At 43.3% G+C, this 72,089-nt stretch overlaps 1 protein-coding gene across 1 annotated transcript; it reads left to right on the top strand.

The window, feature by feature from the left end:
• Window positions 1-17,654: 17,654 nt before the first annotated feature.
• On the top strand, window positions 17,655-58,048 carry erf (Ets2 repressor factor). The gene is made up of 5 exons (XM_083926110.1): window positions 17,655-18,316; window positions 42,645-42,879; window positions 49,553-49,665; window positions 51,380-52,272; window positions 52,432-58,048. Exons 1-5 carry the CDS (start codon window positions 18,295-18,297, stop codon window positions 53,050-53,052), a joined length of 1,884 nt encoding a protein of 627 aa, XP_083782236.1. The 5' UTR covers window positions 17,655-18,294; the 3' UTR covers window positions 53,053-58,048.
• Window positions 58,049-72,089: the final 14,041 nt, after the last annotated feature.

Below are 72,089 nucleotides of genomic sequence, written 5' to 3'. Positions count from 1 at the left end.
GTAGACTCTGTTCATCTGCATGTACCGTATTGTGCTAATTAGTTAGTGTTTGATTGGGAGCAGAAAAAAGTTTTATAAAATCAGAATTATGAGGTTTTGGTGGAAGTCCGAAAAGATTTTGGGATCATAGCTGCAACAGGTTGTCAATATAGAAGAGGCATTAGCAAGAGATTACAACATGTCCTTCCCACTAGAGTCATGTTTGTGTCCAACAGATACATTTGAGTTGAATTAATTTTTTTACCTCTGGAGGAATTGATCGTGGCTATCTGTCCTTTGTTTTTATCAAACGAGCTGTTCCCTGGGGACTGTTGAATCTAATTCTGTGAGATGTAGGAGATCACATAATCTAAACTAGACTGTAGTTTAATACACACCTTTGACGTACATACAGACATACAGACATACAGCGTGTTTCTATATTGACAGTTGACGGAGCAGTCTGGGTATTTAGAGTGTGTATTATGGGAGGAAACGGCGCATGGTGCCAATAGGAATAGGAAGAGGGAGTTCCTCCAGAGATAGACAGAGGAGGCTGTTAACACATACACACTGAGCTCTATATAGACTGACACCGTTCCACACATACCTCCGTCTGACTGACCGACTGCTGGCTGCACCGCTCTCTAATTCCCCCCCCCCACCCCGCTCCCTTCCCCTTCTCCCTCTCTCTCCATCTTGCCAACTCACACTTCTCTCCTTCACTCGCCGATTCCTCTCGTCTGTGTACTCGGCCCCTCTGGTTTCCCTTACTCATGTTCTTCTCCTCTCTCCATTACAGACTTGGCGCGGGGCCACAAACAGGTCAAATATAACTCTCACATTCCTCTCCGCAGTCCCTTCTTCCTCTCCGAGGACTGAGCCTCTCTCCGCGTTAAAGCTTTGAATGCTCTGCAGAAGAGTTGACTTGCACCTAATTAAATGCTCACTTCTTTCAGGTCCCAACGCTCGGCCTCATGGTGAGTGTTCATCATTAATCTGCAGCGGTTCATTAGCGACAACACTATTGTTCGAGTGAGCACAAAACATATTCAAGTGGCTCTGCATAAGTAAGTTTGAAGCATCCTGACCCTCTTTTATATTTCCTAGACCACAACGCAATAACATTTTCGGGTTGTTTTGGCGAAGAACTCTAAGGGCGCACTCACACTGTCCTTCCGACGTGTCCAAAGACGTGCATGTGTTAGGTTAATTGATGACTCTAAATCACCCGTAGGTGTGAATGCTCGTCTGTCTCTGTTCGTCTCTATGTGTCCTGTGATAGACTGGCGTCCTGTCCAGGGTGGACCCCGCCTCACGCCCGATGACAGCTGGGATCGGCTCCAGCCCCCCGCGACCCAGACAGGGACGAGCGGTTGAAAATGAATAAATGAATTAATGTATACACAAAGCATCGCCATTACCTCAAATATATGAATTCACTTCACTGCTGATCCCTGCAACAGTTTATCACGACACCTGCACTGTGTGATTGGACACAACATCGACACTAATATGTGTTTTGTTTTATTACACATGAGTTTGCTGTATACGTCAACACCTGTTGTCCACTCGACTTACTTTACTTTAGCCCGTGGGTACAAGCTAGCATTACATAGTCGGTACCAATGGATTCCTTAGACCAGTGGCGTCAAACTCCAATTCACTGTTGGACAAATTTAAAAACTGGGACAAAGTTGCGGCCAAACTCAATATTAACTAAAAAAAGACTGCAGATGTGCGTGTTTCCCTTCTCTCCAGATGTGTAACGTTGAACCTTTCCAGTGCAGGTCCTTGTTCTTGTCGTGGTGTTTCTTCTGTTTGATTCTTTGGTTACAGCCACGGTGGCTCTGCAGACGAGACCAACAGCTCTTTACCTTCAGACACAGATCATCCGGTGCTGAAAGCTCCTGTTCTCCATCTTTCTTTGGGTCGTTTTTGGGGAGGGGCGGATTCAGTTTGTCTGAAGAGACTGGTAGCATGGATGCTCATGCTTGTCAACAGAAAAGTAGACGTGTATGTGCTTTATACCCGCGGGCCAGCTCTCACAGAACCTTGATATGATCTTGCGGGCCAAATATAATTACACCGCGGGCCAGATTTGGCCCACGGGCCTGAGTTTGACACCCCTGCCTTAGAGTGTTTAGTTTTATTTAGGTGTCCGTGAGCACCCATGAAAATAGTCTAAGTTTGCTTATGATGGATACCATTAGAGGTAAGTTAGAAAATGATTTAAACTGCCTATAAAGTCGATATCCGCTCCGTTCCTCAGTCAAATAGTCATTTACCCGTATCAAGTCTTCCCTTTGCACTCTCAAACTTTAATGAACACAAACTCTGATTCGCTCAGTAATGACTGGCACCATTGATCACCTCAGGACGGCTGATGCTTTGAGCATATGAGGCGGTTATTTGTTGATAACTGCGCTTCATTATTCAGACACTTGTTGGTCTGACTGTATGCAGATGGAGCTTCTCGGGGGGCCGTCCTCCCTGAAATTCAAATGAGCCTGAAATGTCCCCTGTGACCTCCTGTAGCCTAATAACAAGCTAATGGAAAGAGCTCTTTCTTGTTTTCCTTTTCAGGAACCCTGCACTCTCCTCCCCCTCAACCTTCCCCTCTTTAGCCCCCTCTCTCTCTCTCTCTCTCTCTCTTTCTTTCTCACTTCTTTCTCCGTCCTCCCCCATTTCTTCCATGGCCTCATCCTCCCCTCTTTCCTCCCATTTTTGTCCTCTCTCTCCTCCCCGGCCCGAGAGCGTGTTAATCCCATTACACATGTGTGAATACCAGCTGGAGGAGAGAGAGAGAGAGGGAGAGAGAGAGAGAGAAAACAGATAGAGAGAGAGAGAGAGAGAGAGGGAGAGAGAGAGAGAGAGAGAGAGAAAACAGATAGAGAGAGAGGGAGGCAAGCAGAGGGGGAGAAGGGAACAGAGAGTGTTTGTGTCCGAGTGGGACTGACTGCATACTCCACCAGTGTCTGCTTGATGCAAAACCCCCTAATGCAATGTACAGACGGTAATGTAATGTAATGCATTATGATGAAGTGTAATGCATGAGTGTTTCAGTTTCCAGATTTAGTAATGCAGAGGACTTCCTCATACATCAATCCTCCTTGAAACTTAAGTGTAATTTACTTAATATTAACCACAAAATGGTAGAACTAAAGATGGACAATAGGAGATAAATGGCTTTGCTGTAATCGGTACAAAACTACATTTTATCAAATAAAGAAGTACGAGCCATGACGTTGAAAATGATTCATATCGCTTAAAGTGGGAAAGTTTACAACTTTTCTAAACTACTGTTTTTCTTTTGGATGGTTTCTCTTTCCTTGCTTTCAGGGTTGTTTGTCCCCCTCTATTTCCCTGTTATTATTTTTTTTAATCACTAAACACCATCAAATTAACCGACATAAAATATGTACTCAGAGAAGGCAGATTCAGCGTTTCAAAGCACTTTTATTTGTTATTCCTATTGATAAAAAATTTGAAGAAAACAGCTGAAAGGTATCCACTGCTGTGCGGATGATGCTAGTTAATGGTGCTAGACATGTTGACGCCAACACTGCCGCTACCGCACAGGGGTCAATACTTTGGCTTCATCCACAGACAGACCATAGAGTGACTAGAACAGAGTACAGTGACATCAGAGATCTCATCTCATCTCATCTTCAGCCTCCTATCCGGGGTCAGGTTGCGGGTGCAGCAGCTTTAGCAGGGGACCCCAAACTTCCCTTTCCCGGGCCACATTAACCAGCTCTAACTGGGGGATCCTGAGGCGTTCCCAGGCCAGTGTGGAGATCTAATCTCTCCACCTGGTCCTGGGTCTTCCCCGAGGCCTCCTCCCAGCTGGACGTGCCTGGAACACCTCCCTAGGGAGGCGCCCAGGGTTCATCCTTACCAGATGATCCTGAACCACCTCAACTGGCTCCTTTCAACACAAAGGAGCAGCGGCTCTACTCCGAGTTCCTCATGGATGCTGAACTTCTCCCCCTCTCTCTAAGGGAGACTCCAGCCCCCCTCCTGAGAAAACCCATTTCGGCCGCTTGTACTCGCGACCTCGTTCTTTTGGTCATGAGACATCAGAGATGGCCAATAAAAGTTCATGTTTATGTAGCGACCCAGAGCCTTGGATCACAGTACGCACTTGGGCTCCACAGGCTCACATGTTTGCAAAGAACATAGGACCACGATTCTCATAGGATAGCATTGGGCGGCTACAAGAGGTGGAGCGGGTCGTCCTTCAGCCACACGATTGTAAGTTCGATCCCCGGTTCCTCCCGTCCACATGTGGAAGAGTCTGACACAAGACACTGAACTCTCTCCCGATCGCTGGACAGCACTTTGCAGAGTAGCTTGCCGCCATCGATGTGTGTGTGTGTGTGTGTGTGTGAAAATTGTAACCATCGCCACTACATAACAGCATTGGTAACACTTATGAAGGGTACAAGTAATGGAAAGAAATGCTGAACTAATGCATTAATTAACTGGCAATAAGCAAATGATCTTTATACTTGAACTCATGTGGATTCCTCTGACATAAAGGTTATTTAAATTTACAACATAGTGTGTGGAACATGAGTTCATCTTTATTTTGTTATGAGGTTTGTGTTGTTGAAAGCAGCGGAGCTCAAACATGTCTGATCATTCTCTTCTAATGTCTGCACTTGTACCTAATTCTGGTTTGAGCGCATCTTTTGCTGTGTGGTGCCGCACTCCACTCGTCCTGAAATACACTTTAATGTAATCTATCTCAGTTAAAGTATGAAGTCACTGCGACTTGAACATTCCTTAACTGACGATTGATTAAGTGCAAGATGATCACGTAAAGTCACCGCGACCTGATCATTTGTTAATGGTGAGAAACGGGAAATTAACGACGCATTCATGCGCTGAATCATCATGAGTCATGCGGTAGTTAAGCATTGCTTAATATGATTTACACCCTTATTATAAAGTGTCACTATATTACATTTATTTATCATTGTTTTTAATAGTACAGCTGCAGGGTGGAGCTGCTTCAAATGACTTTATTCACTGCTGACTGAATAAACGCTGTTTTCGATGAAATACGTGAATCAGTAAAGTGACAAATACTGTAAATTGACAATATCTCCCTCTGACATGGTGCAGTAGAAGTATTGAACTTGCATAAAATAGAAATACTCAAGTAAAGCACAAGTATCTTCACATTAAAGTTCAGGCCTTGGTTACTAGTTAATTCCCATAACTGGAATTTGATGAAGAAAACTCCATTTTGACCAAATTTCCTCTCCTTCTGACACTGTTCACGTGTCAGGATGTCATTTTTAAAGCACTTTTAAATGACATGTAGCGTGTTTTAGGTGCTTATCTTGGTTAGAGAATGACCCGGCTCCTCTTTGTGATTCAGAGCCTGTCGCTGCGACGACGAGAACGGGAGCTAGACGGTGCAGACAGGCCTAATGTGGCTCCTGATGAGTTCAAGCGCCAAGAAAATAAACAAGCCTTCTGATCACAAAGGGCCCATTCACTCTCTGCCTCACTTTCTTTCTTCCTCTCCCTCTCCCCCTCCCTCCCTCTCTTTACTGATCCTCGGCTCTCCTCTCCTGACCTCTACTTTTTCCGTCTTTTAAACCCTCTCCGTGTCTCTTTTCCTCCAATTTTTCCGTCTTATTGACACGTCCAAGTCTGTCGTCCTGCTTCGACTGAAAGACAAGAGCAGCATGACAGACAGACAGACATCATCTGACCAGCCAGCGGGCAGACAGACAGAAACACAGACAAGGGCCCCCTTATTCCACAAACATACGGTCATGGTGCCGAGCGGAGGACCACAACATGGAAAATGTCTCCATCTCTCCATCTTTAGCACAAAGCACGAACAGGCAGAGACTTTCCCCTCCGGCCACTCAAACGTTTTCTGCTGTCACGAACACGACACGCTGCCTCATTTTGACTCAACCAACTGTGTGTGTGTGTGTGTGTGTGTGAGAGAGAGAGTGTGTTTTCTTATGCATACAGATGGGCCGGTGTGAAAACGCCTCTCCCATTACAGTTTTGTTGTTGAGAGTGCTGCTGACTCTGGGTGTGGCTCAGTTACCATTTGCCCCCTCGGGCCTATTTTCCATTTTAAAAACATGCCAGATTTCCTCAGATAGGAAACACTTACCTGTAGTAAAAAAGCAAAGACACGAACGTAGCTCCACTTGTGGCTTTGCTAAAGGAAGCAACCGTAAAAAAACAACCCAAAAAAACACCTTAACTTCACATTGTCAGCCATTTACTTTACATATTATACAGCAGGATTTGAATCTCATGCTTTATTTACAACATTAATGTACATTTTAATTTTTTATCCCCACACAAATACCACATCAAGACACACAGACCTTGAGGAACGCCACAGAAACTTTTTAGTTTTGAAGATTTCTGCAAAAATTCTGCATTTTTCCAGGATTGAATAGCACTTCTGTTCTGAAAAACTGCTCAGAAACCGCCTTATTGTCACTATACCTAGGGAAACCATGCATCCTCTGACTGCTCTATATCCACGGTTTGTGGTTGTAAAGTTTCACGAGTCTGTGATTACCCTAGAGGTCACAACAGCATGTTTTTATAGTGACACAAGTCTCAAAAAATGCTCCTACTGCAATGAAATGGCTACTGTGGGGACTGACATCATCACACCTAAATACAATTGGGTCGCAGCTTTGCAGGCAAACCCGCTTTATGCAATTCAAGACTGTTAAGGGACCCCAGTATGCAGAGGTATTCAAACATACCGTAGGACAAAATAACATATACTTTGCGTATTTTTATCCCCCAAAACTGTCTGGATGATCATAAAGTGGGCGTGTCTGTAAAGGGGACACTCGTGGGTTCCCATAGAAACCATTTTTACTCAGATACCTTGATGTCAGAGGTTTAGGGACCCCTTTGAGTGTGGCCACGCCAGTTTTCCCCTCACCAAAACTACGAAATACGGCTTAACTTTACCCCGTACCCATGAAAAAACACTCAAGACAATGGGCTGGAGTTGGTTTTGTGTTATAATTTTTAGATATGACAACCGGTGCAGACAGATGTGCGTCCTCCACAGAGCTGGGTCTGTCTGACGTTCCTGCCTGTTATAGTGAAGGTTTTTGTTGCCACCGTACTCTACGGGGGAATTGTTGGGTCTATGTAAATCATAGATAAGTCATAGAGTGTGGTCTTTACCTACTCTGTAAAGTGTCCTGAGATAACTTTTGTGATGATTTGGCACTATAAATAAAATTGAATTGAATTGAATTATAATATTACTTTACATGTGTGGCACTGCTGAACACTGTTATGATCTTTTAGTTCTTTTAAACATGTCACTATTTGTTACTGATTGCAAATGATGTGTATTCTCAGCAGATTTAAATGCAGTGGATGTAACAAACAATGCACTTTGGACCGATTTAAGGTAAAACTTGAGCTGTTGTGTCTAAAAACCTTAGTTTGGGTAAAAAATCCAACAGGTATATAAAAAAACAAACATTGCTATTGGGTAAAGCTATCCTGTTGTTGTGTCAGTGCTCTATTGACAGCAGTGAAACAGCATAAGAGCATCATCACCAAATCCCCTCTGATCACACGTTTCCAAACATTAACGCTTCAACTCCTGTGTCCCGTCTTCATTTACCAATCAGCGGTGATTGATGGCTCCTGTGCACTGATGAGGGTCATTACCACCTCAGTAATGAACTGAATGTGACTCCGGTGATCAATTAGCCCCAATCACTTCACCAATTCACACGCATGTAGCCGTCAGATCTCCCGCTGAGTTTTTGTTTGCCGTCGCTTTTCACATGCGGCGAGTATCTGCATCCCCCGACCCGCAGACACGCCGCTCTGCCGCCGTCCCTCCTGTTTCATCCACACACCATTAGTGCCGGTGTGTGAGGACACAGCTCCACTTAAAGTTGTTGTGTAGTGATCAAACGAATCGGCTTAAAATTTCGACCTTCAGTGGAAGTTATTTGGCACGATGTTTCAAGTGGACCGATCGTGCTCCCGAGTGTTCCTGGGAAACATGAGTTTTTGTATTTAAGGCAGAAAAAATGTGTTTTGTTGTTGTATTGTGTAATTGTATGTCTTAGTTCTATTGAAAGTACTAGCTGAAAGGCTGCACGCATAGCAAAGGCATAGTGTGACTGACACGCACGCACGCGCACACAGACACACACACACACACACACACACACACACACACACACACACACATCAAAGAACTCACCATTGATTTCCTTAAAAACAACGTTTTTATAATGCAGGCTCGGTGGGAATGATGTATTTTGATTTATGTTATTCTTTCATCACAGTGGCATCTTCCCACCAACACACTTAGGGCGCACTCACACTGTCCTTCCGCACCGGGCCAAACCCGGTTTGTGATGCGGAGGAGGAGTGTTTACTGCATTTCCTACCAAATCTGCAGTAAACACTCCACCTCCACATCACACCAACGTGAATATTTCGCCGCCATTGTTGTTGTTGTTAAATGTCCGAGAATGGTCCGTCCTTCTATTTTCTATGTCCGAACAGGCCCACATAAATGAAGTCAGGACCGCCGTAGGCATCGTGCTCGTGCTCATACACGTGCGCGCGCTCGTGCTCATACAAGTGCAAACACGCTCTACAAAAACCCACCTCTCTCGCACGGAGCGGGTGCACTCACACTGGTCAAACGAACTAGGCTATAGCTGAAAAAACGGTTTTGGGCCGGTGCGGAAGGACAGTGTGAGTGCGCCCTTAGTCTACATGCATCTGCGGCAGAATCTCACTATCAAAATGAGAGAGTAAACTGGTTTCTTGACTTTAGTTTCGATCACGTTTTACTCAGTCAGGACTCATTCTGCGTGAGTATTTGCTCCTCGTCAGACATAAAAACTGCTTCAGAAAACCTGGTGGCTCTTGGTCCCGGCAGAGCGGAGTTGAGACAACGTGTTGCCGTCATGCTGAGCTGAGCGGACACAACAGGCTCGTTCACACTTCACCATCTCAGGGTGTTTGTCTTGACATGTCCGCAGGTGGAGCAAAAGGTCAGCGGCAGAGCAGAGAGAGGAGAAAGGCGACAACTCCCACAAATGCAGAGCTGAGATATTAGTTTTTCACAGCAGACATTTTGAATTAGGAGAAGCACGTTACAAATGGCATTAACGGTGGGTCCGTTCTATTCAAGTGTCCCAATCTGCACGATGTCTTAGGGTAAAGGAGTTTCCTATTAGTGTCTAGATAACTCCAGGTTTGCAGTGCATGTGTGAAAGGGGCTTTAGACGCTGACGCCGCGGGGTTAGAGGTCGGAGGTGGGGTAATGACGGTATTGTTTCATAAAGTATGCAGTTTCGTGTCCAGACTTAAACGCCATGGGGGGCATTTTCAAATCCCCCCACTCTGGGACCCGGTTTCAGAAGATCCCGTTTTCAGGCACCGATAACGCCGGCTTCCCGTGGATGGTCGACCAAAATGATACTAAAGTTGTGCGTTGTGGTCACAGGGAAACGTGTCTTTGTGTGGACGGGCCCTAAGAGCGACCAAGTCTGAGTAGAGAGGAGGTGGTGGATGGTTCAAACTAACATGATTTTCACCCAGGAGACTGCTGCCGATGTCCTGTGTGTCACATTAGCAACATTACAAAATCTTCTCCTTGCCCTAACAAAGTAGTTCCCCGTGTTTAAGACAGCATGTCGGGATGAGAGCGGGTTACAACATTCAATATAACGTGTTAATGAGTGAGCTGGTAGGCATGTTCAATTACCTGTGGACAGAGCCAGGCTAGCTGTTTCCCTCTGCTTCCAGTCTTTGTGCTAAGCTAAGCTAACTGGCTGTAGCCTTGAATCAGACAAAAAGACAAGAGAGAGTCGTCAATCTTCTCCTCTAACTCCTGGCATGAAAGCGAAAAGGCAATATGTCAAACTATTCCTTTAATATATAACCAACAGGTCAATCAATCACACACACACACAAACACACACACACACACACACACACACACACACACACACACACACACACATACACACACACACACACACACACACACACACCTGTAGAAGCGTCATATGGAGGCGAGCAGGAGGAGGAGAACTCAGGTGAAGAGAGGAGGTAGAGAGCAGGAGGGGAGAGGTGTAGGCGAAAAGAAAGTACGAGATGAAATGACAAAAGTGAGGAGGATGAAGGATCCACGCAGAGCAGAGGAAGAGGAAGAGGAAGAGGAGGAGGAGGAGGAGTGTAATGTATGGCTGCGAGGAGGAGAGGAGGCGAAGGAGCGGCGTGACAGCAGAAAGAAGAGATGTTTTCTGTTGTATTGTTATTGTGCCTCTCTCTCTCTCTCTCTATCTGTGTGTGTGTGTGTGTGTGTGTGTGTGTGTGTGTATGTGTGTGTGGTGTGTGTGTGTGTGTGTGTGTGTGTGTGTGTGTGTGCGTGCGACGATGTGACAATCGCATGAAATACTTCACCCACCGGCTGGCCTTCACCTCCCACACACTGCCACTCAAAGTAAATGAGCAGAGCAGAAGATGGAGGGAGGGAAGGGAGAGAAAAGCAGCTGATTGGGTAAGAAAGACTAAAAAAGGGGGCTACGTAGAGAGTCCACACACTCATTCTTCTCCACTTCATTTCTTTTCCATCCCCTCTTCAGCTCAGCCGGCTCCTCGCTCTCCGGCTCTCGCTCTTGAGTAATTATTGCTACTTTCTTTCAAGTCCCCCTTCCCTCTCTGTCTGCTGATGTAAGTGCTGAAGGGCCCTTCATTAGAGAGGGAGAAAGGTGTGTGTGTGTGTGCGAGTGCGTGTGTGTGTGTGTGTGCGTGTGTGTGCGTGTGTGTGTGTGTGCGTGCGTGTGTGTGTGTGTGTGTGTCCTCTTATCATCATATTGTATTTAAATGTTGCTCTCAATCACCCACCGTGCATCCTTCGGGCCCAAACACCTGTTGATCGCCCTCTCGCTTCCTTCCCCGTGTAAGAGGTGACGGGCGGCGGCTCCCTGGCTGCCTCGCCGCCGCAGTTGTGTCGGTAAACACGGCACTCGGCCGCCATCACCCGCGGCGGTAACGGGTCTCCACAGCAACGTCGTGACGCGCCAACCGGGAGCGACAAAACCGGAGGCACCGGGCTGCAGGCAGCGACCGGTCCTCGTCGAAGATCGTCTATTGAGAAGATGAGTCACTCTGGAAGTAGAATGACAATGCGGGTTAATGCCGGGTTAAGGGTTTCACACAGGCACAATGAGCTTTGTGCATAACAAAGAGAGGAAGGGGAATTAAACATGTTTTTTCATTTCAATTCAATTCAATTCAAAGGCGCTTTATGGGCATGAAGGTTTCAATAACAATGTTGCCAAATCATCAAAATACACTTAGTCTTAGTCTTTGAATATGTGAAAAAAACAAGACAAACAACAAAAAAACTGAGAGAAAAATAAATGTACAATAACAAAGTAAAACAAAGTAAACTAAAAAAAATATACAAATTCTGTTTACATAACCGAAAAGGAGTGGGAAGAAGTATAGACTTATTTTATTCCACCCCTTTGTAATAAATATTACTGAATAACACTTTTCTACTATCTATAGAGTGATAATACCAATAATAATAACTTCCATTTGTCCTTGTTCTGTATCTAACAAAGCATCATTCTATTACAAAGATATTTTTCTTAATGAAATATTATATTATTCTTTATGTTATTATAATATATAACACACACTCACAGACTGAAGATGAGTACAATATAGCTACCCATATAAACATATATAAACACACATACACAACTTACTTAATTTAATAAGTAAATAAATAAATGTATAAATAAATAAAGGAATAAATAAATGCTGAAATAATGAATAAATCAGTTAAATTAAGAAATGCTTTACATTTATTTCTACATTTCTGTTCACCTACATTTATTCATATATTATTTATTTATTTATATATATAAACATGCATTTATTTATTTATATATACATGCATTTATTTATGATTAAATAAATATCTGCATGTATATATAAATAAATGTATTTATTTATATATACATGCAGATATTTATTTATTCATTTATTTAAATATACATACATTTATTTATTTATATAAACATGCATTTATTTATTTATTTATACATGCATTTATTTATTTATTCATTTATTTATATATACATTAAGATATTTATTTATATAAACATGCATGTATTTTTTTTATATATACATACATTTATTTATTTATATATAGATACATTTATTTATTTATATATAGATACATTTATTTATTTATATATAGATACATTTATTTATTTATATATACATGCATTTATTTATTTATTTATTCATTTATTTATATATACATGCATGTATTTATTTATATATACACATGTATTTATTTATTTATACATGCACGTATTTATTTATATATACATGCATGTATTTATTTATATATACATGTATTTATTTATTTATATATACATGCATGTATTTATTTATACATACATGCATTTATTTATTTATATATAGATACATTTATTTATTTATATATAGATACATTTATTTATTTATATATAGATACATTTATTTATTTATTTATTCATTTATTTATATATACATGCATGTATTTATTTATATATACACATGTATTTATTTATTTATTTATACATGCATTTATTTATTTATATATACATGCACGTATTTATTTATTTATACATGCATGTGTTTATTTATATATACATGCATTTATGTATTTATTTATACATGCATTTATTTATTTATTCATTTATTCATATATACATGCAGATATTTATTTATATATATATACATGTATTCATTTATTTGTATATGGGTGGATGACGTGACATGGCAATTTTGCTGTCTTCAGTGTCAAACGTGAATGAAAGAAAAAAATATTTGTAAAAAACCTTCTCAATCTTGTGCAGAACATTATGCTTTATGTGAACATACTCAACAGTAAAACAGTTCATCACTCTTTTTTTCAAAATCATCAACCAAACACAACAAAAGTCATATGGTGTGACTGTCCGGCACTTGTTTCTCAAAGTCAGAACTTGAATAAAAGTAAGAAAAATAAATGCAAAAATTATTTAAAAAAATGCAAAAAAATAATAAACATGTCTATTTGTGAGCCGACTCGTTTCAAAGTCCAAGCATAATGTTTTGAGTCAGTCATAATTAAAAAGAATTTGTCCCAAAAACCAAAATCACATGGTGTGACACTATTTTGGGATATTTTAACGGGCAATTGCTTTGACACCCTTGGGAAGGAGAGGACCTTCTTCAGCAAAGTTACACACACTAGCAATCTATTGCTAGTACTGTACAACCTGAGGTGAGTCATCATTTTTATATTTACAATAAATCAGATCTTGTTGGCACTCTGACAAAAGTCCCACTTCGAGATGTCTTTTGGTGTGACACATTTTTCATAAAAATGCGAAAGAAATGTTACTATTTTGTCATAATTACATGTAAATCTATGCTGCTTTCTAATAACTAGCATGTTGTCTGTATGCTAATGTATAGCTACAAGACTCAAGGTTGTGCTAAGTGCAGAAAACGTCATATAGTGTGACACTTCATCATATGGTGTGACATGTCTGCTTATTACACCACATGGTATGAATTGTAATTTCCTGCAGAATAACAATAAATAACAAAGTCCAATGTATGTTTTGTCATTGTAAACATGTATTTAAGTCCATCATCACACCAAATTATATATAAAATAATTATATTATATTATAAAATTATCCACAATCGATTGTGTTTAGTTTAGTTTCATTTAGTTTTATTCTGTGATACAGGTTTCTAGTTTATCAGACAGACACAGCAGATCCCTTCACAGAAACCTTAGAATAATGTTTAAGTCCAAACAATGTTTTGTCTTCATCTCTCAAACCATATATTCCCTTTTCTTTTGAGGCAGATAATGATGACAAGTGCAGAGAGGACAAAGAAATACAGGGAGAGACTGAATTCAGACCCTGCAAAGAGAGAGGAGTTGCTGAGGAAAAGAAAAGAAAAGTAGGGAGGTTTTAAGGGGTACTTTCACTGTTGATCAAAAAGGCCTTGAGGCAGCTATCTTGAAGCCTGGCAATACATGATACCTAAAATATCATTGGACTAGATACATTAATTAAATTATTGATTAGTAAATTAAGTAAATGTAGTATTATTTTTAATTATTAATAAATGAATACATTTATTAAAATAAAATGTATTTTCTGATGATGCAACAAGCCTTGCTGGCCCAGTTGGCCCACAACTCTTAAAATGTTCACACCATTCTGTTACTCTGTTAACAGATATCAAGAAAAGAAACAAAAAGGGGAGATACCTAAATTTAAAATCCAGATTCTCCCACCGTCAAGAAGAGAGAAGCTGAGGGAGATATGGAGAAATTCTCAAACAAAATATAGAGCCAAAAGAAGAAATTTAAATGCATTACTTAACATGACTCCCCCAGATAGCTCCATCTATGATGGAGACATCCAGGTAGACCCGGGTCCAGTCCCAGGTCAAGTCCCAGGTCCTACATCACCTCCACCAAGCCCACCTTCATCTCCACCACCAAGCTCACACACTGAAGAGATAAAGAAGCTGAAAAAATCATTAAGTATACTGAAGGATCAGAACAAAAGGCTCCAGAGAAAAGTCAGCAAAGAAAAGAAGAGGGCTGAGAAATTTAGGAAGCAAAGTGCAAGGCAAATCATAACAAAACTGACAGTCAGAGAAAAATACCACTCGCCACAGAGTAAAAAGTTACTTAATGAGAAAAAGGCTCAGGTGGAATCCTTCCTGCTGTTAGATGAAAATAGCACAGTGCTTCCTGGGAAGAAGGACACAATAGGCAGAAAAGAGAAAAGACAAAGACGAGTGCTGACTTCCTCACTAAAGGACCTTCACAAGGCCTACATGCAAAAATGTGAAAAAAAGCACCAGCTGTCCTACAGACAGTTCATAAGATATAAACCTTTTTATGTCACAGAGGCTAGGTCCAGCGACCGCAACACATGTGCCTGCTGGGAACATGCGAACATCTCGCTCCTAATTGATGCTCTTTCAAGCAGAGGCTTGATCACGACAAAAAGCCTGTCAGCTCTGCTGCGTGTAAACTCAACACTGAGATTCAGGCCTTTCATTTCGGTGGCAATAGGCAGCAGGCAACAATGCATACTGGAGTTGCCTACTCAGTCAGTAGCTCCCAGTGCTATGCCACCATTTCCAAGTCCTTGCGTCATGATGAGCGTGCTGTGTGGGCACACATCAATCCAGTTATTGATGATTTCCGAAGAAAACATGAAAATGCAATCGACACCCTGCATGTCCTCAGTGATGGGCCAGCCACCCAGTACCGAAATCGATCAAACTGCTTCCTCATGAGCAGCATTCCCTATACATGGGGATTCAAGAGGGTCACCTGGACCTTCTCAGAGCGTTCCCATGGGAAGGGTGCACCTGATGGTGTGGGAGGAGTGCTGAAGCGTAAGGCAGACATGTATGTCCTTGGAGGCAGTGACCTACAAACACCAAGAGATCTGTATGAGTATTTACAAAAGTCCTCTGAAAAAGTCACCATCATGTGGATTGAAGAAGAGCAGATCTCCACCATGGATGAAATGCTCCCTCCTTCAGTGCGCCCAGTGACTGGAATCAGCAGTACACACCAAGTTCTGTCTTTTGCTCCAGGAAAGATATTTTACAGAGATCTTAGTTGTTTCTGCCAGCATCCAGGGATGTGCACTTGTCACAAGCTGCACCAGCTTGAGTTTGACCATGTATCCCCTGGTGAGGTGCCAGGTGACAAGACAAGTGATGAGTAAGTATTATGACTTTAAATTATTTACATTTTACAATAAATAAATAAATAAATAAATCTCTTCCTTTGACTTTGAAGTGGTGGCTCAGCTGCTGAAGTGCCCTCTGTCCAACCCAGCTGGCCCACTACAGATGCCCAAGCCCAGTAAGTATAACATATTTAGCTAACTTTAGGACCTGCTGGTGATAACATTTCACTGCCAGTCCAGTCAGTACAAACCCTACATATTTGTAAATTGTGCAAACCAAATTTAATGGAGTAGAAGCTAGTTATTGCAGTCACTGCAGACAATCATGTCAATAAAATATAACTCTCTCCTTTTGAAGCTCTTCTACTCAGGTGCTGTATGCAAGTGCCCAACCAAGTGCATCAATTGGAGAGGCCCAAGCTGAAGATATAGACACCACTTCAGATGAAGAATACACCGAAGGACAGTTTGTCTTACTTAAGTATGAGGGAAAACCATATGTGGGGCAAATTGTTGACATCAGTATGGAGGGGCTGCAGGTAAACTGCATGAAACAACTTGGAGACAAAAATGGTTTTGTCTGGCCAAATAGGCGAGACTGCATTTACTACCAAGATCAGGAAGTTGTTGGTGGCATATCACGACCTCAGCAAGGCAGTCGGTTTGCTACTCTCTCCAAATTTGACTGGCTTATGTACAATGAAGTCTAGATGCATTTAATTATCAATGGATCCACCCAGCTGCCCTGTATGTTCACAGTTCATATGATGTGAAAAAAATGTGTTTGTTTTACTTATATTGATACATATTGCAGACCTGTTTTAAATTGAAATGGAATAACATTTGATACACAAATATATGTTCATATGGTTAATATTGTTTTATTGTTAAATATCAAATAATCAATATTTTTTTAATATTAATTAAAATATTACCTCCCAGCATTTAAGAGTGGTTAAATGTTTCCTGCCATATTAGTGATCAGAACTCACCAATGAGTAGGATTATTTCATGGTTTGCATTGACACATGGCGACATTATCATATGGTGTGACACTATATCATTTGGTGTGACATTACAAATTGTGAAAATAACAAACCTTCATTAATGATAAAACTTGAAAATGTTCATGGAATACATGGAAAATAGTGTCAGCAAGAGTCACAAATATTTTCATAATTTTAAAGCAAGGTTTGTCACAATAAATAGAAAATATGTTTAAAGATTGACGGCATAGGTCTCACATTGAGCAATGATTTAGAAAATAATACACAAGTTTTATTAATTTTCACAAAACTATAATGGATTACAGTTTAGTTATGATAAATGACTTTGATGAAGTGAGTAACTTAAGAAAGGTATACCCCATATTCAGTTTATATACAATTACTTTCATGTCACACCATATGACGATTTTAGGCACTATTACAACAAATTGTTACATAAATTGTGATTCCAATTGAAAATCTAAAAACAACATATGTTTGTATAAAGATTGGAGTTAGTAGAACAAAAGTCAATAATTTCTATGCCTGTTATTTCACATTTTTGAAAAAAAAAATTTTTGTGGTATATATGTCACTGACCCATATACATGCAGATATTTACACATACATGCATTTATTTATTTATATATACATGCATTCATTGAGACGTAAGTCATGTTTAGTCCTGCACACTTTTGCACCGAAAGGAAAAGTGAATCCTCCAGATCCATAGACGATCTTTGGCAACAACAAGTGGGCGTTCAGCTCTTCACCGCCTCCCCCCCTCCTCCCTTCCTCCCTCCCTCCGTGGGTCAGCGTGGGCGGCCCCGTGTGGCAGGAGGAGAGCGAAACACGACACCCCGACAGAGGAAGAAGGAGGGGGGGAAGAGTTGAACACGAAGTGAGTGAGTGAGTGGAAAAAGAAAAAGTGTGTGCCGGAGAAAGAGAGGAGCAGAGAAGGGAAGAACAGAGTTGGCTTTGGGTTTTTTTGTTCCTTTCAGAAGCGCCGCTGCTTTGACTGTCTGTGATGATGATGATGATGTGGAGGAGGAATCGACCATGCGACACCGATGGGATGACCATTTAGACTCGTCGCATTCCGCTGCTGCTCCTGCACCGACCGACCGACCAACGGCTGCACGTCTCCTCCAAACTTCGACCTGCGCCATTCAGACCCGCGCGACTGGATTCCGGGGCAACTTTTGGCAGTTTACTCTAAAAAAAAACACATTTTTCCGGCACAAAACTTTGTTTCCTCAAACAAACGCCGATGTGTCGAGGTAAAACACGGACGCCTGTGTGAAGTTAGCGGGGTTTTTCGTGTTTAAAGTGAGCACATTCATCCGGGGGGCAGGTTCTTTTACCTCCCGATCCACAACACCGGAGGAAGACGGAGAGTGGGGTGTCAACGGCTAACCGTGCGGCGAGCTAACCGTGGCTAACCGCTAACCAACTCACTAACGACTGAAAAAAAGTTACGCGTCGACGGGGAAAAGTGACGCGAAAGCAGCCTTCCGCCGAAGACGACAACGAAGATGAAGACCCCGTCGGACTCGGGTAAGTTAAACGACTCCATTTATTGATATTAAACTTTTTTACGGACGTTGGTTGAGCTGTTGTCGCCTCGGATGAAAACAACAGCGGCTAGCTATCGGTGGCTAGGTCGGGTTAGCATGCTAGCAAGCGCTGCGCTCCGGAGGGGAAAGTGTGACCAAATTATGGCGCTATGGGTGGATCCATCCGAGCCTCTTGTTATTGTTTCAGCCACTTGTGGAAGAAGTGCTCAGACCCTTTTATGTAAGTTAAAGTAGCGATACCACACTGTAGAAATACTCTATTACAAGTAAAAGTCCCTTTACTTTACTTAAAGTGAACCAGTGTTAGCATCGACATGTATTTAAAGTATAAAAAGCAAAAGTAATCATCATGCAGAATGGCTCATTTCCGAATATTAGATTATTATATAATTATTGATTTGTTATATTAATGTTAATATTACATTAATGTTGCAGCCAGTCAAAGTAGGGCTGATTGTATTCACTTTACATACAGCTGTGTAGCTTAAAATATGTTGTTTAATTTGTTGATAATGTTTTGTATTAGTGATCAGAATCTGTAAAATATCCAGTGACTAAAGTTACCCAGTAAATGCAGTAGAGTAAAGAGTTCAGCATTGCCTCTAAAATGTAGTGGGGCAGAAGTATAAAGTAGTATAAAATGTAATAACTTGAGTAAAAAGTACCTTAAAATTGTACTTAGGTACAGTACTTGGTTACTTTACACCACTTGTTTCAGCAAAACTCATAAAAAGTGAGTCCTGCTCATGGCCACGATATGTTCCAGATACAATATGATCAATATAAGAATACATTTAAATTTATTTCCATGATATTTAACCAGAAGCTAGCTTTCCTGGAGCCTCTTACAGTGCGGACAGTAGGGTTAGCATAACTGACCCGGCTCAGTAGTTAAGGGGTCAGGGGTCAGGGCCAAAGTGCACTGACCCCTGACTGTGATAGTGCTGCATTTGAGATTTAGTTGCAGTACAGGACGAGTCAAATTCAGTGGAACAAAAGCTTAAATTGAGCTTCAACCAACACCACATGTAACAGCTACTGACAGTGCATATGATAAGTGCACTCACAATATTTCTAACTCGGTATAAAAAAGAACGGCAGAGGAAAGGGGTGAAAAGAGAGGGAATTGTGTTAATTTGTATTGCAGGGAAAACACTATAAGGAGGGTTCTTGTGGGAGCTGGAAATCCTTGAAAAATACATGAATTTTAATGTGGTTTTCAAGTGTGTTAATTTTGAATAAAGTGCTAGAAACTGATGGAAGTTAAGGTTATATAGGATACCGAGTTTACTTACAAACGCCCTTTTGTAGAAGACTGTCACAAAACATAAATTTGGTTGTTTACAGTACATTTACACCTGATTTGGTGTGATAGAGAAATGCAATAATCAGTTTACCTTATGCACTGTATATAAATATGTAATTCAACACAGATGTAAAAGGGCTGGAAAAGCTTGCAAATGCACTTTGAAATGCTTGAAAAGTGAATTTGATGTTGGAGAATGTGTAGGATCCCTTATTAAATGCACATTAAGAGTGAATACGTAACATGAGATCAACGGTTCGGAGGTGACGGTACTTTCCTGTGCGAGTGTGTTTAGAGGGGTAAACCCAGGTAAATGTAAAGCTATTCTGTCAGATATTTATTTTAAGGAAGTCACCGAGCAAAGAACATGTTCATCATGCGTGTTGCTCTTCACTATTACAAGCTGAGATTACATTTCCATGAATCACCACATCACAACCTACAGTGACAGTGAAAGGCAGAGAGAGTGGCCGCGTGAGTGGATCGGCAACTCAGCTGCTGATAAGTCAGAGGTTGTCGCGGGGGTTATCAGAGATCCTGGATAACAGGCTGCCTGGATTTTCTGTGTGTGAGATTTTAAATCAGGAAACATAGTTTGTCCCTTTTCTGTGTTGTCTGTACTTCAAGTAAACCAGTTTGACCTTTGGAACATGCAAGATGTGCTTTCAAGCTGATTGTTTTACCAGTTTAGTTAACAGGAATTTCCACAGATTTCATCTCAGAGATACCATTTCAAATGCTGCTCGTTTTCTTTTTTAGCTGTTTTTGTTGTGATGATTAAATGATTACTATGTTTCCATCCATAACTCATGATTTATCCCCTCCCTCCCCGGTTTAGTCAGATGCTCTGTACGATAATCTTGGGCAGACAGATCCAATACCCATAATGGATGTTTAAGAGGGGAATACCACACCACACCACACCACAACACAACATCATAATCAGGAACTTTTAGATCTCCGCGCTGCTTCAGATAACTTTTTCTATCACAAAAACGAAAACCCAAGCAACCCTTGTTTACAGATAGAACTTTTGTCAGAGGCTGTTTAGTCACATAGGTGAGTAAGTGGCACGTGCAGTAGAGAAATAAAGTGCTCAAATAACCTTAAGGGACCAAAGTTAGCTGTGAGCTGGAGTACACTTTTGTTTTTAAGTTGCTTGTGGGTGGCATCGCCCCAAGAACTGAACGTCATGACCCACGAAATAACCTTTTTTTTTATCTTGGCTCACCATGCCGAAATTCTTAGAAGCCTTTGAACAATTACACATCCCCAATGTGCAACCAATACTGGACAAGATCATTTTCTCGGTCGATAAACATTCACCTAAAGTCTCTCAGGGGTAAGAGACTCTTTTAGCATTTTCGTTTCATGTAGTCCATCCCCAATGTTGACACATGTTTAGGATATTCAGATTTTCAGATTTTATTTCATTATTTAAGACGTCTGGACGTTATATCCTCTCCTGATATCTTCCATTTTCCCAAAGATCTCATTTACATCATTATGCCGCACTTTTATGTAGTTTTAAAAGCAGACCTCCTTGTTTTAGCCATGTGCCGTGCAGTAGAGGACGGCTCCCTTTGTCTATTTATAAGTAATTTTCTGCTTGCTTAAAGGAGTTCAAGCCGCTCTTGGTGTGTTTGTGTGTCTGTTAAATGAAAGCCACCCTCGGTGTGTGAGTTTTCGCTAGTTCCTATTTTATTTTGTGATTCGACTTCCCTTAATTTCTGGGGATTGAAAGAAAGTGAGTCACGACTACATAAAGCCGAGTGACATCAGTGTGATGTAAGCCATTCTCCTTTGACTAGAAGGCTTTTTTATGTAAGGAGGCCCATGCTAATATCAAACGATCTCATTGGGTGCCCCTGATCTGTGTCCACATTACATTATGCATGGGGCTACACAGATCCTTTGTCTGTATTTCCCTTGGTGTCGGAGCCTGTTGACTACTTTATGTATATATGGGTCAGCCTCCACTCCACTCTTCCTATCAGGAAGTCAGCAGTCTGGCCCCACCAGCTCCAATTTTCCACTTGTGTTACTCCTTATATCAACACAGCGCCACATGTGAGACGTCACAGCTGTAGACGGCCAGTGATCGAGCACGTTTCGTGTGTGTGTGTGAGAAAGGAGCCATACATGAGCAATTAGCTGGTGTTAAGTCTGGTACGGGCCGGGCTGCTGTTTATGACCCTGAGTGTATTTATGTGTTTGTGAGTGTAAAAGTGTGTGCGTGTGCACGTGTACACCCATATGTCTGTCAATGCGCGGCTCTACCTGACATTGATGTGGTCACAACAAAGTAAGTGTTTGACTTTTACCAGCAAGACCAAATTGCCCTTGAGGAAGACCATTTGGCTGTGGGCAGTTGAGTCAGCCCAATGTAATTACAGGAAGAACAACTAGACGTCTTTATGCAGATTCATATAGCTCTAATAGCACTGGTTAGACCAAAGCTAATGAACCACAGGCTCATTTTGTCAAACGAATGACACTGTTAGTTTCCTTTGGGAAGAGCTCAGTTGTTACTGTCTCACCATTATACTGAATTACGCTGTTGGCACCAGCAGCAGAGACAGCACAATTACACTACAAGTCGAGGCCAAGTTGTTTGTCTCAGGGAAAGTTTGAGAAGAGGTGCTGGCGACTTAAAACCCAGACACCAAGCCGACATCAGAAAACGAGTGGCGTCGAAGACCGACGGTTGCACCACCTCACATTGCATCTCTACAAAACAAAACCCCAAACTAAACCTGCAACTAGCACATCCGTCCTGCGCCTGCATGGAACGAAATAACTCCACACCAGCAGGGGCGTAGTCTGTAGCTGACGTTCAAAAAGGGGAAACTTTGTAGTGCACGGATTCACTGTGGTCTCTGTGTTTTAATGGAGATGCTGTAGAATCTTGTACTGCTTAGTCGGCTGCATGTGTAGTATTTATGTTTCCAAAACACGGCCACAGCCAGCAACCGGCGATCGCTGATATAGTCCCCCAGGTGTGTGTGTGTGTGCGTGTATGTGCGGCGGCTCCCCAAAAATTAAACGCAATAAACCCACAAACTCTAAGGATATACTCTTGCACTAATTTTCCCTATTCCACAGAGAAACACAACCGTACACCCTCTGAATTCAAGTTTTCTTTTTTTACTGAAGGTGTTTATTTAATTGCCTTCTTAGCGCATTGTAAAACACGCTCAACCGTCTTAGTAAATCTTTTCACAGTTCCAACTATCACCAACTCTGGTTTGGTTGAAATGGTAAAATGTAAAAAATATGCCAGCTCTAAACGCACATTTTCCCCACTGCCTGATGAACAGCTGTCGCAGCTCCTTCTTTCAAGGCAGACCATTAATTTAGCCAAAGAAATCACCCTAAACAACAACTGTACATGCACTTTGCCATCATCGATAGGCAATTTGTGGTAAAGTTCCTTTGTTTTCCAAAAGCAGGTGTGTATTTTTATCTTTAAAATAGGAATAATTTCAATCAAGTCTCCTTTTCTGCAGTACCAGTCAAGTCAGGCCGTACGTACAACGGTACAGATCAGGTTCAGGTCTCTCCGCAAGATACTAAATCATCACAGAATCCATTAAGTAGGAAAATGTCCCAACCAAAAAGCCCCTAAATGCCAGCGTTTCTCACAGGATGTACCCTTTCCCAAGGTTTCCTCCCATTATGTGGTTACTCTCAGTGAACAGGTCAAAGCGGAGCTTGACCCGATCACATTCCTGATTACCACTGAGTCGAGCCCGGGCAAGCAGGCCCTGGAAAAAGCACCGCAGAGTGACGTCAGCATTTCTCTGGTGTGCTGTCAAGTGGCGTCCCAGGTCAGTGTTGCTACGATCACCTCTCGATGTTGCGGCAGGCCTCTTTTCCTGGAAGTGTGTGTGTACAGTGGCTTTGGTGACCCATACAAAGCGGAGGGAATAGACAACAGGTTGCACGAGCCGGGACATGCTGGCCAAACAAACACTGGGGCCTCACACACAGGAAAGCCTGGCAGTCAGTCTGGGAGGTGAGTGTTGATGGACATCCATGTCTGCGGCTTTATTTTTTATGAGGCTATAGAAGACGCATTTAGTGAAAAGGGGGCGATTATATCAACCACAGAGTTACATGGCTTACATCAATATGAGGTGTTTTAGTCAGCAACACTGAAAATGTGAGGTGGATATATGGCACACTGAAATATTTTGACATTAGGAAATACATGTTAGCCCAAATTTTTAAAAGGAGACGTTGGAGCAACCTGTTCACAGTCTGTTTTTGTTGCAAATATATACAAACAGACCTGAGCATCTTCAGGACACAGCCTAAGGATGCTACGGTGGTTGTTGTGTAGCAGCTCGGGTATTAAAAGCGTAATCCGTCCTCGTATTGTGTGAAATCATCAGGAATCATCTATTTGTAATATTGCACCACAGTAAGTTTTCTTTAATGACGTGTGGACATTTTCTTTTTTTGTACACACTTTGTCAACACGCCGTATCTGCTTCTGTCAATCCACATTTCCAAGGAGGACTTTTAACACTATAGGTTGCACTCCCACTTTCCATCCGTACCGTGCCCAAACAGGTTTTACGGGTAAAGTCTAGTTCGCTTGACCAGTGTGAGTGCGACCAAACCGCACCTAGCTGCGGCGCGCTTTCCGGTTCTGACGTCATTTTATGTGCGCCAGTTCGGACATAGAAAGAAAGACGGACCATGCGCGGACATTTAAAACAATGGCGGTGAAAGGTTCACGTTGGTGTGATGCAGAGGTGGAGTGTTTACTGCAGATTTGGTCGATGAAAATATTCAAAAACAGTCAACAAGACGCAGGAAAACTCCGAGGTCTACGGAAAGATTTGTAAACAAAGTGACACATCGCATCAGGGAGGGGGGGACAAGTACCCTAAAGCACGGGGCACGATACGAACGGACGGAGTGAGTGCGCCCATAGACTGAACTAGTTAAATTCAGCTTTGGGGCTCAACATGCAGGTGGAAAGCAAGACATACAGAAAGCCCCCTTTCCAGTGAAGAGTAAATGATCGTTGCACCCCCCTATTCTACTGGCAATCTTGTGTTAAGGTCTATTGAAGAGGAGAAATTGTTCTCTTCTGTGATGAATTTCTCTATTCACGGAGTTGAACATCATTGCAGTGAAGCATTGGCGTGTTGATTTGAGAGGCTAACATCGAAACCTGACATTTCTGTTGGTATTCACATTTTATTGTGGCGTCACCAGTTACACGCACGAATGATAAAAGTAGACTATCATGAAGAAAGGCACACCACCAATAGCTGTGTTTGAAGCTACATTTTTCATGTGCAATGGAAACTTCTACCTAATGGGCAGCATTGGGGAAATTTAAATAGTCTTTCAGTATATTTTACGATGAGGAACTCAATTTTTGGAGCTTTCAAAAAGTAGAAATCCAGCCCCGGCTTAGAGAAAATGTTCTTTATCGACACACTGTCGTTTGTAAACACATGAAGCAGTCGTCCAAAGTAAGTCTTCATCACCTTAAATGTCTTTGTCGGCCGGCCTGCTCGCTTTGATATCTGTAAGTATTTATGATTGAGTGAATCTGTGTTGGCTCAGTGACAGTGGACCCCCAGCAGGGCAGATGAAAGCCCAGAGCAGGTCAAGTGGAACCAAAGACTCGCTTCACTGAGCAGATAAGGAAGGCGTCTGCAGCAGGACAGCGATCTCTGAAACACTTGACAGGATACTGGGTTTCCAGCTTCACTGATGTTCAGTAACACACACTCACAAACTCTTCTTATGCCGTTTAAACAATGTTTACAACTCAAGGCCAAAGAAAATCTATATACACTGGAGATCAAAATTGGAGAACAAATTATATATGATTTATTCTGAAATACTGTTCTTTTTTATTGTTCATAATTTGAAAGACTGTCCGCTGTGGCTATACCACTGCTGTCCTAGCATGTTTCTTTTTAAATGACCAAGGGACTTCAACAAATAACTTTATTTTGTGAAAGAAAAAACAGATCCAGGTCCAGATCCTTGTAGGTGATCTCTAGAAAATCCTTGGCAACAAAGTAACGTCTAAGAAACCCACTACAGTTACTGAACTGTGGAAGAGACTGAAGAAGAACGGACCCAGATCAAACCAGAGCAGTGTGAGAAACTGTCCTGTGGGCGCAGATGTGCTGAAGTCATTCAAAGCTGTGGCCTCTACACTTCCTGTTCATTTTGTATCCTATAGCTCGAGGAAAACATTGTTTGAATCTTCTCTTCTGACACAATAGTTCCTGTTCTCTAATTTTGCTCACTGTTTTTTGACAAAATAAAGGTTTTTGTTGAAGTTCCTTTGTTATTAAAAAACAAAAAAATGCTTGTGCAGCCGTGGTATCGCCACAGCAGATATCTATCAAATTCTGAACAATTAAATTTCAGAATAAATCAAGTATTTATAATTTTTTCTCTAATTTTGATCTCCACTGTTTATACTTGATACTATTCAGGGCTGCCACAATTAGTCGAAGACGCTGTCAACATCAATATCTTGAACCTCTGTACGATTCTTTACTTTTTCTAAAATGCTTCAATTTATTCATATCAGCGTTTCCACTATTCATGCTGCAGCAGCTGAGCGTTTATATTAATCAACTCAATCAATCGATTGATAGAAAGTTGTGGCAGGCGTAATGTTCTTAGTGATAAAATGAAGCTCTGTCTGCAAAGTTTACCCATCAGATTTATCACAAACGCCTTCTGAGTGAAGCGTGAAAAGACTTGGTTCATCAAAGAATTCCGACATCGTGTGCTTGCGTCCTTGGAGCCCTTTCGAAGGTTTCTGAACTGCACCAAGGCTGAGACACACAGAAGGTGTAGAGGTAGGTGTGGGCTTCGTCTGCGGCTGTTTTGGCTGGAGTCGTCCGAACTGAAAGAAGTGTGCTGTGTGTTATGGCTATCATCTGTGGTTGGTGGAGAATGAGGGAGGGGTGTGCACCCTGGTCGGTTTGGTTGAGCCGGGACGTTTATGGCTTTCTACACACCGCGGAAAGGATAACGGGGACAGACTAGGTGTGGTCCTGTACTCGTCTGTCGTAACACTGCCCACATTACCACGGCCACTGCCGAGCTGAAGTAGTTACAACCAGAAAAGTCACCAAATGTCGTGTGAGTCTGTTTTAGCTTAGAGGAGTGGTAAGATGTAGTCAGCCAGGTTATGCTCTGGCAATTAGAGAGACCTTGTAGGTGGCAACATCTAGGTTATGATGTGTTTATTAATGAAATGGGAGCATCGACACACACTAAAAAACCAACTGAGGCATTCACTGGCAACTCATTGCGATAGCAGTGGAAAGTCTTCAGTAAGAAACAAATCTCAGTTGATTCAGAAACCAGTTGTAAAAATTATGCAAAATTAAATTGGATACGTTTTCTCCAAAGGGACCACCTCAAGAGCCACTGAGGGGAAACGCTGCCAACAGGTTGGAGGGAGAAAGAGAGGCACAGTTTGGGGATTTTGTGCTTGTTTGGACTGAGTTGATCCAACCCAGACTTTTCCGGCCCGCCGTACACTTGTTGGCGTTGCACCTGCATTTTTAGCCCACACTGCTTGATTGAAAATGTGGGACGTCGAGCTTTCAGGAATATCAAGCACATTTTCAAATACATATTCTCAATAATATGAGCCATGGTACCTTTTCTAAATACTAATTTGTATTTGTACTGTTGGAATAAACAGCTTTTAAACCTCAGCGGGATTACGGGGAAACTACTGGCCCGAAACTTGGTGCAATGGTGTCGCATGAGTTACATGAATGTCTCACTTCTGTGCGGTGCTTTGCTAGGTTCAATATTTTAGCATTGCCCATGGCCTCAGTGCCAGAAAGAGGTTCAATGTTATTTGACAGGGCCGACAGTAATTCAGGTGGTTACTGATTTCTGCTGAAGTAGCTTCCTTCATTAGACGTGCTCACATGAGTTTCTGAAGGATTTTCTTTTAAAAGAAAGAAATGCATGTGGATGACAAAAAGACTCAAGTGTCAATGTGGCTGTGTCTGTGGGCTGAGAGGAAAGATCATTAGAGTGTCCTTGTATGCAAAGTAACTAAATCCAAAGTCAAGACACGTGGGCTGGCTTTTAACGGTACAAAAGACACATTTCTTACAAAATTAAATAATAAATCTGTTGTCATAAATCTCTCCTCTGGGTTTTAAAGTGTAATCATTAGGCCACATTAAGAAACAAAACAAAAGGTGGCCAACAGTCAGGGCTCATCCGTGGTTACATAAGTTAAGAAATAAACTACATTTTTGCATTTTGCATGATAACCATCGTTCTATGAATGAAAACCCACTGTAACATTTCTTGTTAATGGAGAGCTGTTTGAATAAATCCAATTTAACCATGAACCTTTTAAAGCAGTTTAGTATAAATAACATCATCATTAAATAAATACAGTTAGAAGCAGAGATAAAAAAACAAGTTTAACAGACGGTTTTAAATAAATTAAATTAGTTTGCCTTCAGTAAGCGTCTCTTCTTTATTCTTCATTTTCATTGCAGCCCCAAAGTTCTTTACGCGCTCCTTGGAGGGAAAGGGTTACCATCAAGCCCTGTACAGTTGAAACACGGCAACAGTCTAGATTAATATTGTTAAAGCGACATGGGTAAAAGACACAGCCTTGTGACAGCACGTTACAAGCTTGATCCAATCCATGCAGCGTCACCATGAGAGGCTGCGCGCTCGTTTTAAAGTTTCTTGCCGTGTCAATGCCTCGGCTGAAAACAATGTAAAAACACACTCTGTCATGTTTTGACTAGAAAAAGTCAAAATGAGCCGAAAAAAGGAATTTTCCAGCGGTTGTTGTTGTCTTGTCTGGGACCTTCAGAGTGAAGAAAGCCTGTCGGGGGCTGTGGAGAGAAAAGTGAGCGACACAGAGATGGATTCATTCTTGTCTGCTGTGTTTGCTCCAGTCATTGGTCTTTTGGGAACCCTGTGGGTTTTTTTTGTCTTTTATGGCTGTTTGTACTTGTCCTATGGCTCTGCAGCTATCTGTGTGCGGCGTGTTTACGTGAGATGGGACTCTGCATGTGAGTGTTTCATACCTAAAAAAATATAAAGTTAGCCAAAAGGCTAATTACCAAAAAAAAAAAAATCCCACACCAAACCACACAAGTGCATACCGGCAGCATATACACAAACGCCATCTCTCCTTCCCACACCCGCCTTCCCCTTTGCACTCACCCACGTTTAGACCGGCACAAGAATTTAGTGAACTTTCTTCTCCTCATTATATATATATATATATATATATATATATATATATATATATATATATATACACATGCAAAATTTCTCCATCCGCAGGTCAAATACACACACATAGCATACATACAGCTGACAGGCTGCAGCACATAGTATCTCACCTCAGAGAAGATTAAAGCAGAGACGGGTCCATTTGCAGAATAAGGACGAAAGAGGACCTGGAGACGTTGGAGGGGGTTTACAGGCCCCACTATAAGAACATAACAGCCTCAGTCACCAGCCACACACGACATTGTTGACCAGTTGCAGAAGACCGTGTGTTTGGTTGTGAACTAGGCTCGTCTGTGTCACCCTTTTGCGTCCTGTTTTAGAGAAATAAAACCCATTTAGTTAATTTTTGCATATCAACGCCCACTCAAAGTGTATGTTCTACTCTGTCCAGCACCATCATTTATATCATATATTTATATCGATTATTATTAGGGATGGGCGTGAGTGACCGAGTCCTCAAGTAGAACTTGTTTTATATGTGTTTTTTTCGTGTGCGCATGTGAGCACTCACAATATGTTCAGCATTGGACCTGGGGAAGACTGAACCCAAAGTGTGTCAAGAAGTCTTTGGAAGAGGACGTGTCATGGTCTAGGGGATGTTTGCTGCAGCAGGAGTTGGGCCTATATGAGATCAGAATTAGAGAACAAAATATTCATTTTTAATTTATTCTGAAATACTGTTTTCTTTGGGCTATAGGATTAAAAAAATGAAAAGGAAGCGTCCTCAGACATCACTAGTTTCTCACACTGCTCTGGTTTGATCTTTACTTTCTTGAAGTCTCTTCCAAAGTTCAGTAACTGTAGTGGGTTTTTTAGACATTTCTTTGTGGTCAAGGATTTTCCAGAGATTCTCTATGGGTTTTATATATATATATATATATATATATATATATATATATATATATATATATATATATATATATATATATATATATATATATATATATATATATGTATCTTAAGTTGTAGTGGCAAAGGTGATGGGATTGCAGGGGTTCAGATTGTCTTGTTAGCTGCTTCAAAGGTAGGCCATAAATTACATTAGCGATAAGAAAGGCGCCATTTGATCTGCACCATCAGTCAGCCATAAAGTCGCTGTTTCTACTTGTCTATCCCTTCTTTATCACTTAACTTAAAGCTGAATTCTTTAAATATTCTCGTCAATCCAAACGCTTTAAATGTACTTGAATGATATGATAAACGAGCTCATTGAATCAAATGATCCGAACAAGAGAGAATTCTGAATCATTAACCAGGAAACAGTCTCACTTTACAAGTTGAAAGCTCTCCCCTCGTTCATTTGTTAACTTCATGTGAAGTAGATTTGTGACCCGTTGGTTGTTTGAAACCCCCGGGCCAGTGGCAGTGATGAATGAGCCGGGTCTCTGTTTTATTGAAACGTGAAAGTCAGTTAGTCCCGCAGACACTCACTCCGTCATCTCGCCCACTCACAGCATGCGCACTTTATTAGGGGGCTAGGACCCCCCACATGCCATGAGACGGGTGATGTCTGTCTTGCATTAACACACACGCATAGACACACTCTTTTAATTTTCTCACTACAGCTAGGGAGCGTGGCTTGCTCATTTGGGCTGCCATCTCCCTGCGGTGACGCCGTGGTGCCTCCGTCTTTAATGTTTTAACACAGGGAGCGAGCCACTCAGTCTAGAGACTGAAACATCCAGCTTTAATGCAATAGACTGAGGAATTAAGACTGCGGTGGCTCTGCCAATGAGGAAAGGCTGACTAACGCACCCAGACATCACACATGTAGAAAGTCCCTCGCCGACTGTTTTGTATTTTAAGGATTTCACAGACACAGTCATCCAGAGCGAATGACTTTCACTGTGATTGTACCATAAGCTACAAGAGGAACGTCAACAACCTTGTGAGTCAGTGTCGAAGACTGGCAGCTCAGAGCCACAGTGTTCTGGCAGTGATAACAAATAATCACGTTTGAGTTCAGAAGAAAACATATAGTTTCTCTCTGTTCATGATGACCTTCAGCATTTTCATTCAGAGCTCAGAGTCTAGGATTGTACAAGGTAAAAGGTGATTTTCAGAGTTTTAAGAGTTAAATCATTTAAAGACTTATTTTAAATGTAAATGCGGAGGTTTTTCGAGTGTTTACCCGTTTCCTGTTTCGTCACATCACAGTCGCATCCCTGAACTGTAACGTGGTCGTGCTGGTCGTCCTATTGGTAGTCATTAACAGCGGAGCCTCTTTGTCTCCGTGGAAAGCTGTAGAAAGGAAAGCGGCACTCATAGAAATAAAGAGGGGGAGATGATACTTGATTGGCAGGAAGTACGAGAATGAGTCACTCATACAGCCCTTCTCGCATTTGGAGCGACGGGCCTATTCTCGGCTGCGGTGATGTGTGTTTGTATGTGGTTGTGTGCGGGTATGAGCACACACTGGTGTTCACATGGCTCTATCCAACAGCTTAAGTCACCAGATTTTGCGCTGTTGGCCTTCACACCACAAGGCAAATGAAAGTTGTCTGGCGACGAAACCACAACACAGAAGCCTGGTTTTAAACACAGATATTTATCTTCTCTCTCTCCTGCTCTGAAGTCCTCTCTACAGCACCACCACTCTACAGATCCCTCCAGCGTCATAACGGCCTCCAGCGGTTTCTGATAACTTCTCTAAAGTATGTTTATACATATTATTTTCCAATGGTAGTCAGTGTAGAAAGAGTCAAATTTGTCTATGGTTTGCTGGATTCAACGTCTGTCAGAATTATGTTCTCATTACTGACCGTGTAAGTACAGGTCACCTTATTTGAAGTCATTTAGTTTTCATGTAAATTCTTCTGTGGGAAAAGTCATTGAGATTGATTTAATTTATTCCCCTTAGTGAAAAGAGTTTGACTTTGGTTCATAGTTCCTCTTCTCAAATGTATTGATCTTTCCCTTTCACCTGAGCTAAGGGCTTCAATCCTACGATATGGCCAAAATCTTCTATCCCAATATATATCATTGCATATGGTAAATGGTAAATGGACTTGTACTTATATATCGCATTTCTAGTCTTCTGACTACTCAAGGCGCTTTCACAGTGTTTGTCACATTCACCCGTTCACACAGACATTCACACTGATGGCAGTGGACATCTACAGACCATCTAATGTAACCATTCACACCACATTTACACACCCATGCGCACCACGGGGAGCAATTCGGGGTTCAGTGTCTTGCCCAAGGACACTTCGACATGTGGACCGAACCGCCAATCTCTATAATGGAGGCCGACCCACTCCTCCGCTGAGCCACAGTCGCCATATCTAGATACATATCATGATAAAACATATTTACTGGTAATTAAATGAATAAATACTCTATTTAAAATTACTGCATGGTAAAGTCTTCTATGTTGGTATACTCCTGTGTGAAAGTAACAAATGAAAAATAGTGTTTTCTCCGTTTTTAGTTAACACTTTAGTGCAAAATTACTTGAGATCAAATTTCGAGTACGTGCAGAACATTTCTTTCAAAAACGCATATATGTTTGTCCGCCATTGGTCGGGCGGGCGTCCCCCTAATATGATGATAGGGAATACTTAAATGATTTTTCAATACCACGTCTATAAAACAATATATTCAATATTATTGAAAGTACCAGAAACACAGAGGGCACAGTGTAGCTCACTGCTGGTAGCATGCAGCAGATGATCTATTAAATACATCTGCTTCCCTGAAGTCACCAGTGTGGCAACATGTTCACATCCCCTGTGAGTTATGTAAACAAACGACAAAGGATGAGCCCGTGGGCACTGACAGCAATACAGGTGCACCACGAAAAAACTTTACCTGTTGTTGTTGTTAGGTGACCTTCTGTCATCTAGAAGTGACTTTAAGGGGAATCAAATATGGTATTTTTATACCAGTCTCAAATTTTAAATATCTGATATCGTGACAACCCTAGCTTCAATATCTTGATGACTCCTCAGGAGGAGTGGCTCTTGCGGTGATTTTAACGGGCGGTCTTCTTGTTGAGTCCACACTTTGATGTTGTTCATCAGCAAAACAACTGCCTGACTGTGGAGCTGGATTGTTGAGCTTGACTCCACTCTGCAGGGCCGCCTTATTTCCTGCAGACAGTGTGTCACAAACATGTACAAGTTGTGTGTGTCCTTGTCTGTGCACATGTATGACAGTGTGTGTGTGTGTTGCTGTGTAACAGGTGAACCGAATTAGTGCTGCTTCAGTGCACCTCTGCATGGAGACAATAGTCCTAACTCACTCTCTCTCTCCTGCCTTTATTTCTGTCAGTCGGCCTCTATTACCCCTAGCTATTATTGACACACTCGTATATTTTGTGCACAAACACCACACACTGCCTTCCAGACAAATTCTGCCCCGACTACAGGAAGCAAGAAATCCTTGGCGAGGCTGTCAGGTAGCCAGGAGCTCATTACAGCTGAATGTTTTACAGGGATGTCACTTTCTGGAAGGAGAGCGTGCTCAGACGGGTTTCAGAGCATGTGTGCATGCATGTATATCTACTTGTTCCTCTCTGGGAATACCTGAAGCAGATGAGTCTTCAACTTTGTCTCAGGTGCTGCAGATTAGAAGATATATTGTGATTGCTGTGATTGTTTAGATTGTCAAGTGACCGCAGAAGCATGCCTTTGATATCCTTAATTCAGATGCATGACCATGAAGGCCCCGCTGAATGCAACAGGAGCGATCCCTCATAACCAAGTGTAATAATAAGTGACTCTTGAATGCACACACACACACACACACACACACACACACACACACACACACACACACACACACACACACCAGGCCAGGGCTGGCTTAATCACAGCCTTGGCTGCCTCCGACGTGCTGTGGAGTTCTCCAGGACGCGACAGGTTTCTGTCTGGCGAGGTTCAGGCGGCCGCCGTGTCACAGATTAGAGTGGCTTAGCTGTCTCAGTTGTAGCCGTGATGGTTTATACGCTTAAAGGCTTCGCTCTGCAGCCCAAGGCTTTACTGCTATGCCAAACAGTCAAACTCTGTACTTTCTACTGTGTCTTAACTCCTTTTTTCGGCAGACTTGAACACAGCAGTGCATATGCCTGTGCTCTAAAACGGCTCATCCCAAATAGTGGGGGTTTGTTTAGTTTGGATTGCTCATGATCTACGGGAAGCATCTTTCACAGCGCAAGTTATTTGGAAGATGGATTACTGAGATGGAAAGCAACCGTATCATCCCCAAGAAAACCAGTGGACTGTTTTAAGCCAAACAATGGCACTGCAGTGATGGCTACTTGAAGCTCCAGCGGTGTAAGAGTCCGCCAACAAGCCTAGCACTACTCGTTATTATCCGCATAAATTTAAGACAATAATGACAAATTGTTTCTTGGATGCTCGGCTCATAAGAAATGGAGCATCTAGGCTTTAGTCTCTGCCTCATGCTACATCCACACTACTATGCTTTCATTTAAAAAACTCCTATCTTTTGCTACGTTTACGCCTAGCATCCACACCACTCTGCGTTTCAGAGACCCTAAAATGGAGACATTTGAAATTTGAGTTGTTTAAGTCTGGACGGACAGAAACGGAGACCTTTTGGAAATGATGACGTAGACACCAATGTCAGCCAGTCTTATAAGTTAGGTAGACATACCTTTTGTGATTTCAGACCCCCGATCTTTCCATCACTGCCTTACAGTATACTTGTGTGTTACTTCAGTAACAATTCCACCTCGTTGATGGTCCAATTAAATAAGGAGGAAGAACAGCAAGAGTTGAAAGTAAGACTAATGTGTGTATACATACATGATTTTCAGCCTCAGAGTAATATTAGACAATCTGCTTCCTGTTTACACCGGCACACGCATGCCCAGTGTAGGCAAATAATCATGTGACATGCATTGTCAGACGTGTTAATACGGACGTAGATAGTTTTCACTTCAGAGCAGTATGTAGTATTGAGAGCATGTAGCCTCGGACTTGAGCCATTACCTCACTACCCTGGAGAAAATGTATCTATTAAGCCCGTTGTTAAAATGATCATATTTAATCTCTAGTTTTGTAGACTTTATCTACTTCTGACCTTCGGCAGCTGTTCTTCCTGTCTGTTTCCTTGTACACTACTCTGTTCCTCTATTGAAAACACACATTCACACATACTTTTCTCTCGTCTTTCTCTCTGAGGCTTTCCCTTTCACTTTGGCCTCCGTTCGTGTTTTTCCTCCCAGTTATGAGCACACATTTAAATCTACATCTCATATCTCTAGCAGAAAGCAAGACTCTTCATACTGTCTGTATTGTCTTTATCTCTCCTCCCTGAGTCTGACCCTGTTCATCCTCCTTCCTCTCCCGGTCTGTTCATCTCTCTGTCTCTCTCCGTTAGCTTTACGTAATAGACGAATCATGTGAGAACCGAGGTGAGGGTTCACGCCGTGCACCTGCAGACAGCCGTCCTCCTCTTCCCTTTGATCTCGGCTGGATTGTGTTTCTTTTTCTCCTTCTGCCCTTCCACTTTTCTTCCTCCTTTTCTCCACCTTTCCACCCGATTTCCTCCGGGCCCCGTCTGTTTTTTCTGACTCATCCCTGGCTTTAAGCCACTGGCTCCTGGGATCTAAACTCCATCCTTTAAGGGTAATTATGAGATCAGCTCAATGAGGAGCAGAGCGTTTTTAAACTGTACTTTGAGGCTCAGGACTCCCCAATGAAGCAGTGTTGGATTGTCTGTTGTAGACAGGTTTTTTATGCAGCAAGGCAAAAATGGAAACCCAGACAACCAGGTCTTCACAATCAGCACTTCATCATCTTGAACTTGAACCGTAAACCTTTATATGCAGAGTGTGTAATGTGCAGGATTCATGATAAAAATGTTGGTAAATTTGGAGTTGTTAAACAAGTTTTTTTTTTTAAATGATCAAAAGAAATTGGAGCCACTTCATATTGTTTTTTCCATTAGTTTTTTTAATTGTGTGTGACTTTCTGCACATGCCAGTGCTGTTACACCCAACAGAGATTCCTCTTTTCCTGCTCTGTACCCATTTATTTCCTGCCTTTCTGTGTTGTCCTGATCCCGTCCCTGATAAACCCCATCCAGATTTCAGTGGTCGGCCAGCACCCCCCCCCCCCCTCGCAAATTAGCCTGGTCTGTTGCCTCTATGCGTCGCTCTCTGTGCCCCTCAATCATTACCCTGCAGAAAGACACACACCGACCTTTGCAATGGCTAAAAATAGACCCACCAAAGAATAGGAGGAAGGGAGGGAAAAATAAACGGGGGGATGGATGGATAAATGGAACAGCATGTTAAAGAAAGTTGTAGGGGAGAGCACGTAGAGAAGGAGGCCATTTGTGTTTAGTCTCCTGGCCTTCTGGACAATACCCCATGATGGCTATCGTTTGTTAAGAGCACTATTACAACTGTGGTGACGTCAGGGTCCCTAAGAAAAGCAGACTGTGCGTTAAACCGCCTCAACTATCAACTGTGGCCGCACAGATTCTGTGTTTCTCTTGGAAAGGAGCAGGCAGGTGGCTCTGGGCTGCAGGCTAATAGTAAATGAGTTTTCCTACCCTGTACTTGGCTATATATAGAATCCAGTGAGGCCTGAAATGGTGCGTTTCACCTCCGCCTGACAATCAGAAATTCTTCCTGTCTGGAGTAGCGCTTGCCAGATCGCACAAAGGGCTTTGGGTTTGTTTGTCTACTTCAGTTTTCCCTAACTTGAAGCTCTGCATCCAGAGCTCTTGTGCTGCCGACCAGTGCCCCCGACTTATTTAAAATAAAACAATCCGTGTAATGTAGCTCACATTGATCAGCGCTAACTTATCTGGCTAGAAATACTAGCTAAAGTGTGCCTTATTATCAGATCTCCTTTTAAAGTTTCCCACTTGGCAATTGCAAGCCCCAGGAGCTTCACAACATTTGTAAAAAGGGTTGAAAACTGGCCCCGTCCAAAACTAGGGGACTGCTCTCCCTCTGCTTGAGGATGAGATAACAAGTCAGGAATCTCTCACCTCATACATTATATGTGCATTCCTGCGTTGTGTAGTCTCACGTGCAAGATACCATGCAAGCTTGGTGGCTGTTTGGAGAACAGGCGTGCCATGTTTAATTTAGCAGAAAATCATTCATAAAGGAGGCTTATGTATAGAAGCTGGCAGCTACAGAAACACATGAAACTTAGAAAGGATCTTCTCTGCAGGAGGACCTATGCATGAAAGGGAAGGATGACAGTTAGTCTAGCTCTAGGCAGTGACACTGCTATATCGTAAAATTTAGTCTGAGCGTTTGGTTTCCTTGCCTCAGGGCTGAGGTAGCTAAATATTGGAGGTTTCTTCTATTTTTGATAGTTTTTGCACAACAACAAAACGTGGTTGTTTCTTCAGTCTTACTTTGAGTTTTTTTTGTGTCCCTTAGTCTCTCCCACTCTCTCTCTCTCTCTCTTTCTTCCTGTCTCATACTTCTTCTTATCTGTAAATCTGTTTTTACTCACATTAACCACCAGCAGTAGCAGATGCACCTCAATCGTGCGTCTGTCACATCATCAGCTGTGCTCTCTGGTTTTCCTCTTCTGTCTCTATTTCTGTCAATGTTCTGCCTCTGAATAATTTCAAAAGAAAATGAATGTGATTGAATTGACTCAACAAAATGTTGTTTATACATAGAAATGTAAGCTAAAATTGCAGGACAGGGTCTCCGCTGGTCAGGCATCCTTCGAGCACACCCATACTAAGCAAATATGGCGACATTTTGGTGCGGTACTGTTTGCTTTATCCATCGCCAGAGGCCATGGCAAAGGGAAATGAGCACTTCAAATAAAAATAAAAGTTATGTAATAAGCTAACTAGCTTGGCCTAGCTAACCGATAAAACTGACAGTGACTGATGAGAAGACCTGATAAGGAGGCAGATGTCGGTGTCTGCGCCATCGTTTCCAAAAGTCTTCTTCTGTCTAAGTTTTCAAACTAAAACAGGGTCTTTCGAAATGTCTCCGATTTAGGGGTTCGGAAATTCGGCGTATCAGAAATTCTCTGTTTTTAAAATGACAGTGTAGTGGTGTGGATGTAGCCATAGACAGATCACACCCTCACACTGCAGCTCTCTCTGGATCGGCGCCCAAACTCTAAACTCTTTTGGCAAGTTTCTGTAATTGAATCATATTTTGTCTTGTCCGTCGTGACTCGGCCCTTTATTTTTAGAGCTAAAAGCTTTTGTTGCTAGGAGACGGCGTGTCTTAGGAGAGGCTGAGCGAGGGAGGGACGGGATGAAAGGGAAAAGCAAGAAAGAAAGAAAGAGATGGCAGTGGTGTTGAGGGGGAGAAAGGCGGAATCTGTGAAAGCTGAACGACGTACGAGCGAGCTATGAGTCAGCAGGGACATCTGCAACACACACACACACACACACGCGCGCGGTGGGCATGGTTGCTATTCCTGTGTTCTTTGTCTGTGTGCTCTGTGCGCCCACGCATGAACCCACTTACCTCTCCGCACTAACCTGTGGTGTGCGTCTGTGTGCTTGGTGTGTGTGTGTGTGTGTGTGTGTGTGTGTGTGTGTGTGTGTGTGTGTGTGTGTGTGAGGGAGATATTAGCTCGCCCACTTAGATTTAATCCACTCCTGCTGTACGTTGTACGCGTCAGCCTGCGTCCGTACATGTGCATATATGGAAGTGTGCACATGCGTGTACCCCATTATGCAGCAGCATGTTGTGTCTGTGTCACAACGCCTAACCTGTCCCCACTGACAACAGCCTTATTGTCTGGTGCATGAATCATATGCTCGTACCCCATTAGTAATCTCCCTTCAAATGGCTATTATGAACTATTACAGCCAGTCTGTTTTTTTGGCTCACTCTCCGAGCGTCATAGGAGATCAGATAGCAGCATGTGGTTTATTAGTCATCGGGGGCTGTTTTTCAGAATATCCTTTTCTCCTCCTTGATTTGAGGGCCACATTCAGAAAACAAGAAGTGCTAGGTTGTGAAACTTAAGGTCACATTACGGCTTGTATCATGCCCAAGCACGATTCACAGGTAAAGTCTAGTTCATTTGATCAATTGCACGTGTACGAGCATGCGCACGATCACCGACGTTTATATGGGAACGTTTCCCGCGACGGACCTTTTAAAAAGATGTGGTCTGAAGAAGGGGAGTGTTTATTGCAGATTTTGTCAGATGAAATTATTAAAAAGCAGTTGGACAAAACAAAAACTCCTAGGGGTGATGATGTATAAGCAAGAAGCAATCGAGTGGATGCTTAGATAGTTTCAAGTAATGTGAGTGCAGACGGGCCTGGCACGCGGGTGAAGGAGGGGGGGACTATCACGGCTTGGATCATCTGGTTCAAGTGTAAGTAGACCCTAAAAAAGCAGATATTTGTCCCTCATCACTTTTTGATTTTTAGATTTCAATGTTTAGTCTGTTATTGATCAAAGATGATAAGACAAATTCAGTGATGTCCTGTTGTATAGGATCATGAGTTGTTGACTTAATTGCAGGCAGCTTCACCAAAACATCAGTCTCTTTCGGACGCTAAATGTCATAGTTTGATTCTTTCAGGTCGATCCCAAGTGGGGAAAAGATGCAGTTACTCATCCTGAGTGTGTTCCCGTTATTACATAGCCAGACTTTGATCACAAGAGAGGTTTTCTTGCCAAGCTTTTGTGACTTGATGGTCAGTTTATCACGCAGTAAACATATTCAAAAATCTGCCTCCAGTGCTAAGTCACTTGAGTTGTACTTGACCTTTTGTTGTAGCAACACTGTGTTGTAAACACAAAGTACTTCATTTGCAAGTGCTTTTTTGTGGGTTACTCTCTTTATCAGTTATGCATTTCTACTACAACACATACTACAACTACTACTTCAGCCATTACTGCTACTGCTACTACTACTACTACTACTACTACTGCTGCTGCTGCTACTGCTACTACTACTACTACTGCTACTACTACTACTGCTACTACTACTACTACTACTACTACTACTGCTACTACTGCTACTACTACTACTACTACTACTACTACTACTACTACTGCTACTACTACTACTGTTACTACTACTACTACTACTACTACTACTACTACTACTGCTACTGCTACTACTACTACAACTACTACTACTACTACTGCTACTACTACTACTGCTGCTACTACTACTTCAGCCATTACTACTACTACTTCAGCCATTACTACTACTACTACTACTGCTGCTGCTGCTGCTACTACTACTACTACTACTACAACTACTACTTCAGCCATTACTACTACAACAACTACTACTACTATTACTACTATTACTATTACTACTATTATTACTATTATTACTACAACTACTACTGCTACTATTACTTAACTAAAACTACTACTGCTACTATTACTTAACTAAAACTACTACTGCTACTATTACTACTACTACAGCTACTGCTACTACTACTACCACAACTACTACTTCAGCCATTACTACTACTATTACTACTATTACTGCTACTACTATTACTATTACTACTACTATTATTACTACAACTACTACTGCTACTATTACTATTACTACTACTACAACTATGGATTGCTGACATTTTCCAACACGTAGCTGCTCTGTGCACACCTGATGGTAGACTTTGGTTTCACCCTGTACGACCGGGTGTAGTTTTTCCATGACTCACTTTGACTTCATTTACACCTGCTATCAAAACGTCTGTATCTGGGTGATTGAAAACACATGTTAATGCCGGCTGTAAATGCCCGGATCATCGGGGTCAGAATATGATTGGGCATATTAGTGCGTTGCTATCGATCTCAGCAATTTGTGAATGCAGTTTGCAATAATTCAGACAAGAGTGTTGCCTTTTCTTTTATATATATATTCATATAAACGGGGGGGTGCCACCCATGTAGGTAGGAATGTCTTGACTCACTCTGTAGTTTGTCGCCTCAGCTTCACAAAAAGAAACTGATCGTTTCCACCAGTTGTTGCTGCTTTAACTGATCCGCTGAGTCCATGATAATCATTCAACGCAGCGAGAACGTCCTGTTGTCAGATGTGTTTCTGACAACAACAACAAAAATAGGTGTCAAAAGACTTTGTGTTGAACAGTAAATATCAGGCACACCGTATACTTTTTCAATAAACTGACACCTGCCATTTTTTTCTTGTTTACTTTATCGTTTTCCCAACCTATTTATAAATGAGCACACAGGGCAGACAATGAGATCACACATTGTGTAAATGGAAAAGTCATAATTGACTTAATTGCCATCTGGGCACCACATCCAGTCCACTTTGCCCTGAAATTTAGTTGCCAGGTGTCTTCTCTTTTAACTCTTTTACAACTCTTTGTTTCCCTATGTTTTTATGTCATCATCTGTTCTTTTGTACGGTTGTTTTTGTGTGTTATTGTGTGCTTTTATGGACCTGCCCCAAAGCATTTTCCTATGGAAACACGAGGCAATAAAAGTACTAAAACATGTCAAATTAGCGGTCCTACACACAGATTTGCATGCGTATGATGCATCGAATTTCATGTTCTATCAGTGCGATTGTGTCACGTGCCGTCACTGCAGTCAGTGGGCCACATCACACCTGTGTTATAGTCTGTCGGCCTTGAGCGTATCATTGTTAAAAGTTCACTGTCACTGCTATATAGATAGGACAGACTTTGTAGAGTGTGGGAAACTGATTGTAACCTCGCTATTTAGGAGGTAAGTGTGTTTCTCTACAGTTACATAAACACACACACACAAAATTCAGCATTGTTATATTGTGCCCATATGTTTCCCACCCTCTGCTTTCTCAGCCTGATTGCCAAGACACATCTGGTCCTAATGAGGTGTGTGTGCGTGCGTGCGTGTGCATGTGTGTGTGTGTGCGTGCGTGTGTGTGACTATGCCTCTGCTATGCATGCAGCCTTTCAGCCTGGCCTTGTGTTGAAGTGGTGTTGAGTCTTTTACTGCCACCCACTGCTTTACAACTCAAAGCCTATACTTTCAACTGTTGGATAATGGTGTGTGTGTTCTGATAGTAGTTATAAAACCGTAGCGTATATTTTGTCTGCACCTATCTCAAGGCCTGTTAATCTCTTATAACAGTGCTGATTTTCCAGCTTTGATGGCGATAGCAGTGCAGTTTTGATGCGACTGCGGCCTCTGGGAACAGATTTGGCTGAAATGCTCATCACCAGCTCTCTGGTTCACTTTGCACCAAGATGTGTGAAGGATTTCAGCGTCCACATGTTACCCTCGATTCTGTGATTTCCAACACGTCTCATGTCTTGTGTCCTTTCACATCGCGTCTACATCTCCTCCCATATTGTCTGTTCTTCTCTTTTCTCTGTTTAAAAAATCTGAACCCATCTACACACATATTTTTTGCCTTATGTTTATCACCAGAGAGGCTAAAAACAACCTTCCAACACAAAAAAATGGATGCCGTTTGACTGTTTCCTTGCACAATGTAACATGCCTTTTAGTGCCAAGAAATTGCCAAACACATAGTATAAAGTCCTGACTATTATTGGCTGTAAACACAAGCATTTTTCACAGATTGTGTTGTTTGGTACCAGAGCAGCTGCAGTCAAGGAGACAATTAACAGCTTCAGAAGGATAATGTGCAGTGCGCCAACAACTTGAGACAAACAAAAGACCAGACATGGTTTAAAAAAAAACAACAGATTGTTCTTGTTGTGTCCATTGTTGTCTTTGAAGTCACCTCGATTAATCATCATCCAGCTCAAACGCACCTCTTCTCGCTGCTCTCTCCCCCAGGGTTTGCTTTCCCGGACTGGGCCTACAAGCCCGAGTCGAGCCCGGGCTCCCGACAGATCCAGCTGTGGCACTTCATCCTGGAGCTTCTGAGGAAAGAGGAGTACCACGAAGTCATCGCCTGGCAGGGAGACTATGGAGAGTTTGTCATCAAGGACCCAGACGAGGTGGCCCGCTTGTGGGGGGCGAGGAAGTGTAAACCACAGATGAACTACGACAAGCTCAGCCGAGCGTTAAGGTGAGACTAACTTGGGTGAAAAGGGGTGAAATAAAATAAGGATGAGGCGTCACACACACTAAAATTCAACTTTTTAATTTACATGACATGGTACAAATGACTTAAATTGTGTCATCTGTCCGTGTCTGAGAGAGTCCTGTACGCAGCCCTCACCGACAGAAGTTCCCGAATGTCGGCATCTCTCCATTAACACATTTTCCATGGCCTTTTCTTGTCAACAACCCTTTCTTCTGATAGAAACGTCATCAGCTGCATCAGCATTAGCATCACTGTGAATCCTCCAGAAAATGAGCGGCTCTATTTACACTTTGGGCTCAATCAGAGACTAAACAGACTTTGTAGTAGAGAGCTGGGAGGGTAAAGCAGCGTTCTCACGTACAGCGTCACCAGGTAAAGTCTAGATAAGTTCAGGGCTGCAGTGTAATCGTTATAACGCAGGAAACTCAACACGTCCACAGCCAAAACGTGTCCATTCCTTTGTCACATACCTGGTCATCGCCGTCCACACGTGACACATGCCACAGAAACACAGCGATGTTCCCACAAAAGACAGGGAAGAAGAAGAAGAAGAAGAAGAATGTTCACTCATAAACGTGGATGCAAACAATGCAGGATTTAAAGTGTTTACAAAAAAAATGTCTTGAGAAAGAAACTGTTTTTGTTCAAACTCAAGAATACACACAAAGAGCTTTGTAGAGTAACACTGAATGTAAACAGAAACTTTACAAGACGGGGCACTTTTAACTCTAAAGTACTCCACTATAGAAACCAAGCTTCACACTTGTTTAACCTGATTTAACTCACATCAGGAGCAGAACCGCAGAGCCCAGTCTGATGGCACTTGTTCATACATTAACACCAATGACAAACCCTGGCTTTTCCCTGGTCTTTCCTCCTTTCACTCGTGAGTAAAGCTAGTCTGCACCGATGCTAATATTTAGCTTCATATTCAGGTCATATGTCCTTGATGGGTATCAACACCATCACATAATGGCGAGGAGCCCAGACAGGTCAGTTTCAAGTTACAAAACGGGAATCGTGTCGTTTTGAACTCCAGATGAACTGTGATATACTCGGTTGAGCACACAAGACCAATTTCCTATTTGTTAGGGGTAAGATAGCAGTACGACAGGGGTTAAGGGTAACAGCGTTTCCCTTCACCAGGCTTGGATCAAGATGTATTTTTAAAATTATTCCCAGCTTTTTTTTATCTCTCTATTCTGTTTGTTCACACTTGACGAGGTGTAAAAAACGAGCCGATTTGGCATTTCAAATGAGTGGAAGCTGAATAATAGAAGCAGGAGGAAAGTAGGGATTAAAAGCTGTCGTTTATTTCTCTTATTGTAAATTCTGTTGAGTCTCAAGACTATGAACCGAGAAGACGCTGGAGCTTATGTCCGTCTTCTGTCAACGCTTCTGCTCGCTGTTAAATGAGGATTGACAGGAACATTTTCGAGATCATGCTCCTTTCCGCCATTAAATTGATTGTATGTAATGTTGGTGAACTTTCTTTTAATGTTTAATCTCTTATTTCTAAATTAAATTAAATTAAATTTGAGGTTAATTACATTTGTGTTGAGAAAAAAAGGGATTGGGTGTTTTTGAGCATCTGCGCTTCGTGCTGAAAGTCCAGGGCGACAGCAGATATAGAAACACACACCTTCACCCTCCGCAGAGCACATGTGGGATGCTGCAGAGTTTTATTTAGCTGCCAGTCTGTTCATGTACGCACACGCACTCCACACGCACACACACACACACACACGCACTCCACACGCACACACACACACACACACACACACACACAAACATACTCTGCTAGTCATCAATGTCCCCTCCTGTTTTGTAGGTTGGTGCGGGTCATAGTTTGCTATGGTGATGACTAGTTATACACACACACACACACACACACACACACACACACACACACACACACACACACACACACACACACACACACACACTCACTCACTCACACACCCCCGTGTACACACACATACACTTAACACCTTGTTATATGTCAGCCCTCCTCCAGCCCATCTGTGTCTTGTTTGTTGCTTAAACCTTTTTTTGTCTTTGACTTGGCCTCGTACGACTGCATATTTAAACACTCAGAACTTTTCCTTTCTTGAACTTGTATCAGAGTTAACAGGACAGAAAAGTGTATTTTCCTTTTATTTTGAGCAGACAGTAGTGAATGTGTCAGAAGCTCCTTTCACACACAGATTCTGCAAAAGCATTGAAATGAAGGAGTGCCGACCCAGTTGTGACTTCACACAGAACCCCAGCAATGTGAAAGCAAAAGTGGCATCAGCGCCTAGTGTGCGTGTGAGCCAATCTGCATGGTCCATAAACCAGCAACATAATAAATAATCAGAGCACAACTGTCAGGAGAGAGAGAAGGACAAACTTAGTCTACTCTGAACGCTGCTTTGTCACTTTTTGACCCCCCTGTGGGTCAACTCACGCATCACTACTGAGTTCTTCTGCCCAAACGCAGAGCAGTTGCACAATCTGTGAAAACTGAATGTATCTCTGCCTCTCTCTGTCTGCTCCTGAGAGCGTCGACTCCTTATTGGATTGGAACAACCAATAAGACCGGAGGAGTCTCTGACGCAGCGTCAGTGACTGCCCATGGACTCGGATCAAACTGTGAAACTAGGCAGAGCTGGTCGAATATGAATCAGCATTCTGTTACTGTGTTGCATGTTTCTCACAGGAAGTGTCTTCAGACACATATATTAGACTATCGTTTAGCTGCAAAATGAGAATTTGTCCTGCCGGTCAGTTTGTGGGGAGGCCTCGTTCTCATTTGACTTTAAATGGCTCGTATCCTTAATAAGGAAATAAGCCCACAGAGGTTTAACAGTACATAAACAGTCAATTTGATACAGGAGCAGTTACTTTCTCTCTGGTCTCTGTGAGTGTTTTACATCAAACACCATCTGCAGCCAAACTTTGTTGTGAATGTCTTTTCTGTGGTTTGCAAACCTCTTTTATTTGAATGAACGGCTGTTAATTAATTCTGACGTCTCTGCAACAAAGTTCCCCCTCTGTTAGATGTCAAGTCTTTGATCGATGCTTCTCTGCATCTTTGAAGTGCGTGCGTGCGCGTGTGTGTGTGTGTGCGTGCGTGCGCGTGTGTGTGTGCGTGCGTGCGCGTGCGTGCGTGCACGTGCGTGTGTGCGTGCGTGTGATACATAGAGGCCCAATCTCAAAGACCTTTCTAGTTTATTTGAAGGAGGTTCAGATGGTCTTCAAAGAGCAGGAGGCCTGGAGCGAGCCTGGGCCCGGTGTGTGAGACAGGCTGGCCCATAGTGACTCAATAGTGCGTGTGTGTGTGTGTGTGTGTGTTCCACCACGACTCGTTTAAAGTGCCATCCATCCACACGTCTGTGAACATTATGTCCTTTCAGCCTTTACTGTACATGCAGGCCTGATATTAACATCCACTCATACATAATGCTGTTCGTGTGTGTGTGTGTGTGTGTGTGTGTGTGTGTGTGTGTGTGTGTGTGTGTGTGTGTGTGTGTGTGTGTGTGTGTGTGTGTGTGTGTGTGTGTGTGTGTGTGTGTGTGTGTGTGTGTGTGTGTGTGTGTGTGTGTGTGTGTGTGTGTGTGTGTGTGTGTGTGTGTGTGTGTGTGTGTGTGTGTGTGTGTGTGTGTGTGTGGTATATATCGTTCTGATTAGTTTTTCCCGTCTTTTCTGCACGTAGTGTGTTTTGCATATATGCCTGCTTGTCATGTTCTTGTTAATTTCCACCTGTTTTTAAATGGTGAACCTCAGCACAGATATTTGGACCTGTTGTTTAAAAGGAAATGACGTTCTTCTCTTAAAGCCATTTTCTTAGGTGACACGTTTCAGCAAGTTAGAGTTTTATCTTATCTCACTTACCTTCTCATGTCGAACTCTGCACATACATCGTTCTGCACAGGGAATTCCAAGCATCCACTCCAAGCACAGGGACAAGAGTGGTGGGGGATTTTAATTGGTAATTAGACAAAGTTTTCCACCGCTGCGAGCCCCAATACTTTGAATTTATTGTTGAAATTACTCGATGCCAAACTGTGAACTCTCAAATCGCCGCTCTAGTATGTTTTGTGTGTGCTCAGAAGTTTTTCCCAGTTATTGCATGTTTTCTGCACGTATGTTTGAGGCCTTTCACTCATTGAGTCACACACACACACACACACAGACACACACACACACACACACACACACACACACACACACACCTACTCTACTTTGTTCTGTATTGTGCCAAACTCCAGTGACTAATACTCTGATCATAACGAAGCAGCGATACAGCTGGGCACGGCTTCATCAGTGTGATAAATATTATATCCGTCACTGCTAGTGTTGATTTTAGGAAACTGATATTTTCTAATCTCTTATTTACATCTTGATTCAGAAAAGTTAATCGTCTTCCGTCCTTTTGTAGCTCTGTAGAAAGGCGAGTTAAGCTCCAGCGTGAAGCATATTGACTTAAAGTTAAATATTGTTTTGCTTTTACTTCCTAGAATAAGTTTTTTACCATTTGGTGAATTTTAAACACTGGATTATTGTGTTTATATGAACATTAATTCACCCCACTGATATAAAATTCAACTCTCTGTATCTTCTATTCTCTTATTGACAGTGAGAGACATGTGTAGAGCCTCTTGTTAAAGCAAATCCATGTTGTTGTTGTGTACAACTCTAACCACTGAAGCGCCTCTCTGCTCCATCTGACGGGAAAATGACGAATGCTGTATTACATTTCCCAGAATGAAGCGGCCAGTCTCAGCTGAATGAGATACAGTGATTTATAAGTTCTTATGTAAAGAACTATGAATGTGGTTTGTTCCCGAGGCTATCGGTGAGTCACAGGGAGCCATTTTATCTGCTGATGAGCTGTCAGCGGCTCGCTATTCACTGCTCTACTTCGCTCTGTGTATCGATGATGACTAATGCACTTACTAATGGAGCCGCCTGGGTAAGAACATCACAACGGCTGTCTCACTTCCTTTAGTAAGCGGTGATTTTGAATGTGTGTCCACGCTCTGAGCAGCTTGTTTGGTTACGTACTGTACACCGAGTTATGTCGAATTATCACCCAGTTAGTGCTTTTACAGCGCCATTGAGGTTTCTGTTACATTACGTTGTTTTCTACCTTTTAAATACGGTAAACTGTAGCCAACAAGCAAACACCGATTCAGTAGCATTAAACATGAACATCTCAGTGGGTTCAGTGGAGGTGCGCCCTCTATAGCTAAACTACAAGGTCAACTTTTCAGAGCTTTAGCCCCACGAATAAAGGAAACAACCAATCACGTTGTGTTGTTTACGTATGAGTATTATAAAACATCTACACAGGCTCTGTAGTACCTTACCAGACCTCTTTATACATCCATCCATTTTTATTATTTGATAAAGGCAGCGCAGACAGATCCACTCCTCATGTTCTTACCTTTCACAATAAAAGACACACACACACACACAGACACACCACACACACACACAGTACGTAGCGAACTGCTTACTAGGGGGAACTAAAATTCGGAGCATTTTGCTAAAAGGAAGCTCAATGAAATAGCTTACAGTAGCTCAGTGTAAGAAGAAGAAGAATTCCTTTATTAGTCCCGCAAATTCAATTTTCACTCTATTTTTTCATATTACACACACACACAGGCCTGAAATACACACACATGCACAGACAGGACCTATATACATGCAATCAATGGAGAGATGTTAGAGCGAGGGGGGCTGCCAGTGACAGGCGCCCCGAGCAGTTGGGGGTTTGGTGCCTTGCTCAACAGCACCTCGGCAGTGCCCAGGAGATGAACTGGCACCTCTCCAGCCACCAGTCCACACTCCATTCATGGTCCACACAGGGACTCGAACCAGCAACCCTCCGGTTCCCAGCCAAGTCACCTATGGACTGAGCTACTACCGCCCAGTGTTAGCTTTTCGTTTTTTTCCTCCTCTGGCTAGAGTCGAAACATCCGCAGCTAACCTCCGTCCCTCCACTCAGCCGCAGAAACGAGACACGGGACACTTCTGTTGGTCTTGAGGGTCATTTATTTGTGCTCAGACTGTAGCTACTGTACAGTCACTTGATATCTATCTCCTGCTCTGATCGCTCTCTCTCTTCTACTCACACTGCATCTGCCCTCACTCCCCCCACTCGCTTCAGCAGCATCCCCAGAAGAACCCAAACCTTCCGTAGCAAATGAGCTGCCGCAAATATGCAAACTCAAGGCTGATTTTCGTGTAATTTATTCGTCAAGCCCCCGGTGCGTAAAGGCCTGAAGGTGGAGTCAGCCACTGCCAAGATGGCCCACACTGATCCTCACAACAGCTCAAACCTACGGGTGACGTTGTGGAGACTACGTCCATGTTTTATAAGGTTTACGTTGCCAACAAGATTACTAAATGTCCGCACATGAGCCAACTGTCACAGTTTATTGGGAAAATAATGGACTGTGGTTATTGGTTGATCATTTCTATTGCACTGTGAAAAATCGCTGGCTGGATTTGCAGCTGTGAGTCGTTTCGTGGCAAACATGAGAAATCTTACTTCAGTCCATATTTTCAGCTGGGAAAATGTGCACGGTGAGCTGACTACTTTAAAATGTTAACACAAGATGTATTTAACAATGGTAACTCACTCTGTCCATCCTTCTCTCTTCAGATACTACTACAACAAGAGGATCCTCCACAAGACCAAAGGAAAAAGGTTCACCTACAAGTTCAACTTCAACAAACTAGTGCTGGTCAACTACCCCTTCATCGACATGGGCTCTGGTACGTTACACACCCAGGTGCCGGGTTAGCAAACCCTTGTGTGTGCAGCCTCAGACACGAAAGAATAGACTTCTTACTTAATAAGCACTTAAACTGGAGTCTTTGACATCAGAGACCCCGGCCCGGATCCGAGTACACTTGTACTGCGGGTTTGGTTCATCGATCCGTGCCAGGTTCTACTTGAAATGGTTCATTTGTAATCGGGTATGGTTCACATCAGGTGAAAAAATCACCTGCAAAACACAGAAGAGGACTGCTTTTTAACATGAGTAGCAGCCGGCAAGTTGAGTTGCAAAGGCACCGCCGGGGGGGAATCATACTCAGGCACAGAACAAATCAGTTGTACCTGATATGGAAATGCCTTTAACCTTGTGTCCAACACGTTTCTTTCTTTTTCTGCCCTGATGATCCCATGGTAACCGAATGGTAATGTTATATAAAAAATAATGTAATAACACTTGACAGCAAGGACCCGTTAAAGGAGTGAAAGGTCTTGGACAGATAAAACTCTTTGGCCCTCGTGTGTCTGTAAATTTGCGGTCCTTGCTGTGTGTGAATTCCTAAATTGCTGAAAAGCTGTGGCAAAAAAAACAAAACCAAGTCATGTACCTCGATCTTCCGAGGGAGACCAGGGAATTAGTAAAATAAAATTATAACAATGGCCCAAAAAACTACGACTGGCGACGTACTTAGTCATCGCCAATAGCCGATATATCGGTCCAATCAGATCGTAGCAGAACTGCAAATCATGCACAAACTGATTCTGGCTGTATTGTGTGTGTTTGTTTGCCTGGTTTCTTTGTGCCTGTGTGTGTGTGTGTGCGTGCGTGCGTGCGTATGTGCGGTGTCTTCTAAGACACCAGTGTGCCACGTCCCAGTTTATCCCTCTCCTCCTCTGAAGTCGTCTCTCGTTCTGGTCTCGGCCACCCAGTGTAAACACAGCCCATATGGAGCGCTGGGATACCGGGTGACATAAGCGCAGCACGAAACTTTAATTATAGCCTCCGTGTGATGTGGCCCACACACTGACATGTTGTGATATGATGGTTTCATACGAGGGTTACACACATGCCCACGTCAATCTGGATTGATAGGCAAGTACAGGCGCTCACAAACATACACACCAGAGACGTTTTTGCTCCTCACACATGGCTGGGCTTTTTTTTTTTTTTTTTTTTGGGAGGTAAAAAAAAAGTAAAGCGACCCACACACTCTGGAAAAAAACAGAGGAACCCAACCCATGTTTGTGATGGCAGTCAGAGCGACTTTTCCAATATTTAATTCTGGCACGTGCACGTATGCCAAGAATTTATTGCAGTGCCACAGTCTCCCTGGCAGGAGAGAGAGAGAGAGAGAAAGAGGGAGAGGAGGGGTTGAAAGAGAAGGGAACTTGTGGCTTTGTGTAACCCACTGTTTTCTTTCTGTGTGCCTGTGACCCTCTGGGTAAAATAGTTGGAGTTATGAGAGACATGTGAACTACTCTCATTAGTTACTTTTCCCTTCTCTTCAGTTTAAAGGGCTGGTACATCACTGGTACGCATGTCAGATATCTGTCGTCATTATTTTTTTTAAAGGATATTTCACCCATTTAAATTCAGGTCTGTGTTGACCAAGGGTCATCTCAACACAATGCTTAAATTACCATGCAAAGACCTGGATTATAATTGAATCATTTCTACTTCAGTGTTGACTAACTCAGCCCTCCCCTGCACAGGTCGTGTCCCTCAGAGTGCCCCTCCAGTGCCAACCGGAGGCAGTCACTTCCGTTTCCCGCCCTCCACGCCGTCAGATGTCCTCTCCTCCAGCGAGGAGCTGCGCAGCCCAGGCATGTTCAGCAGCGTAGCTCGCCGCATGGCCCGTGGCTCTGTGAGCGACTGCAGCGACGGCACCTCCACCAACTCTGAGCTGGAGGAGGCCGTGGGGGCCGATGAGCGAGGCGTTGGGCCCGAGAGGGCTTACAGGGGCCTGCTTCCTCCACGTCTGCCTCATGATTCTCTCTTCAGGATCTATCCGAACCCAGGAGGGCTCGCCAGACATGGCCCCAGGGTCCACCCAGATTCTCTGTCTCCATTCCCTGTCTCCCCACTGCCCGGCCCCGGCGGTCTCATGGGCCCAACTCTGTCCCCAGCCCTGTCCATGACCCCTACGCCCCACATGTCCTACACCCCCTCTCCCTCCATGTCCTCCCCCATGTTGGGATCCCACTTCTCCTTCAACCCAGAGGACATGAAGCACTACCTGCAGGCCCACACCCAGTCCGTCTACAACTACCACCTCAGCCCCCGAGCCTTCCTCCACTACCCCAACATCATCATCCCTCAGCCCCACCGCCCCACCCCGGAGAAGCCAGCCGCCCATCACCTCCACGGCCCACCCCTGCCGCTCTCTCATTCGCTCGGCCAGCAGCAAGGAGGCGGGGATGAGGGGCAGCAGCACCCGTCGCCGTTCAAGTTCAAGCTGCAGCCGCCGCCGCTCGGACGCAAACAGAGGGAATCCGGGAGCTCATTGGCCTCTGCTTCTTCCTCTTCCTCCAGCCAGTCCTCCTCATACACAGGGTCTAGTCAGATAATCAACTCTGCTTTGGCTGCAGGGCCGCCTAAGATCAAGGTGAGACAGCACGCGTGCACACACACACACACACACAGGATGTAGTGTTTCCACTTAGGGACGGTTCTTGGTTTCGGAAATGCCTCTCAAACATTTCAAGTATGAATGACGTCTGGTCGGAGTCATAAAATAAAATTATGAAATATTCTTCCTCTCCAGGTGGAGCCCATATCAGACATCGAGTCAGAGGAAGAGGTGGAGGTGACTGACATCAGTGAGGAAGATGATCTCAATCACAATGATGAGGATGAAGGCGAAATCTTCACCCCGACCTCTCGCCACCATCACCTCCAGCTCAACAACCTCCATCGAGCCAACGGAAACGGAAGCAGCCTTTCAGCCCTTCCACACAGTAACCCCGACGACGACCCTGACGACGACGAGGTCTTCAAGACTCCCGCCACGCCTCCCATTGGCAGCGGCGGGCTGGCCTTCCCTCTGATCAACCTGAAGAGCGAGCCAGGGCAGGCAGCTCCCATCAGCCCCGGAGGCACGCGCTGCATCCCGCTCAAACTCCGCTTCAAGCGCCGCTGGAGCGAAGACCAGAAGATGGAGGCGGACGGCGAGAGGGACGAGGCGGAGGACAAGAAAGTGAGGGCTGACGGAGAGGAGGAGGTGGAGGGGAAGAGGATGGGGGTGGTGGAGAACGGGGGAGGAAGAGCTGGAGCGGGAGGTGTTATTTTGGGGTTAATGCCGCCACCGCCTCCCACTCAGCGCAGAGCGAGCTCGGAGCTGCAGAGAGCTACGGCGCAGCTGTCTCTGGAAAACCCTGGCTGCTGAGCTTCACACACACACACACACAGGCACACACACACACCGCTCTGAGTCTCATCTGCAAACTTAATAGTTCTAGACCCTGACGCTTTGTGGTTTCTTGACAGCAGCGGTGAACGTAGCAGGTTTTGTGTGATTAAGGTGAAAAATGGCGGCGGCAACTGAAATGTGATTATGGAAACACTTTAATGTTGAAGTCTTAAACAGGATGATTAAAGGAGTAGTTGGGCACATTTCTTGACCTTCAGCCGCAAAAGCTACTTAAATTACTTCACATAAAACATAAATATTTCCATGCTTATGTTACATCCACATGGTGACAGTGCAAGAACAAGACGTTACCATAATTACCCTTCAGCGTCTGTCAGTGTCTGCAGCATCAGCACCTTTTTAGAGCTTTAACAGGAAAATAATCAACACTATTTTCGATTAATTAAGTCATTGCTCCTGCAGAAAATGCTGTTATGGATATTTCTCAGTTTAATATCATATTCAACTGCATATTGTTGAGTTTTCACCATTCTCTGACATTTCACTGACTTAACAATTAATCGATTCATCCAGAAAATACTGAGCGGATTCACCGATAATGAAAATAACCCTTCACCACAACCTCCTACGGTCAGTACTGTCAGCAGGCAGCCACCAGACAGTGTGTCCTGTGTAAAATCAGATGTGTCTGCAGCCTCTAACGCACCCCCATCAAACATGAACACAGCAGTGTGTTTCTGCTGCGACTCACCACATTAAGAGATAATCAAACTTAGTCTGTATATGCCTTTTTTTTACATTAGTGTCCTACAGAGAGACAGCGAGTCTACTCTTAATATCTCTTAGGAATTGCACATTGCCTTTTCACTGCCTCCTCGCCCTCATAGCGCCAGTTAAACCTGCCTCTCATCGCCCCCCGTGCCCGCGTTACGTCTTTTAATGCGTCTCTTTGTTTGTTCGGTGCAGTGAAAATCATCACAGTCACCCTAAAGAGTACAAAGGCACCCTGGACTGTACAGCAGCACATTGACTGATTTGCTCCCTCCCTCCCCCTCCCCCTCATTTTTACTCATCATACCATAACAAACACATCCTAATGTTACTAAAGAACACTTTCAGCAGCCCGGATAGAGATTACAGAAGTGCCTCTCTGTCTGCAGCCATCACCCAGCAGTTGTTTACAAGATGGAGGGACGTGAGGAGAAGAACCTGAGGAGGTTATTAGAACGAGCGCTCCAATCACACGGTCTGTTCTCCAGCAAACAGCTCGGACACTATCGGACTCCTCATCCTCCGCTCATTCACTACAGTGTATAAAGACATGAACCGAGGGTGGATACTTCGAGGACAGTCAGACTAACCCCCAGAGTGGGAGAGGGAGATCGTGATGAACTGGCATCGACCTCTCAACCGCCGACCGGCCACACAAGACATTTGTTAGCCAGCAGACGTGGACGCGGTTCCCACTGTACAGACGAAAGAGGACAAAAACCCTGGGTCTCTGAGGAAAGAGCCGGATCTTTCTCTCCTCCTTCTGAGGAAACGGAGAAACAGCTACGAGAAAGGCTGTAATTACACACACACTCCTCTCTTGTGTGTGGACCCAGAACATGCCTCCAGGATACAAAAGCCTGTCGCACAGTCTTTCTGAGGGGTTCGGAGGGCGTTCGTCCTGTTTTCTCTCCCACTGACGTACAGATCGACTGCTCTCTTCTGCATTCCCCCAGGTTTTTTCCTTGTTTTTTTAAAAAGGTGTATTCTTTCTCGTGCCTCTTTAACGACACGGACAGTATTTTAGGGCATTCGCGGCGATCTGAGGACTTTCTGTATTTTGGAGACGACAGCCGAATCTGTTCACGTGACGTTTTTGAGAAGCGAACTTGTCAAAGGGGGGGAGAACGGGGGAGGGGGAGGGGCGGGACGGACCATGTAATGAATGTCCAGCATCAAGGTTAACTCAGGCAAACCTTCACTGAGATACGGAGAAACTTATTTTTTACAGTGCGTCGTTTTATTCATTTAGTTCAAAAAGGAAAAAGAACATGACGGCCATTTTAACGAACAAACGATTCCTAATGAGATTGTGCCTTTTCTTAAGCCAACGAGAGTTTTATCCCCCAGCAAAATGATTTATCACACACACACACACACAGACACAGACGCGCGCACACACACACACACACAGACACAGACGCGCACACACACACACACAGAGACGCACACGCACACACAGTACCACCATGCCTTCTGTTTTTTTTGTAACAGAGAGATACAGAATAATTAAATTTACACATATATATTTTATTCAAATATATATTGAATTCAAATATTATATTTCAATATGGTCATTTGATACAAATCAGGAGAATCCTACTATTTTTAACGGTAAAGATGTGTGTATATATTCTAACGGGCATATTATTACCAGTATAATGCAGCCTTTGCCTTCTCACCCTTGCCTTCTCTTGACCTTTGAGCTGCAGTGACAAAGGCCGCCGGTATCAGAGTTTTATATTTATATTGTAAAAGTTTAAAAACAAACAAAAAAACAAACAGTTATTGTGTGTTCAGTGGAAGGAGGAGGGTGCGGCGGAGCATTGAGCAGAACCTTTTAACCAGGCCTGGGTCGAATCATATTTACCTTGTTGACGGGCGTGTTTGTTTTTAAAGGGTTGGTTCAGATTTTTGTTTTGAAGTGTGGTTGTTTGAGTCACTCGTCCACAGTCAGTGTGTTACCTGACGATGGCGGTCGGTCGGCATGCTCCCAGTTTGAAGAAGCTAGACAGAAGCTAAGCAATGTACGGGTACGGTACAGTTGAAAGTTACACGAGGGAACTGAGGGTCGTCTCCATGTTCTCTTCAAAGCCGCCAGACTGCGTTGATAAAAACATCGATTTTAACTCAGAGTACAGGAGTTGCTGGTCAACCGCGGCCTCTATCGGCTAGCTTGTTTGCTCGTCTCGTTAGATCCTAACCCTTTAAAACACCAAAAGCGCACAATAACGCAAACTAACTGATCGAGGCAGCTGCAGTGGACCAGCACCTCCTGTGACCTGTGAGGTAGAATCTGTGTTTTTTGTCTGGTGGCTTTGACGAGAGCAGAGAACAGCTTCGGTTTTCCATGTGTAAACTGAAACGGGTCGTCTGACGGCGAGGCAAAGTGTTGAGAATATTCTAAATATAGCGCAAACTTAAACTGATATTACAGAACATTTCTTAGCTGACTGTCTGCGTCTCATCTACACCGACTATGGAAGAACCTCGAACACACACACTTTAGAAACGACGCCCGTAACGTCCTTGGAGAGGGTTACCGCATCAGAACACACAGAGAGGTGAATTCGATTCCCGCTTTGTTCTGCGCGGTAAACCCCACCTGCATGCAGCTAATAGAGAACCTCAAAGTGTTCGGCAGCCGCGGTTTGACCCACGGTCTGCTTGGAAACCGCGGAGGCGCAGGTCGTGACGGGGAGCTGGTGACGGTGTCGCGTGTTCAGAGCAGGCGTCTGATTGGACGACAGCAGGTTTTCAGCTCTGTCACCTCGCTGAGAGAGAGCAGGGCCGTAGCTGCTGATAGGACTGGACTTTGTTTTGGACTCTGGACTCGAGCTGGCTTTGTGTGACACACACACACACACACACACACACACACACACACACACACACACACACACCCTGTCCTGGTTACAGTGAGGCTTTACTGTGGCTAGAATAAAGGGAAACATGACATCACACGTGACATCAGACGCCTCCACAGTCTCTCATGAGTAGACGGCAAACCATAGAAACTACACACACATTTAAAACACACACACACACACACACACACACACACACACACACACACACACACACACACACAGAGGAAATGGCATCATAAAACCTCAGAGCAGAGTGGAGAGAGAGGGACTTCCCATAACCCGACTCGCTGACTTTGCTCGGTGTGTACGTGCACTTGTATACACATCTATGATTATGGCACGTACACACACACACACACACACGTAACTCTTGAGCACGTTTTTAAAACCAGCCGATGACGTCTCTCTTATTTAGTCCCAGTTTTCTTGTCCAGATTGTCCAACAAGCTCCAGTCTTGTGTGTGTTTGATTTAAAAACTCCACCAGACACACAAAGACTCTTCCATCTCTCCTCCTAAATGTCTTTTTAACACAATCAGCTTGAAAAGGGGTCGAACCCTCACCCTAATTGTCAGCGGAGATGACTAAAAGCGCCGGCAAGAGAAAATAAAAGTGTTAAATGCTTGAGATGTGGCAGGTTCAGAGTGTCTGGTAGAGACGGACTCAAACAGCGAGCCGAGCTGTTGCTGAACTGTTGCACCCGCGCTGCCTTTACCCGTCGTGGCTTCAAACACACAAACACACAAAGACATGAACTGTTTAGACTTCATCCATGCTGTGTTTATGGTTTCCTTCTGTATTCTTCGGACATATTACTGTCTTACTCTTGTAATTATTATCTTATTAACATGAATATTGTTTTGATTCTGTTGTTCCCTCGCTCTCTTCTCTGTGACTCTTTTGTTCCAGTTTGCACTCTTCCCCACAAACTTCACCTAGTCGGCTTCGGTGCAGTATTTCTTTCCTTTATTTTTTAATTTTATTGTTTTTACTCGTGCTGATTTTATAACCGTGTTCCCATCATGGACGAGAGGAGGGTCGCGTAACCCCCGCATGATATACAGCAGGGGGAGAAACTTATTGTTTATCTTTTCTTTCTTTTTTTATGTTGTATATATATATTTTTTCCATTATGGAGGATTCTGTAAGAAAACAAGCTTTGTACTGTTTAACCGTCGTATTATTTGACACGCGTCCCCTCCTCTGGGGGTCTCTGTCCCCTCCTCTCATGTCCTCCTCGACGGGGGAGCGCTCACTCCAGAGGAGAGACGGGGACTTTTCGTTTGTGTCGCGGAGGAACCACCTGTACTTTAGTTTCTCTTCTCTCTGTTCATCTTCATTTGTAATTAAACAATAATCAGGGTTCATTAAAAAAAAAGGTGAAAATGGATCAGTTTGTCTGTCTTTCAGTTATTCACATGCGTCACAACGTCTTAAAGTGACGGTACACCGAATATTTCGGGTCTGTGGGAGAGTTCAAGGAGCCAGTTGAGGTGGTTCAGGATCATCTGGTAAGGATGAACCCTGGGCGCCTCCCTAGGGAGGTGTTCCAGGCACGTCCAGCTGGGAGGAGGCCTCGGGGAAGACCCAGGACCAGGTGGAGAGATTAGATCTCCACACTGGCCTGGGAACGCCTCAGGATCCCCCAGTTAGAGCTGGTTAATGTGGCCCGGGAAAGGGAAGTTTGGGGTCCCCTGCTAGAGCTGCTGCCCCTGAGACCCGACCCCGGATAAGAGGCTGAAGATGAGATGAGATGGAAAGTTCAAGATGTCACCTTGAGCTCCAGGGGAAACAATCCTAAACAATATTGGGACCGAACAATGACAATCATTTGGGGTTCACACACACACCCACCCACGCTGTAGTCCGATCTCCTTCCTTTATGGGGACCGTTTTGTATTCAACAACCTGCCTCCTCCTCGTCGTGTCAGTCTCTCTCTCTCTCTCTCTCTCTCGCTCTCTCTCTCTCTCTCTCTCTCTCTCTCTCTCTCTCTCTCTCTCTCTCTCTCTCTCTCTCTCTCTCTCTCTCTCTCTCTCTCTCTCTCTCTCTCTCTCTCTCTCTCTCTCTCTCTCTCTCTCTCTCTCTCTCTCTCTCTCTCTCTCTCTCTCTCTCTCTCTCTCTCTCTCTCTCTCTCTCTCTCTCTCTCTCGTGCTCTGTACTCGTCAAAGTCCTGGCACATTATGTGAAAGAACAGCCATCCAGGGACAGGCATTCTCACTTCTGCTCACAATAGCTCTGTGATTGACTTTTATATATATTTATATTTTGTCCCCTTTGAGACAGCGGCAACAAAAAGACCTTGATGGGGGGGGGGTGACAATGGGACTGATTCAGGAGGAGGGAGAGATGGTGTGAGAGGCAGACCTTGTCACTTTCTCTCTGTTCAAGAGCAGCGACTTTGGAAGACAGTGTTGGTCTTTGTTGAACACCGTTTTATTCTTGTGTAGCTTTCCTCTGTAAACATTCAGACGACAGATGTGTGTTCAGTTTAAGGCTCAAATGTCAGATCACCCGTCCCATAATGTAAAAAGTGAGACGTCCATGTCTTTATTTATTATAAATCAGCTCGAGGTGCTAAATAAATACAGTTAAAGTATAAAAACGCAGAAACACACAGCGCGTATGCAGACACCTGTCCTGTTTTGACCCGACTTTGTCAAGTGTTATTCAGAATACAGACTGTCCCCACATTTAAGAGTAAAGACAAAGCAAGGCAAAGACGGATGGAGAGAGAGAGGGAGAGAAGAAGGAAGGAAGGAAGGAAGGAGAGACAGATATTAGATGACAACAAATCAGTGGGAAAACAATACTGAAGTTGGGACATTCTGCTCAAACTCTACTCTTAAAAGTAGAAGTACATATGTCCTTATATTTAAGAGTAGACGTGATAAAGCTTACAGCTCGGGCTCACGAGCCCTTAGCTATGTTGTTATTGTTAAGCTGATTTTGTTCTGCTTAATGATGCTGCTATAGGCCGAGTCTGCAGGGGATCATCCTGTTCCTGATCCTCTGAGCTTCTCTCCTCTCTGTCTGTATCATTCATGTCTCATCAGTGCATGTTACTAATTCAACTTCTTCCCCGGAGTTGTTTGTGCTTTGTTGTCTCGCAGGTCTCTGCTGATGGTGGTGGTGCCTGCTGCCGTGGTCCTGCATGACGCCTCCTGCTGCTGTTATAATCTATAACCTTAGCTGTGCTTGTTTCTACTATTCTGCTGTATTAATAAGTCATATTCACATTACTGTAGATGTTATTATAGTTACTGGAAGTGTGTCTGTCTCTGTCTTTGTGTCTGTCTTTGTCTCTCTCTGTCCATCTGTCCGTCTTTTCTCTCTCTCTCTCTCTCCTTTTCTTCCTCTCTCCGGTGCAGACAGATGTCCGTCCTCCACAGAGCTGGGTCTATCTGACGTTCCTGTCTGTTATAGTGAAGGTTTTCAACGCCACCGTACTCTACGGGGGAATTGTTGGGTCTCTGTAAATCATAAATAAGTCACAGAGTGGGGTCTATACCTACTCTGTAAAGTGTCCTGAGATAACTTTGGTTATGATTTGGCACTGTAAATAAAATTGAATTGAATTGAATTGTTTCTGTTTGTGCACGTGTGCACACTTGAGGCCTGTGTGTGTGTGTTAAAATAATAAAACAACAAAAAGAGTGAAAAGCGACTTGCCTCCTGCAGAGCTGTTAAAGGCATGCTTTCTTTTCTTTCTCTCTTTTCAGAACTTCTGTAGTTGTGATCTAAAAACTCCACGCAGTCGCCAGAGGAAAGAAAAAAAGTTGGCATTTTGATGTTTCTGCAAACCACAGATTAATTAAATCTCAACGTTTCTGAACCGCTGCAATCCGTTCTCACACCGCCCGCCGCGAGGGAGGGCGTGGGCTGCGTCCATGTGGCTGCACTGCCACACTGCAATAACACACATGAGCCCGGGCATGCCTCGAACTTCAAACACCGGCCCTTTCCGATGCTCCACGGTCGCGGTTTTAAATACGCGGTAAATGTTGTGAGTACAAGACAAAACTATGAGCGTCACTTAGGTTCAGGCATCAGAACTACATGGTTAGGTTCAGGAGGATGATTGTGGTTGGGGTTTAAATAAGAACGTCTGTTGTGTAAGGAGGTTTCAGTCCCGTGGGGTAGGACTTGATCTGCGGCCTTCTGTGTGAAAGTCCAGCGTGTGTTAGACCCAAACATCAATCCCGACCTCCTCCTGAGGCGGAGATTGAGGCTTCTTACACCATCTCCTGACTTCCGGAGCACTTGATCTGAACTTGTAACGTTAACGTTGATGATTTAACATCGGTGGTTGGCAGAAATGTGTCTGTGGTTTGCAGAAACGTACGACGCCAACACCAGGATGTCTTACAACTATATACATGTAGGAAGTGTTGCTACAGTCGTTCCCCGGCTGCAAAGATGGTGCAGAAATCGAGAGCTCACATGTGGAAAGCCCCGACCAATCAGAGCAGACTGGGCCTTTTTTCAGGAGGGGGGGTCTTAAAGACACAGGCGCTACAACGGAACGTTTCCCAAGATGGCGTCCTCAAATGTCTTCGTGTGTCCAGAACTCAAACATATTCAGTTTACCGTCACAGAAGAGGAAAGAAACCAGAAAATATTCACATTTAACCTTAGAACACGGGGCGTTGGTCAGCACTGTCGCCTCACAACAAGAGGGTTCCTGGTTAGAATCCTGGCTGGGGCCCTTCTGTGTGGAGTTTGCATGTTATCCCCGTGTCTGCGTGGGTTTTCTCCGGGTTCTCCGGTTTCCTCCCACAGTCCAAAGACGTGCAGGTGTTCGGTTCATTGATGACTCTAAATCACCCGTAGGTGTGAATGGTTGTCTGTCTCTGTTTGTCTCTATGTGTCCTGTGATAGACTGGCGACCTGTCCAGGGTGGACCCCGCCTCACGCCCGATGTCAGCTGGGATCGGCTCCAGCCCCCCGCGACCCTGATAGGGACAAGAGGTTGAAGATGAATGAATGAACCTTAGAACATACCATCACTAACGGTGGGTGATTTCTTCCCGAACTCATACACCCAATTAAAAAGCACTTGTCATCCAAATATATCAAAAAATGACAAATTTGAGCAGTTTTATTTTATTTTAAACATTGACTTTCAGACAGAGGGTGAATTCAGGTCTATTCAGACGGACTGAATGAGAAAATATGTGTTTTTTTAACATTAAAGCATGAAAACATGTTCTAGTAGAAACCCTAAATACAAGTATGAACCTGAGAATGAGCACGACATGGCACCTTTAACATTAACTCATGTTCTTTTACACTTGACACCAGATTTTTAGCGTTGGGCCGATGTTCTTGAGCACGGCAGCAGGATGAACACGCGTCAGGTCGTAGAGCGTCAGCATTAGTCAGGATTTGACTCGACGAATCATTCTGATGCTAATTGTGTCCCGGGTGACACCTCAGCACCCACCCACCGCATGTTTTTACTTCTGCTTAAATGGAAGTTTTAATTACTCACCAGACTGAACCTGACTCATGCCTGTACCCGGCAGCAGCTCAGTCCATAGGTGACTTGGCTGAGAACCGGAGGGTCGCTGGTTTGAGTCCCTGAGGACTGGTGGCTGGAGAGGTGCCAGTTCATCTCCTTGAGCAAGGCACTGAACCCCCAACTGCTCGGGGTGCCGGTCACTGGTAGCCCCTTCGCTCTAACATCCCTCCATTAGGTGTGTGTGTGTGTGTGTGTGTGTGTGTGTGTGTGTGTGTGTGTGTGTGTGTGTGTGTGTGTGTGTGTGTGTGTGTGTGTGTGTGTGTGTGTGTGTGTGTGTGTGTGTGTGTGTGTGTGTGTGTGTGTGTGTGTGTGTGTGTGTGTGTGTGTGTGTGTGTGTGTGTGTGTGTGTGTCCCATTCACGACAAATAAAGGACTTCTTCTACCCTCTCTTTGGGCGCAGGGTTAGGGTTCGGGATCAGAAGGACAGAGTTTGTGTTCGAGGGTTTGTTTCTTAGCCAGTGTTGATGATGTGATGATGTTTTTATTCAGTATCTTAATATAGTTTTAACAGGGGGTGGAATTAAAGCTTGTTTTCTAATCATTCGTGTTGTAAAATCTCAGAAAGTAATAAAAAAAATGTGTGACACAACCTCCCAGAAGGCAGTTTTGTCCTAAAATGGCCGATCAATAGAAAAACCATGAAGGACGTTCAGTTTAAAATCACAGAAGAAGAAGGACACAAGCGCATCTGTTCATGTGAGAGCCTGAGAACAAGAAACTCTCACTTAAAATGATTCATCTTTTATTTAAAAAAAAAAAAAATAGCTGCCGTCTCTCAGCAAAACATCACACTTTCACAGCTTGTTGTGTGTATTTATTTGACTTTTTATGTTGTTTTGCCCACAAACTCTCCTCAGAGGGCTCTTTAGCTGCGGGTGAAGCTGTGACACAACATTTTTAACAACACTACAATCAGTTTATGTAGAAAATCCTGCTTTTTTGAGCTTTTTCACCCAAATCTCGCTCATATTCCTGTTGCTCACAGGGACATATTCTGGACCTTGTCATAAACAAATCATTTTTATGTTCTCATCTTCCTCTTTATGTTTTTTTTATCCCTTCACAACCTTTAAAGAAAGAAAAAGAAGCCTCCAGTTGGTTTCTCTCCTGGTGTCTCACTGGGACTCTGGCTCCCTCTGCTGGCACCTTCCAGTAGTACATCTCTTCCCTTCTCTCGCGAGATTTTCCGTGGATTCGCGAGATCGCATGTTAAACTCCATAATTGAGTGTTTGCCTGAAGTTTGTTGACATGAAAATGTAAACACACACTTATGCCTCGGCTGATCGGACCCGTGTGGACACTTGTGAGGGAAAAGGCTTCAGGACGGAAGGTGATGAGAACACAACACTGTGTGAAGCCTGTGTGCACCTCATCCTCAGCTGTTTAATCATCATCATGAACACAGTTTGGTGGTTCAGCTGATACTGGGGGCTTAAAGAACACTGCTATGTGATTTATTTAGGTTAACAATGTGATACAGTGCACACACTATGGTGTAAATCCACGCTGATGCTGTATTTCCTTTGTTTAATCTGCATTTATCTGAGTATTTCCATTTTAAGTTACTTTATACTTCTATTCCTCTACATCCCAGACTTAAAAATGTCACTTTCTACTCCTCTTTATTTGTCTGACAGGTTTAGTTTCTTTTCCTGTCCAGTGAAAATCTCCAGATGTGTTGATGTTGATGGTTCAGGATGATCAGAGTGTCTTTTATCGTCACTGTACACACCACAATACGCCTGCTCAGTGCAGACACGTATGTAGGTATAGTAAAAAATAATAATAGTAAGGTGTAGGATTGAATAAATAGTGCAGAAGACAAAACAAAGGTGCAAAGGTATATAAATATATATTAAAGGAACAGATGGATGTAATGGATTCCCATGTACAGTACGGGTTATTGCACATGTTGCACAGTGATGCTCAGTACTGAAGGATGACGTGTTCCTCTCTGTGTTGAGAAAATGATCCTACGTCTTTAAAAAGCCTCTTGGATCGACAGGAAAATGCATTTATCACAAAGCTGGGAAACAGGAAAGTTGTCTTTTTGAGAAGAAGAAGAAGAAGAAGAATTACTTTATTAATCCCACAACAGGAAATTCGATTTTTTCACTATGTTATTATTCATGTTACACACACACACACACACACACACACACACACACAGGCCCTAAACACACACACACATGCACAGACAGGACCTATATACATGCAATTAATGGAGAGATGTTAGAGCGAGGCGGACGCCTTTAAGTCATATTCACATGACTATAGATGTTATTATAGTTACTGGAAGTATGTCTCTCTCTGTCCATCTGTCCGTCTTTTCTCTCCCTCTCTCTCCTTCTCTTCCTCTCTCCGGTGCAGACAGATGTGCGTCCTCCACAGAGCTGGGTCTGTCTGACGTTCCTGTCTGTTATAGTGAAGGTTTTCAACGCCACCGTACTCTACGGGGGAATTGTTGGGTCTATGTAAATCATAGATAAGTCACAGAGTGTGGTCTTCACCTACTCTGTAAAGTGTCCTGAGGTAACTTTTGTTATGATTTGGCACTTTGAATCATTTGTAAATAAAATTGAATTGAATTGAATTAAAAAGTAAAGTAAAGTAAAGTGTTGCACTTAACTCTCTGCACCTTCACGTCATTTTCTACCCTTTCCGTCCCTTCACAGTGTTTTTGTGTCGTCATGTTTAAGGTCCTGTTAATCATTCCAGTGTTTCTCTCATCTCTCCACCCACCAGCTCTCGTCCTCCCTCTCCACCTCTCCACCTCTCCCTCTCTCCCTCTCTCCCCTGCACCCCGGTTCGAAGCATTCATCGGCTGCTGGTCTCAGCAGGGGGAAGGGCCGCCGTGGTAATGGGACGCTGATTGACGGGCTGTTTGGCCTCCAGCCGAGGGGGATTGTTGTCTGGCTGTAGGACGAGGTCAGAGGTCACGGTCCGGAGCGCCCGAGACAGAAACCAGATCACAACAGAAGGCTAATTATCATGCATTGTTGCCGGGCTCCTGCTGGGACTCCGCCTTCACTTTCACCAGCAGGTCACAGTGAAGACTCTGAGCCGGCATCATTTAAAACCTGGTGAGACTCACGTTTAATATTATATTTATTATTGTATGACTTTTTATTATGACTTTATGTGTTTGTGTGTGTGTGTGTGTGTGTGTGTGGAGGGGTGGCAGTGGGGCTGGGTGACATGGATGAAGTCTTATATCCTAATAAAGGTCATTTAATATCCTGATAATATAAATATAAATATATTAGTATAAAGTATCTTCTCTGGTTATTCACTAAATTCACAATCTATAAGAAATAAGCAAGTGGAAAAGCCTGTTTTTGTAAACTCCTGTGTGCATCAAATACTTGTAGACTGACTATTTTCTTTCTATTTTCCTTTTTATTAAGAACTCAAATGCAAAATAGACTTTTCATTTTGTGGTTTCGTCCGTAAAATGTCAGAAAATGGTCAAAACTGTCTCTCAGTGTTTCCTCAGACCCCAGGACGACGTCCTCAGATGTCTGGTTTTGTCCACAGCTCAAACATGTTCAGTTTACGATCACAGAGGAGGAAGAAACCAGAGAAGATTCACATTTAAGACGCTGGAACCAGAGAATTTGACTGGTTTGACTCAGCGCTGCAGCTCTCCTGCAAAATGAACATAATGAACATTCATTCATTCATTCATTCATCTTCAAACGCTTGTCCCTGTCGGGGTCGCAGGGGGGCTGGAGCCGATCCCAGCTGACATCGGGCGTGAACATAATGAACACAATTTGCAAGGACATGAACGTAAAAAAGTGTCGCCCAAAAGATGTAAATATTACTGTCACACAGTTTGGCTGCTGGAAACTATTTAGGAAAACATAAATGACTTTACACACACACACACACATATATATATATATATATATATATATATATATATATATATATATATTACGTATATCGTCATATCCCTCAGCCCCAGGTCGCACAACAGACAATAGATTAAGATGTTCTTTGCTTAAAAACAGAGAAAGTCTCTCTTAATATTATAGTAACTAAAGTACATTATACATTACATTTTCTATTCTATTATTATTATTATTATTATGATTATTATTATAATAATTATCATTATTATTATGATTATTATTATTATAATAATAATAATAATTATTATTATTATTATAATCATTATTATCATATAATAATAATAATTATCATTATTATTATGATTATTATTATTATTAACATTATTAAGATTATTGTTATAGAAATTTAAACACATTGGTTAAAATTAAATATATAAATTGATAATATATATAATATAATATATATATAATTTATTTATATATATATATATATATATATATATTACATATTACATATATCGTCATATCCCTCAGCCCCTGGGAGCACAACAGACAATAGATTAAGTGAAAGTCTCTCTAAATATTATAGTTACTAAAGTACATCATACATTACATTTTGTATTCTATTATTATTATTATTATTATTATTATTATCATTATTATTATTATTATATAAATATTATTATTATTATCATTATTTTTTATCATCATTATTATTATTATTATTATAGAAATTTAAACACATTGGTTAAAATCAAATATATAAATTAATAAAAATAATTATTAAAATGAATGCAGATCATTTAGATGAACTTTTAGCTAAAATGAAATAAATAAAATGTATATAATTTCCATTTCTGGTCTCAAAAAACCTCTTTACCGTTTCTTTGAGTTATTTTTTCACTATTATAAAATATAAATAATATAATATACGTTTGCCTGTTGTGTAATATTCTGGTTCCCATCATTAGTTTTGAAGGAGAGCAAAAAAAATATTTATGTAGTTTAGGGAAGCTGTGTTTCCTGATTAAGGACTCAGCTTTGAGTCATTCTGTCTTTCTTTTCTTCCACTCGTCATGTTTCGATCACTCTCAGTGACTTTCTCTGGTGCCACTCATCCACCTGCACTGTGTGTGTGTGTGTGTGTGTGTGTGTGTGTGTGTGTGTGTGTGTGTGTGTGTGTGTGTGTGTGTGTGTGTGTGTGTGTGTGTGTGTGTGTGTGTGTGTGTGTGTGTGTGTGTGTGTGTGTGTGTGTGTGTGTGTGTGTGTGCGTGTGCGTGTGCGTGTGCGTGTGCGTGTGCGTGTGTGTGTGTGTGTGTGGAGGATTACAGGCTGTTCCTGTGCAGCAGCAGGAGTGTGAGTGTATTTCTGGAGGCAGATCGTCCTCGTGGCTCCGTGAGCCGGCAGCGCGGCCTCCTGGGTAATAAGGATTCATTATCTGTGGGAGTCACGAGAAGAGGACGTCCACTGACTCGCTGCCGCACGGATCTGCTGCCTCGTCGATCTGTTCTCATCCGACGCTTACATCTGAAGTTTATGTCAAGACTTCACCTCAAGATCGAGTTAAATCGAGCTCCAGACTAAAGATAACACGCGGAGAGTGTCTCTCGTGTCACAGTGACGGGTTCTAGAGATGCTCTTCATCTAATATATTTTTATATTTGTCTTTATCCGAAGGGCTGCAAACGTAAAATATCTTTCAAAATGATTATTTTTTGGTTTATTTACAACACAGTCGTAATAAAACCTTATGATTTATGAATTAACCCCCATCCCCACACCCTCCCACCTCATCTCAGCGGGCAGTTATACAATCGTAACGTCGTAATACACAACAATTTAAGGGATAAAATGATAATAACAACAATAATAATAATAATAATAAGAAGAAGAAGAAGGACTGGGAACGCCTCAGGATCCCCCAGTTAGAGCTGGTTAATGTGGCCCTGGAAAGGGAAGTTTGGGGTCCCCTGCTAAAGCTGCTGCCCCCACGACCCGACCCCGGATAAGAGGGAGGAGGAGGAGGAGGAGAAGAAGAAGAAGAAGAAGAAGAAGAAGAAGAAGAAGAGGATGTATTCGGGTGCAGGTTCGACGCCAACCTGTGGCCCTTTGCTGCATGTCTCCCCCCTCTCTCACCCCATTTCCTGTCCATCCTGTTTAATGAAAGGCTTGAAAATAGTTGTGACATAGTTTGAAGCTCCCTCCTCGTGTGTCTGTGCAGCCGACGTGTCTCATATCAGCCGTGCTTTAACTGTTTCTAATAACTGTGAACATGACGACAACGTCCCTCAACCAGTGAAATCAAGCAACATCCAGCGTCACTAGCTTATACAGCAGGTCGGTGTCATGGGTTAGATTTAGGCTACAGCGCCATCTGCTGAGCACTAGTGTCTGTCGCAGGTATCGATACAACTGAACAACCATCCAGAACCATCCACTTCTCCATCCTGTTGCTCATCATCGAGTGGCTGCAGGTCGACGGAGCCACGTTCTGCTTTACTTCTCTGTTCTTGATCCGGTTTTATCGCATTTGATCGATCACACTTTTCACGAGATAGATAAAAAGATGCTGCAACATCTTTCTATACAAATGGGCTTAAATTACAGAAATGCCATGTGTTCTAGGGTTCATTCATCTTCAACTGCTTGTCCCTGTCGGGGTTGCAGGGGGCTCAAGCCGATCCCAGGTGACATCGGGCGTGAGGCGGGGAACACCCTGGACAGGACGCCAGTCTATCACAGGACACACAGAGACGAACAGAGACAGAAAACCATTCACACCTACGGGCGATTTTAGAGTCGAGCACGTCTTTGGACTAATAATAATAATAATATTCATTCATTCATTCATCTTCAACCGCTTGTCCCTGTCGGGGTCGCGGGGGGCTGGAGCCGATCCCAGCTGACATCGGGCGTGAGGCGGGGTCCACCCTGGACAGGACACCAGTCTATCACAGGGCAATAATAATAATATAATATCCTATAATATAATAATATGGAACGACCCCCGAGGTCCGATTTCTGACTCGGAAACATGTCATTTAAAGATGGCTGCCCTGGTTGTAAACAGTAAAGAAGCTCCTGTAATAATCCTTTAATTAACACTTTTCACTATTTGTTGTCACGATAAGTCAGCCATATACTCAGTATTGTTAGATGTGTATATATATGGAAATGCTGTATGTGTCATTTACATTTTACATGTGTTCAAGCGAACTACAAAGCAGGCCGTGCTAACAAAAGCTAACAGTAGTTTCAGCCGCGTTTCTCCGACTTTGTAACTGAAACACTGATAGCTCAGGTGTGACGTCGTTCCTATCCGAGTTAAATGGATCGCACCAATAGACAACATCTTCGTTTCCCAAAACGTAAACTTAAACAGGGCTGGGGTTAGTTTTTTTTCAGGTAAAGCTTTGGAAATATTCTAAATATAGCGTTCACTTAAAGTAATATTGATCTTCTTTAAGTACTTTTTCTCTGGGGGTGTGAACGCTCCCTTTGAAATCTACTGTACATCTACTCAACCTGCAAATATCAGTGAAGAAGAGTGAGAGTTGGACTCATCTGGTCCACACACACACACACACACACACATGCACACACTCTTGAATGAGAGAGTGTTTGAGTGTTGGGTCAGGTACAGTGCAGAGTCCCTGGAGCTGTTTAGCAGTTAAGTGGCCATAATGCATTTAGTGTAAAGTGACTGGGATTGGGGGGCTTAGCCGCAGCTCTCCGCCTCATTCTTAGAAAGTGCTCAGAGGTGCTAATACCAGCCGGATTTATGGCGCTCATTCACAAACTGCTTGACTTCTGCAGCAAACTCTCTCTCTGTCTCTCTGTCTCTGAGTCTTCCACTCTCTGTGCTGTGTGTCTCTTCCTGTCGCTGGTGTGAGTCACGACTGTCTCTTTCATCCCCCTCTTCTCTGTCTTGTCTTCACCTCTACCTTCAACCGACAAAGTCTCCTTCACACTTTCAGTTCCAGTCTCATCCGTAAGCTTTTCGGGGACTTCTTTAATGTCTCTCGACGGCGCCTTACAAAACCAGGCAGCCCCCCCCTACCCTCCTTCAAAGTTGCGTGCTCGCTGTACTCGCCCTACATTTTCTGAATACACACTCGCCTGCGTTGAATGAGCAGTCAGTTAGAGGGAGACAGAGACTGCAGTGCTTCACTGTCAGGGGTGTGGAAGATGTCTGGAGATGAACCCACTCACTCTGCACTTACATGTGTGTGTTTGTGGCGCCTCTTCCACACATTTATGACTCACAAGTTGTACATGTTAGGGTCATAAAATGTGTACTGTAAACACATAAAAGCTGAGTGTGTGTGTGTGTGTGTGTGCGTGTGTGTGTGTGTATGTGTGCGTGTGTGTGCGCGTGTGTGTGTGTGGAGGGGTTGCCTGTGCATGAATGTGCAAACTAAATACCAAAAATAAACCCGTGCTGTACTTTGTCGTATGTGCAACAGTGCATGCTCAAAGAGGCCATATAGCCTGTACACAAAAGTGTGTGTGTATATGTGTGTGATTGCACAGGGCTATGCGCAGTGTGTGTGTGTGTGTGTGTGTGTGTGTGTGTAAATGTGTGCTCCAGTACACGTACAGCTTATGTAACGCCGAGGCATGTTATAACTCCTCTGCGCCTGCTACAGTATGTGTGTGTAGGTGCTCGCTTGTTTGCGTGCGCCCAGTTGTGTGTATATAACTGTGGCAAGTGTACCCGCTCGCCTGTGTGTGTGTGTGTGTGTGTGTGTGTGTGTGTGTGTGTGTGTGTGTGTGTGTGTGTGTGTGTGTGTGTGTGTGTGTGTGTGTGTGTGTGTGTGTGTGTGTGTGTGTGTGTGTGTGTGTGTGCATCAGGCAGACTGCAGTGCCGCAACCAGCCAGCTCTGTATCATCATTGACCAAACTCGCCATCTGTGCCTGTAAGCTATAGAAACAGCAAGTCGCACTGCTACACAGCAATCCACACACCATTAGTGCCTTAATAAATCGCAGCGGGATGGCATTGTGTTGTGTGTGTTTGTTTGTGTGTACGTGTGTGTGTGTGTGTGTACGTGTGTATGCACTCATGCGTGTTTAACTGTATTTTTTCCAGCCTGTTTGCATGTTGTCTTGTATTCGTCAGAGTATTACAGGACCTGCTCGTACACTTGCACAACTCCCTGCTTGCTCAGTGTGTGTGTGTGTGTGTGTGTGTGTGCAGGGAGGCCCACGGTGTATATGGGTCACTCTCTTAGGAGCCTTAATCCCACGTTTGGACCAATTTACTCACTGGGGTTTCACTCTTCCTGTTTGGCCAAGCTGATGGCAACAAGCATAATGACCTCACCACAGCATTCGGTCATTGGCCTGCAGACCCCGGCCCTCTCAGCCAATCACACGCGGCTCTGGTGACGTATAGCCTCCGACGGCTGTCCTGATTGGCTGGGGAGGCGGGACTAAAGCGTGCCGTGCACCTCTGATTAGCTGGGAGGGAGGGGGAGAGGAGGCATAAGAAATTGGGAGTTGGTGTTCTCAGTGGCTCCTGTGAAACTACAACCTGTGGCTCACATGGATCATAGTGGCGAGACTGCATGCATGTCGACAAATACATAAATATATCAATAAAAAGCACAAAAAGAGTCTTATTAAAGCTGTTGTGCGAGAAGTTATAATCATTTAAATCAATAGACTTTATTGGCAAAACACAACTATTAAGAAGTAAATAATATAAGTTAATACAATAAAAGATAAAGACGCTCGGGGCATGACCTGTTCATCCATATTACATTTGATACTCTCGTGATAGTGTTTGCTAGTCCAGTTCTTTATTTACAAAAACAACAAACACCCCTCCTTCTGTCTTCGCCATGTCTGTAGATAAATGAAGAAGGGATGAAAAGAAGAAGAGAAAGATTTCAGTCCGCCGCCGTGCTGCGTGCCTGTGGACAGGCCCACAGAGGAGCGCCCATTGGCCGCCGCAGCCTCGCTTCTCCCAACAGCTGTTCTGTGTTTTCCCACACTGTGATTGGCCGCGGCGCGCCGTCCTTCACTT

Source organism: Echiichthys vipera, assembly GCF_963691815.1.
Source record: "Echiichthys vipera genome assembly, chromosome: 13".
In the NCBI taxonomy this organism is placed as follows: domain Eukaryota; kingdom Metazoa; phylum Chordata; class Actinopteri; order Perciformes; family Trachinidae; genus Echiichthys; species Echiichthys vipera.
Note: the sequence above shows the minus strand (reverse complement) of the source record. Positions and strands in the feature narration are given on the sequence as shown.

Coding starts and splice junctions, on each gene's coding strand:
- erf (XM_083926110.1), top strand. CDS start 18,295: ATGAAGACCCCGTCGGACTCGG. Junction 49,666..51,379: donor CTTCATCGACATGGGCTCTG/GTACGTTACACA, acceptor TCCCCTGCACAG/GTCGTGTCCCTCAGAGTGCC. Junction 52,273..52,431: donor CAGGGCCGCCTAAGATCAAG/GTGAGACAGCAC, acceptor CTTCCTCTCCAG/GTGGAGCCCATATCAGACAT.